The 72,089-nt window shown below is 40.3% G+C and overlaps 2 protein-coding genes across 5 annotated transcripts in view; one reads left to right on the top strand and one right to left on the bottom strand.

The window, feature by feature from the left end:
* SNX20 (sorting nexin 20) overlaps window positions 1-12,351 on the bottom strand; it is a 15,122-nt gene extending 2,771 nt beyond the window's left edge. Inside the window, exons 1-3 of the mRNA XM_008166952.4 lie at window positions 12,212-12,351; window positions 7,407-7,579; window positions 5,364-5,515 (exon numbers count right to left, since the gene is read on the bottom strand). Coding sequence (XP_008165174.1) covers window positions 5,364-5,515; window positions 7,407-7,572 — 318 coding nt within the window. The 5' untranslated portion in view covers window positions 7,573-7,579; window positions 12,212-12,351. The remainder of the gene's footprint in view (window positions 1-5,363; window positions 5,516-7,406; window positions 7,580-12,211) is intronic.
* Window positions 12,352-20,047: 7,696 nt separating this feature from the next.
* Window positions 20,048-63,441, top strand: CYLD (CYLD lysine 63 deubiquitinase). 4 transcript variants are annotated; one of them, XM_042852244.2, is made up of 17 exons: window positions 20,048-20,226; window positions 30,263-30,916; window positions 31,376-31,678; window positions 33,616-33,721; window positions 36,785-36,877; window positions 38,040-38,156; window positions 40,818-41,197; window positions 43,478-43,643; window positions 44,905-45,046; window positions 45,522-45,644; window positions 47,238-47,329; window positions 48,309-48,375; window positions 51,768-51,900; window positions 52,585-52,693; window positions 58,997-59,115; window positions 60,268-60,484; window positions 61,844-63,441. In XM_042852244.2, the coding sequence occupies exons 2-17, from the start codon at window positions 30,419-30,421 to the stop codon at window positions 62,026-62,028; spliced, it is 2,850 nt and encodes a 949-aa protein (XP_042708178.1). In that variant the 5' UTR covers window positions 20,048-20,226; window positions 30,263-30,418; the 3' UTR covers window positions 62,029-63,441. The 4 variants fall into 4 exon arrangements, with proteins under 4 accessions (XP_042708178.1, XP_005289862.1, XP_005289863.1 ...); XM_005289805.5 differs by having other exon boundaries at window positions 20,193-20,420; XM_005289806.5 differs by having other exon boundaries at window positions 20,217-20,420; window positions 31,376-31,543.
* Window positions 63,442-72,089: the final 8,648 nt, after the last annotated feature.

The raw sequence follows: 72,089 nt of genomic DNA, 5'->3' as shown, positions 1-72,089 counted from the left end.
TTAAGTCAAACTGCTCATTTGTGGAAATGGGCATTAGATGTTACAAACCAATACTAGCATAAGAAACTCTCTCATTCTGTTGTAAAAGACATTCTCCATCCTTTGATTTTAATCCTGATAAATCATCATTTTAGCAAGCTTCTCTGTAGCTTCCTAAAGCTGAGGTGCCACTGCTCTGATCTCTTTTCATTCATTAACACAGTGACGTTTTCCTATACTCTGCCCTGCTCCCTGCTGATAATAAAGTACCTACTGGTTATGCAAATTCATAACAACATTGCAAGAGAGCAAGAAAATTGCACAGAATGTAAAATGATGATTTAAGAAATCTGACTACCAAAGGCATCTGAGTGAATAATTCACAACAAACAATCTGTTAGATGAATTTATCCCTTATCCCCTCCTTCCCCCCTTCCCTGGTTTGTGGAATGTCCATGAGCAAAAGAGGTGATTTCCTCTAATAAAAACATTATTCAGATTTGCTTAGCAATTTTTTTAAGGTGAAATATCTTTAAGTAGTTATTGATATTGGAGCTAAGTTCTACCACCCTGACACACACTACGTGATACCTTTATTCCTTGAGCACTTTTATTGAAATCAATGGGACTATTCAGGAAGTCAGATATTGTTCAACCTGTGCAAGGGTAACAGAATCTAACTGGAACATGTATAGTGTGTGAATCTCCTTTGAAAATATAAGATCATACTAGGCCAGACTCTGAAACCTTTACTCACATGCTAAATAGCACCTTATTCCAAGAGGAGTCCCACTGGGATCAATATACCAGTGGGAGTAATAATAATACATAGTTCTCAGCACTTTTCATCTGTTTACCTCACTTTACACTTTACCAGTTTCACTGCTGCGGAAACTGAGGCACGGAGTAACTCGCCCACAGTCATCCAGCAGGTGAGCGGCAGAGTTGAGAATAGAATCCAGGTCTCCTGAGAGCTCAGCACAGTGAGTAAGGATATCAGAATCTGGCCCATTGTGTTGGTTTTCCCCTCTTGACATTCAAATGTTAGATGAAAGAGCAAATTGTTTACACTAATTGGAAAAATGTGATTAATAAAAACATGGTTTTTTTAGATATGATCAATAGGGGATTTTTTTCCTTAATGTTGATAAATAGATCTGAAATGTCACAACAGTGGAAATGCATAATCACAATCGCACAGTGTCAGGAAATGTCTTATCCTTTTCACTTACTATTGTCCTGCCCCTCTCATGCTTTTTTTTTTTTTTTTTTTTTTAAATGACTACTGCAGAACTATGTGTGCAAGAGGATACAGTCCAAAGCTGGTCTAGTTGTAGGATTGGAGCCTTAGGCTTTGTCTGAATATGGAAATGTGTACTTACACCAGTGCAAGCCTCAAATTATAGGTATGTTATACTGCCACAATGTGGGGCTTACACCAGTGTAGCTTTGATGTGCTTGCATCAGTATGAATTTACTACTCTGTGTCTTGTCTTAGTCTTCAATTGTAAACTCTTTGGGGGCAGGAACTGTTTCTGTTTTGTTTGTACAGCGCCTGGCGCAATGGAATCCTGGTCCATTGCTAGGGCTGCTGCGTGCTACAATCATACAAATAACAATAATGAAGACAGGGCCTACAAAATTAGCCCTGTTAATGTGTTTTTTTCCCCATTGGTGCAGCCTTTATTATGAACTGCTTGTTGAAGGGCTTTTTTAGGGCAAGATTCTGCCAACCATGCTTGCTTTAAGTACTACCTTACTCTAAGAGTAGGTACTACCCAATGTGAACAAGGGTTGCAAATAGGGTTGCCAACTTTCTAGTCGCACAAATCCGAACACTGTAGCCCTGCCCCCTTCCTCGAGCCACCAACCCTTCCCCACCCCTTCCTTGAGGCCCCACGCCCCACTCACTACATTCCCCCTCCCTCGGTGGCTCGCTCTCCCCCACCCTCACTCACTTTTACTGGGCTGGGGCAGGGGGTTGTGGTGTAGGAGGGGCTGATGGCCCTAACTGGGAGTGTGGGTTCTGGGGTAGGGCTGGAGATGAGGGGTTTGGGGTGCAGGAGGGGGCTCCGGGCTGGGGCAGGGAGTTAGTGTGTGGGAGGGGGAGAGGGCTCTGGGCTGGGGGTGCGGGCTCTGGGGTGAGGCCAGGGATGAGGGGTTTTGGGTGCAGGAGGGTGCTCTGGGTTTGCAGGGGGCTCAGGGCTGGGGCAGGGGTTGGGGCTTGGGATTGAGGCTTGGGACTGGGGTGTGGGCTTACCTAGGGCGACTCCTGGGAAATGATGCAGTGTGGGGGCAAAGGCAGGCTGCCTGCCTGTCAGGCGGCTCCACGCACTGCTCTCATAGACTCATAGATTTTAAGGTCAGAAGGGACCATTATGATCATCTAGTCTGACCTCCCGCATGATGCAGGCCACAAAGCCGTCCCAACCCCTTTCCCTTGACTCTGCTGTTGAAGTCCCCAAATCCTGTGGTTTAGAGACTTCAAGTAGCAGAGAATCCTCCAGCTAGCGACCCCTGCCCCATGCTGCGGAGGAAGGCGAAAAACCTCCAGGGCCTCTGCCAATCTACCCTGGAGGAAAATTCCTTCCGGACCCCAAATGTGGCGATCAGTAGAACCCCGAGCATGTAGGCAAGATTCTCCAGCCAGACCCTCATTGGCCATTGATACTATTTACCAGCGATGGCACGCTGTTCATTTGACTAAAATCATGTTATCCCATTAAACCATTCCCTCCATAAACTTATCTAGCTTAATCTTAAAGCCAGACAGGTCCTTCGCCCCCACCGTTTCCCTCGGAAGGCTGTTCCAATATTTCACCCCTCTGACTGTCAGAAACCTTCGTCTAATTTCAAGCCTAAACTTCCCCACGGCCAGTTTATATCCATTCGTTCTCGTGTCCACATTAGTACTGAGCTGAAATAATTCCTCTCCCTCCCTGGTATTTATTCCTCTGATATATTTAAAGAGAGCAATCATATCCCCCCTCAGCCTTCTTTTGGTTAGGCTAAACAACCCGAGCTCCTCGAGTCTCCTTTCATACGACAGGTTTTCCATTCCTCTGATCATCCTAGTGGCCCTTCTCTGTACCCGTTCCAGTTTGAGTTCATCTTTTTTAAATATGGGAGACCAGAACTGCACACAGTACTCCAAATGAGGTCTCACCAGTGCCTTGTACAACGGAAGCAGCACCTCCTTATCCCTACTAGATATACCTCGCCTAATGCATCCCAAGACCGCATTGGCTTTTTTCACTGCCACGTCACATTGTCGACTCATAGTCATCCTGCGGTCTACCAGGACTCCGAGGTCTTTCTCCTCCTCCGTTACTTCTAACCGATGCGTCCCCAGCTTGTAACTAAAATTCTTGTTTGTCATCCCTAAATGCATCACCTTACACTTTTCACTATTAAATTTCATCCTGTTTCTGTTACTCCAATTTACAAGGTCATTCAAGTCTCCCTGCAGAATATCCCGATCCTCCTCCGAATTGGCAATACCTCCCAACTTTGTGTCATCCGCAAACTTTATCAGCCCACTCCTACAATTGGTTCCGAGGTCAGTAATAAATAGATTAAATAAAATCGGTCCCAAAACCGAACCTTGAGGAACTCCACTGGTGACCTCCCTCCAACCTGACAGTTCACCTTTCAGTACGACCCACTGCAGTCTCCCCATTAACCAGTTCCTTATCCACCTCTGGATTTTCATATCAATCCCCATCTTTTCCAATTTAACCAATAATTGCTCGTGCGGTACCGTATCAAACGCTTTGCTGAAATCGAGGTATATTAGGTCCACCGCATTTCCCTTATCTAATAAGTCTGTTACTTTCTCAAAGAAGGAGATCAGATTGGTTTGGCACGATCTGCCTTTGGTAAAACCATGTTGTAATTTGTCGCAATTGCCATTGACCTCAAGGTCCTTAACGACTTTCTCCTTCAGAATTTTCTCCAGGACCTTGCACACTACAGATGTTAAACTGACAGGCCTGTAGTTACCCGGATCACTTTTTTTCCCTTTCTTGAAAATAGGAACCACATTAGCTATTCTCCAGTCCAACGGTACCACCCACGAGTTTAAAGAATAATTAAAAATTATTGCTAAGGGGCCTGCTATTTCTCGCGCCAGTTCCTTCAATATTCTTGGATGATGATCATCCGGTCCGCCCGACTTAGTCCCGTTAAGGTGTTCAAGTTTGGTTTCTACCTCGGATACGGTAATCCCCCCTCCTGTATCCCCCTCTGTCACGCTGCCAATATTCCTAAGCCCTTCATTGGCCTCATTGAACACCGATGCAAAATATTCGTTTAGATATTGTGCCATGCCTAGATTATCCTTAATCTCCACTCCAGCTATAGTCTTCAGCAGTCCCACTTCTTCTTTCTTTGTTTTCTTCCTATTTATATGGCTATAAAACCTCTTACTATTGGTTTTAATTCCCCTCTCAAGGTCCAACTCTACATGGCTTTTGGCCTTTCTCACTCCATCTCTACATGCTCTGACCTCAATAAGGTAAGTTTCCTTACTGATCCCTCCCCTCTTCCACTCTTTGTACGCTTTCTGTTTTTCCCTAATCACCCCTTTGAGACGGTCGCTCATCCAGCTCGGTCTAAATCTCTTGCTTACTAACCATTTTCCCTTTTTCGGGATACAGGCCTCCGACAGCTCCTGCAGCTTTAATTTAAAATAATCCCAGGCCTCATCTGCCTTTAGATCCATAAATATGTTTGCCCAATCCACTTCCCTTACCAGTCCTCTTAATTTATTAAAATTAGCCTTTTTAAAATTGTAAACCCTAGTCTTCGATTTAATTCTGTTAATCCTTCCATTTAGTTTAAACCGAATTAGCTCATGATCACTCGAGCCCAGGTTGTCCCCTACAACCATTTCCTCAACGAGGTCCTCACTACTCACCAAAACCAAATCCAAAATGGCCTCCCCCCTTGTCGGTTCAGCTACTACTTGATGAAGGAATTGATCAGCAAGCAATTCTCTCATCCACAGGGAACTGGCCAATGGGAGTACGGAGCCAGTGCTCAGGGCAGGGGCAGCACGCGGAGCCCCGTGGCCCGCCCACAGCCTCCCTGCCTAGGAGCTGGACCTGCTGGCCAATTCCGGGGTGCAGCGTGGTGCCAGGACAGATAGGGACTAGCCTGCCTTAGCGCCGCAGCACCACTGACTGGATTTTTAACAGCCCAGTTGGCGGTGCTGAACGGAGCCGCCAGGGTCCCTTTTCGACCAGATGTTCCGGTTGAAAGCTGGACACCTGGTCATCCTAGTTGCAAAATCTGGTCCTGAGTGAGGCTTTCAGGTAACAACCCATGATGTGCAGACATCTGCAGAGTGAATGAAATTGTTACATATTCATTTGTTAGCTTACCACATATTTAGATAAGTACTGTTCTACAATTCTGGTTGATGGGATTTCAAAAAGGAGTTTGACTTGTCTACAGCGGCGTTTCTCATTCCTCCAGTAGTCCTGAAGCTGCTTAGTTGTCATTGACGAGCTGGGACTTGGGGAGTTACTGGTACCTAAAACAATATATTCAATATCTCATGTTGTAGCCAGTGCATCTGGGAAGAAAATCCATGTACATTCACCAGGAAAGTGGAGAATTGAATTTCTGATACTATATTGCATGAATAATGTGTATATCACTACTTTTAAGACTGATAAAATAAGATAGCTCACAGCTAATAGGAACAGCTTTAGGTCATCTAATTGTGAACACTGTGTTACTCTGAAATTTGAAAGAAAATAAACTGATTACACAAAATTAAACTCATCTAGTCTAGTGTAAAATATGAAGGCTTGTTAGTAAAGCTTGTTAGTAAAATCCTGATGACAACAACTTTGCCTGAAAAAAACATGGTGAAAAAATATCCTACAAGCATATTGTAGAGCTAGGTTGTGAGTTCACTATAGGTGAACAAGCTGCACTCTCCCAGGAGTAGCCACAGGGAGGTCATGACTCACATGTGCCTCTGAGTCACACTGTCCTCCTGTTTACTTTTTGCTGGGGCAGTGGAGAGTCGAGGTGGGGGGGCGGGAGGCAGGGGAGGAAGGGAAGGGGTAGTATATGGATGGCTCATATCTGCAGCAAATTCTGAAACCCCCTGTACCTGCTCATGTGCTCTGGGTTGATGACTGGGGGTGTGTGTGTGTGAAACCAAGACTTCATCCATACTCTGCCCTTTCTATTGGCTCCAGGTAGCCAGCGCAGGATCAAAAAGGGAGTTCTTACTGCCCCAATTTCTTTTTTTGTACACATGGTCCAAGCTACAATCTAGACCACAGGTTATAACCAAAGCCAGAATATCATTTGTAAATGTAAAAATGGGGTATAATAGGCTGGGAAGTTAACTTACGGGGAAATTGGGACTAGATTTTAGCAATGAAGGACATTTCTGTCTTTGGAATCCAGTCCTGATAATTTTGTTCAGGTGAGCTATGGTACAGCAATGTGGATAATGTGGGACATCACTACATGCCTCTTTCATATGGGCATATCTGGACTTTCCATCACTGAAATTATTTGTCTAGACAACCTAGATCATGATGAGCAAATTATTCAGCATTGCAAACAACGTAAATGTATGGTCACAAATGGATAAGAAGGAAATCACTAAACACTTCTATTTTTCACATTCAAATTGTAGGTACCCAGAAAGTCCCTTAAATAGTTTAATTTTTTTTAACCTGCTCTTTAGGTTAAAATACCATTAAAATGAGTTTCTCTTCCTCAGGGTTTGACCCAGCCTTTCCTAAATGTATGGTTTTAAGGAAGGTGTGCTGTTCATGACAGCATTACAGAAAGAAACACGAATAGTCAGTTTTCTTTTAAATAAAATCCATACCTTTAAGAAATTACCAATAAATGTATTTGCACAACTGACAGCATTGGAGTTCTTAGTCCATTGTACAAGTTCAGTGCAAACCTCCCCACACACCATACCACAGCGTGCCTTCACCCTGGCCTGAAGAGACTACTACCATGGAGTGGAAGTGGTCATTCACTTTTCATTCCTGTTCTCTCCTTGGTCTCTGTGCAATGTGTTGGCAGATTTTTATGGTGTATGTGAGAACTAAACTGAGAGCACCAATTTATTTCATATAGGCCACCTAAGAGGCACCAGATGGTCATAGTAACTAACTGTGTAGTTTAGAATGGAATAAGTTTTTGAAGAAGACTTTTGAAAGGAAAAGCTTGTGCTTCTCTTTCTCTCTCTCTCTCTCTCTCTCACACACACACAGACTGATTTGCCATTGCATTACTCCTGTGTAGCTCCAAGTTGAGTAGAATTATGCCAATGTAAAACTGGAGTAACGCAGGAGTGAATCAAGTGCACTGTTTGTAACTCATGAGACATGTAGCACTGATAGCTCCATGAAAAATAAGTAGAATAAATGGTGGGTCCTAACCTGAGAGAGCAGCAGTTTCTGGGTTGTCATTGTTAACTTGAAATGAAATTTCAGCTTCGATTTCATTTTGTTCTTCATCTGACTGAGCGGCTGCAGAACATGTAGTTATGTCAGTTACAGGCTCCCACTGATCTCCTTCTGCTGTGTGGTGCTGGTCTCTGTCCATTGCAAAGCTGTCGCAGAAGGAATACAAAATCATGCACTTCTCATCGCCAGACACATTAAGAGCTTTAGAAGTCTCCCAGAGTCTATTCTAGATAATTGTTTATTTTATTGAGTTAGGGCTTGATCTGACCCCCACTGAGATAAATGAAAAGATTCCCATTGATGTCAGTGGGCTGAAGTTTACAGAGCTGCTAATTCCTCAACACCTATGTGCTTAGACACAAAGTTAAAGAAACAGACATTGTTTACAAATATCCACATGGGATAGCAATAAAGGAATGCTGCAGCTGCCAATAAGAGTGCTGGGACCTATATGGTCATTTTGTCAGGAATTAAGATCAGACAGACAAAAGCAAGAACTTATGCCAAATAATATGTGTATTTAAGGTGAAATCCTGAATCCATCAATGTCAATGGGATGTTTGCCGTTGCCTTCAGTGGGGCCAGGATTTCATCTCTTGTATTGTGCCTCCAAGTTTTCTGGACTTGGCCACAGATCAGTTGTTAAGGGGAACAAATTCTGGAAGGCCTTAAGGGAAACAGCCAGACTGCTGGAGAGTTTACCCCCCAAGATTTAACGGTCTAGCTGTGGCGGCATAAGCAGTAGCTCAGGCTAGCTGCCCGAGTACATTCAATCACATCTGAGATCCTAGGTATCTGGGCGGCTAGCCCAAGCCGCTGCCCGTGCCACCACAGCAACACGGCTGGTTTTCAGCACGCTAGCTCAGTCAATCTATGTGAATGTCTACCCAAACTGGAAGTTATGCCTCCTGCTGCATTGGAGATGAACCCCTGAATCTGTCAATGGCTAGGCCGGTGAATTACTAAGTTTTCTATTTATTATGTAACAGCATGTTCCTCCTGTCCCCCTTGCTTGTCTGTTTTAGCTACTTGCTGTGTCTTGTCACAATCTAGATTTGTAAACTCTCTGGGGCGGGACTTGGGTTTTTTGTGTGTGTGTGCATATGTGTGTTTTAAACTATACGTTTGTAGAGAGCTTATTATAATAGGGCCCTAGCTCCTATATGGCAGTACTCCAATACAGCTCCCTAATAGGGACCTATAGGCACTACTATAATATAAATCACTATTTATAATATCATTGTGATGAAAGGGTTTTAAAAACTTATAACAACTTTGTCAGTGATTTGTGTTTGATCAGTTATGTGAGATGAACTTTTTTGCTCACAGGTTGGCTAAAAAAGAAGGAAAGACAAATAATATAGGTTACTTTAAAAAGTCACAGCTCCATTCCTGCAGTAAAACAAAAGATTAGTGAAAGATGTTATTGAGAGTGAACTGCTGCAGTATGTTTAGGAAGTGGGAGCGAGTCAAGACTGCTTGGTTCTCACTTCTGCATAATTTAAGGATCTTTGTGTACAATCATGCAGTGCTGTACTTAGAGGTGGGGGGATTCCTTCATGGACTCTCTTGCAGTCTATTGCATCAGTAGACATTTACAAGGTTGCAAAAGCACTTACTTTAATCCCTCCCTGACAGTAAGGTGGAGCAGAATTGAGGAGAATGCAGCTTCCCCAGCTCTACTGAAAGTGCTGAGGGAGAGCTGCCCTGGCTTGGGCAAGCAGAATTCCACAAAACTCCCCCTTTCTCCTTGGCAAGGACCTGATTCAAAGTCCATTGGCTTCAAAAGGTTTTTGGATCAGGCCCCTGATGCAGTGAGAGGTGCAGTCACAAAAGTGAAATACCTGCAAGCTGCATGGAAACTTTTTTAAAAACACCATAATAGAGGCTCAAACTAAATGTATACCCCAATTTAAAAAACATAGTAAGAGGACCAAAAAAGTGCCAGCAGTGCTAAATAACAAAGTATAAAAGAAGTGGTTAGAGGCAAAAAGGCATCTTTTAAAAACTGTAAGTAAAATCCTACTGAGAAAAAAAGAAAGGAGCATAAACTCTGGCAAGTCAAGTGTAAAAGTACAATTAGACAGGTCAAAAGAATTTGAAGAGCAACTAGCCAAAGACTCAAAAACAGCAATTTTTTTTAAAGTACATCAGAAGCAGGAAGCCTTCCAAACAATCAGTGGGGCCACTGGATGATTGAAGTGCCAAAGGAGCACCCAAGGAAGATAAGGCCATTGTGGAGAAGCTAAATTAATTCTTTGCATTGGTCTTCACTGCAGAGGGTGTAAGGGATATTCCCACAATGAAGCCATTCTTTTTAAGTGATAAATCTGAGGAACTGTCCCAGATTGAGATGTCAACAGAGGAGACTTTGGAACAAACATATACATTAAACAGTAGTAAGTCACCAGGACCAGATGGTATTCACCCAAGAGTTCTGAAGTTCAAATATGAAATTGCAGAACTACTAACTGTAGTATGTAACCTATCATTTAAATCAGCTTCTGTACCAGATGACTGGAGGATAGCTAATGTGACCAATTTTTTAAAAAGTCTCTAGAGGGGATCCTGGCAATTACAGGTTGGTAAGCCTGACTTCAGCACTGGGCAAACTGTTTGAAAGTACAGTAAAGAACAGAATTATCAGACACATAGATGAACACGATTTTTTGGGGAACAGTCAACACGGCTTTTGTAAAGGGAAATCATGCCTCACCAATCTATTAGAATTCTCTGAGGGGGTCAACAAACATGGACAAGGATGATCAGGGGGATATAGTATACTTGGCTTTTCAGAAAATCTTTGACAAGGTCCCTCACCAAAGGCTGTTAAGCAAAGTAAGCAGATAAGAGCGAAGGTCCTCTCATGGATCAGTAACTGATTAAAACACAGAAAACAAAGGGTAGGAATAAATGGCCAGTTTTCAGAATGGAGAGAGGTAAATAGTGGTGTTCCCCAGGGTTCTGTATGAGGACCAGTGCTGTTCAACATATTCATAAATGATTTGTAAAAAGAGATAAGCAGTGAGGTGACAAAATCTGCAGATGACACAAAATTACTCAATATAGTTAAGTCCAAAGCAAACTGAGAAGTGTTACAAAGAGATCTCACAAAACTGGGTGACTGGGCAACAAAATGGCAGACGAAATTCAATGTTGATTAATACAAAGTAACGCACATTGGAAAACATAATCCCAACTATACATACAAAATGATGGGGTCTAAATTAGCTGTTATCACTCAAGAAAGAGATCTTGGAGTCATTGTGGATAGTACACTGAAAACATCTGCTCAATGTGCAACGGCAATCAAAAAAGCTAACTGAATGTTAGGAACCAATAGGAAAGGAAAGACAGAAATATTATAATGCCACTACATAAATCCATGGTATGTCCACACCTTGAACACTGCGTGAAGTTCTGGTCACCCCATCTCAAAAAATATATATTAGAATTGGAAAAGGTACAGAGAAGGGCAACAAATATGATTAAGGGTGTGGAGCAGCTTCCATATGAGGAGAGATTAAAATAACTGGGACTTTTCAGCTTGGAAAAGAGGCGACTAAGAGGGGATATGATAGATGACTATAAAGTCATGAATGGTTTGGGGAAAGTGAATATAGAAATGTTATTTACCCCTTCACATAACACAAGAACCAGGACTCACCCAATTAAATTAATAGACAGCAGGTTTAAAACAATCAAAAGTAAGTTCTTCTTCATACAATGCACAATCAACCTGTGGAACTCCTTGCCAGGGGATTTTGTGAAGGCCAAAACTATAACAGGGTTCAAAAAATAAATAAATTCATGAAGGATAGGTCCATCAATGGCTATTACCCAAGATGGACAGGGATGCAACCTCATGCTCTGAGTGTCCCTAGCCTTTGATTGCCAAAAGCTGGGACTGGATGACAGAGGATGGATCACTTGATGACTACATGTTCTGTTCATTTCTTCTGAAGCACCTGGCATTGGCCACTGTTGGAAGACCGAATATTGGGCTAGGTGGATCAATAGTCTGATCAGTATGGCCATTCTTATGTTTCTATGAATGTTTTCACTGCTCTTTCAGTCTTTGTCAATCACTGCTCATTGCACATTCAAAATAGCCTGTTATTTAATGTTCAGTTAGTCAACCGAGTTTGATTTATTACATTGAATTCCCAGAGAAACAACTTTATTTTATAGACTATATACTTGAAAAACCTTACTTTTTAAAAATGGGAATGTGACCATAAGAATCTCAAAAAAGCAGATTAAATTATAAAATTTACCTTAAACACCTGTAAACTAAAAATGGTTGACCAAATTTAAACTAGATTTTCCTCCTGAGTTGCAAGTTTATATATGAGATACAGCAGAGTGATATTTATGTTCAAGGTATAAACCTCTGAAAACAAAATTGTATAATGGAAATACTGACATGCCCATAAATACAATGGTTCTAAAGGTGCCATTATGGTGATGAAATAGGCCCAAACTTCATTGTTCATTGTGTTCAAAAGTATAATACATACTTATATATACGTATGAAGTAATATTCTGTCATTGTAACATACAAAAATTAATCTAAACTATTTAAACTAATCATTAAACTACTATTTACCTTAACATCTAAAAGCACAATAAAGTGAAATCTGCACTACCATTCACAAAGACAGTCTGTTGCTTTAAACAGGTTGTTTCATGGTAATATTTATACTGAAAAATACCATTCAAAGTTATTTAATTGAATGCTTATTAATATTACAAAATATAACACACAAAATGCTGACCTTTGAGCTTCTGAAGAGTTTTCAAGGGTGATGAGATTACAATGCAAGCCTTGCTTTTTATTTTCAAAACACAGAAAAACATGTCTGTTGTCTTGTAGCAGACAAGCTCTTTATTTTTACAGAAAGGAAGGAGGAAGTCTTGCTTAAATCTGACTTCCTCATCCAGTTGGTTTGTTGTTTTAGTGGGTGGTTACCTCAAAATGAAAGTGGCTATCTGCCTTGAGTCGTTTTTCTTATAGTTTACAAGCAAGATAAACCTAATCCCGTTCCCATTGTTATACTTTTTTTTTTTTTAACAACACTGCAAGTTACAGACAATGCCAACTTTAACTTGGATTATCTTGGTTTCTGTCACAAGTCTAGCTCTTTTAAAGTTAGATGTATGATTTGCTTACATTGCTTACATTGTGAACAGACAATCATGAATGAAATCCTTGACTTCAATGGAGACAGGATTTCACTCATGATGATAATATATAGCTATATGAGAATTTCAAATTTTAAATCTGCCCATTTATATGTAGCCATATTATTTTATGGTTCTCAAGGGTCTGAATACTCTTTGGTCTTGCTAAAGGAAAGTGGCAAAGAATCTCTTTCAGTGTTTTAAGACCTATATGCTCAGTTATTTTAAAATAAGGAACTCCTAATTAAATACCTGCAGAAATATAAGCACATTGTTATTATCAGCATTGTTCACTGACTATAAAATTAATTTTTCAAACTTTGACTTGATTACTAAAACCTGTCAAAATGATAATTAGCAATGTCATAAAATTAACAAAATAAGCATATCAATGAAACTCTGAATATCAACACAATAAAAATGTAATAATGTATGTCTCTTTATATCCCCAGTTTCATTTAAATAATCAAATGAAGCATGAAAAATCCATTTAAGAGCATAAAAGTATATTATGCAGGTTCTGCCTGAATGGGAATTTTTTTTAACGTTTAAGCAAAAAGTTTGGCTGTTTGGGAGTACAAGGTGTGTGTGTGGGGGGGGGGAACCTTTTCTTATTGTAAAAAAAAAAAAAACTCTTGCAACCTGTATTGAACAGTACGTTTGAGAGTTCTGGTGAAAAATTGGTTTTGATTTTCACATGCACAACAATAGTGCAATTTTAGTAGTGGTAGCACACATTCTGAGGGAAGAAAAGATTTTCTAAAAGGTTAATTTAGCTGACTACTTAAAAATTATGGAAAGTTAGTAGTGATTGATGCCTGGATCCACATGCACCGATTCATTCATCATGCATTTTGTATGAAATACTTCCATTCACTTCATTTGTCTGGCATATACAGATTAGTGCACACTAGTAAAAGATGATACATGTGTACCTAGGGATATAGAAATAATTGTGATGTTATATTGTATTATTGGACAAATGGTATGTTTATAGTCCTATGTCCATATGACTTCAGCACATAAAAATAGCGTCCCTGGGAGATGTCAGGACTACATTGCGCATGTCAGCTTGCTGGTAGGAATGTGGTATTCATTTTAGGGAGAAAAATTCAATTTTTTGACAATTCCAGTGAGGGAGGCTTGGAGGTATCAGTTGCTATGTTTGCTGCTGTATTCAAGGATGTGCACATCAGAGATTGTGTTAGTCATATATTAATAGATTATAAGGCCCAAAGGACCACTGCGGTCATGTAGTCTGACCTCTTGTATAACACAGGCCACAGGACTTCCCTGAACTAATCCTGTTTGAATTAAAGCATATCTTTTAGAAAAAATCTAGTCTTGATTTAAACTTTCCAGTGATGGAGACTCCATCTCAACCCTTGGTAAGTTGTTTCAATGGAAAATTGCCCTCTCTGTTAAAAAAAAATCTGTTCCATATTCTGCTATTGTCCACTTGGGATAGTAATAACAAAAATCTTATTTGGCCATCTGACTACATTTGTCTATTCAGATTCAAACTGATAAAAATATTTAAATATAGAATACACAGTGCAGTGGGTACCGGCCTGTCTAAGATAAGTCTCAGACAAGCAGCTTGTACATTTTGTGAACACACTAGTTTTCTGAAAACCTTATCTTCCTGTAATGAGCATAGCAAGTTAACATTGTGCTAATATTTTGAGGATACTGACCTACTGATTATCCTGTTTACTGGAGCCACGCCCATGTCTCACTCAATTTATGGCTGTGATATTTGTATTACCAAACAGTATTCTATTTCTTTTCTTAGCAAACATGATTTCAAGTGTCCTGATACGCCCATTGCTTTTTTCCCCTGTATGGCTCAAACTGTGCAACTAATCCTTGTATATCAACATCATGATTCATTAGACACTGAGTGACAGAAAAATCAAGATGAGGCAGAAATGCCTAACACATTTATCTGATGCCCTTTTTTAATCACATTACTGATATCTAAATAGTGGGGTACTGTCACCTTACATGTTTCCACCAGAAATCTGCCTTTTTTTTTTTTAATGCAGCGGGATATCTGACGAAACAGAAAAGTTCAGCTGCTGTACATTGATGAAATTGTGAAAAGTGTGTGTCAAACTACAGTGCGAGTCCAGCACAAAAAACTACTTCATATGAATTTGTATAATTTTTAAATGTATAATATTATTTAATTTGAAACTGAGATTTGTTTTGCCTCAGTTACTATTGTAAAAGAAACAGTGTAGTCTGCTTCCTTTGATCAAGAATGTGATTAATGAAATTTATTTACACACCTTGATGGAAAGTGTTCTTGTGTCAATGTTAAAACAAAGGCAGGGCCTTTACGGTGGGATTAATTTAATAATGTACTCACTTGAAGGCCCATTTACACTGCCATAGCGATATAAAGGGACCTTAATGGTCTGTAAAATAACAATCAGGCACCTTGTTCCTTCTCTGATTTTTTCATAAAAGTATAGCTAAAATTCATGATCTTTAAATCCGTGTGATAGAAGTCATTAAATTTAGCTTGAGTAATGAGGCTATTCTATATACAGAAAGTAGATTTGCTAAATGAAATAATGTAGACATTTTCCTCCCAAAATACCTGAAAGAATCAGTCCATAATGTAGGTGGGCTACAAATTTATTTTCAAAATATTCAATTTGTTTTTGAATTACTGAAGTACAGATAGGAAATGCAATCACTCCTAATATTTTAGATGTTTCATTCTTATAACTTTAACAAACTATCCAATTTTATTTTCAAATGTGATCAAGATATTCTCAGATTAAGATTTATATGCCAAATTCCCAGTATAATGTATTTATGGGCAAGTTATAAACCCCATGAAATTTGGGATAATAGGATTTATAATGGACATATTGATGCATTCTATAGCGACACAAAGGGAGCCCTAATAATGAAGGAAAATGCTGCTGCTTTGTATAGATAGCCATCTTGAGGATAACTTGGTGTTATTATGTGCTTTTACCTTGCAAAATGAAGGAAACGTAGTGCACAAATCTCATTATTTTTTCAGCAGAGTCTATTTTGATAAAGTAAATATGACTTTAAAATGCAATTTTACTCTAAAAAGTGACTGTGTAAAATGATACTGTGGTGAGATTGCATACCCATTGTGTCTCACTAATTACATAACAAATTTAATCCATTTGTAAGGAAAACATATTTTTCCTTACAAGCAGTCAACCCAACTCACCTTGGATTCTGACATTCAGACTGAATCGAGTCCATCTCACACATCATCGCAATAACAGAGGGTCCTTACTTGTGCCCGCTCTCCATTTTACGGAAAAGTGGTCATTTTTCAGTTCATAACTTTTACCACAGTTATATTCTCAAGCCCTGATTCTGGCTGCAGCTGAGCTTTTTGTTGCTTGTTTACTAACTTTGCATCTACTGGGTTCTGGAGACTTCTGGGGACCAGAGTAAAGTACGCAGTGTAAACTAGGACAGCCCTAAGGATTGTTTAAATTAATGCTGTGTTGCAACAATTACTAAATTACATTAAAAAAAACATATTAAAGGAACATTAAGGATGCAAAGTCAAGCTCTGAAAAATTAGCAAATACCCGATGTAAGGTTGCCTGTGAAATCTTAATTTGGACTCTTTCTGCATGTGCATTATGATACAGTCTTTAATTACATGATCTCATACTATTTTTTCACAGCTTTCTATGCTTATTGGGAGCTCATTGCTGGAAGCACAAGCTTCAGAGAGGGCAAATGTTTTATATGATTTGAAATAAAACAATTATTTAAGTCACCAGTTAAAAACAGTCTTATATGCCTAAAAGGATGAACCATAAATTTGCCTAAAAATAAATGCCATGGGCCAGAAACCCAAAATAAATAATGAATGAGAGAAAATATTTGCTTATATATATATATATATATATATATATAATATTTGATATTGATATATATATATATATCAAATATTATTTATTTATATATATATATATGAGGGACAGTTAAGCAGCTGCTAAATTTGGATTTTAATACATTCATGTATATGGTAATCTTATTTTATAATACTACTTTGCACTTTCCTAAGAGTCTGAAGCATTTTTAAACTGGATATTAAGATTAGAGGAAGTTTAATGTTCACACAAAGATGTGTGTAAGTATCTTTGCCATAAAGTCTTCACTGCTGAGTATCCCATGAAGCACTATTTAAAATAATTATCCTATGAGGTCTGACTGACAATGCTATAGATTGGGGAAAAGTTGATGCAGGAGAGGCTGTGAATTTACATACTAGAAGAAAAAATTACAAGATATCAAGTGGATTTATTTAACTAATGTACAGGTGCCAAATAATGTATTGACCACACATATGCTGTATAATTAAAGTGTTATCCTGCCAAAATATTTTGTCAGGGCCAATTCAAAGCCTGAGGATTGAAGAGAAACGCCAAATATTGCAAGATCTGTGATATTCCATTGAATTCAACAGGAGTCTTTCCAATGATTTCAATGATCTTCAATTCAGGCCCTTAAGTCCCAGTTATGCTGACTGTAGGCAATCTAGCATACAATATTAATTGGATTCTTCACAAGAATAACAAATAATTTAACAATACACCCTTAGCTTTTTCCAACTACATAAAACTCATGTAGCAGCTGACATTTTGAGCATTGCAACATAGTGTCTAGTTAATTAATAAAAATAAACTTCCTTCCTCATGTTACTTATCAACATGTAAGAGAACATTTTGCATAAAAATGCGCACCACCCCCAATTTGGATAAATGCAGTCTAACTGGTCTGTGAATGTGCAAATGAGGTAAGTGAATGTCCGATGCAGCAGCATGCATGGATATCAGGTAACCAAACAGAAATATATTAGATTTGCACTTACTGTTTCTTTTATGTGGAATTAGATGCTTTCACATTTAAAGAAGTGTGGTAATCAAACTGGGTATTTGCACATCTAACAGTTAGTGATTGTATCTGCATCACTGATTGGGCATATGTGCACTGCACATAAGTTCATTACACATCTAAGATGTGGGGTGTGAGACTTTAGGCATGTTGACTAAATGCACATCTGACGGAGGGTGAATATATAGGCACGATGGGCTATTCCATATCTAATGGACCATGTTTTGGACAGACATGGCACGTCATTATACATCTAAAGGGAGAGTATGTACTTGTACAAGAAAGGTCACTGCAAGTTATCTGCACAGCTACAGCTCACTGCATATCTAAGGTGAAGATGTAGCAATTTTATCACAGATCTTGCAATATTTGGTGTTTCTCTTCAAACCTCAGGTTCCTGTAATTTAGTGAGAATCTCTGATTTCATTAAAAAAGTGCGGAAACCAGAAATATAAAAAAATCTCCAAACTATGTTGTGTTTAAAAAAAAATCCAAAACAAAACCGATATTATTGTTAAGCCAATCTCACGATTTTTTAACACTTAGTATTCGCAATGCTGGTGGTATCATATTAAGAAGCCGGGTGCTGGCGTGCTTGGGGGCACATTATGTCATGCATGTCTAAGGGGAGAGTGAGTTTGCGAGTGTCATGTTCGTTTAGGCGTGAATGCAAGAGTACATCAGGTCATTGGATATCTGATGGGGGCATCTCAGGTTATTAGCAGTGTGTACAGATGCATGTGGGGTCCTTGTAGAGCTAAACAGCCCTGTGTAGTGGTTTGTGGGTTTACATGGGGTTACTGCATGTCTCAGGGGCCCAGTGTAGAGGTTGCTGTTGCCAGGGGCACATGGGCTCAGTGTGCATATCTGGGGGTGTTGTGATAATTGGGCCTACAAATGTACCTAAATTGTAAGCTCAACTGTGAAAAATGAATGACAATTCATGAAGTGCCACAATAACCTATAACAATAAATGATGATGGTAAAAGATGCAAAAGGAAGATAGATTGATTAGTACAAACAAAAAGCCCTACTGATAAAATTCAAAGATTGTGCCTGATAAACAAGAAAAATGTAGGACCAAAATTGGTGTATTGGAAATTAGGTCTAAGTAGTGGATAAAATAAGAGGATTGGCTAGTCTTCCCATCACTCCCTTTTGGGGTCCTTAAAAGAAGAGACTGTGGAAAGAAAGCCAGCATTTTCTATCCTTGCTGTACTTTTCATTCCTCTTTCATGTGTGTTTGTCTTGTTTCGTCTTCTAGGAAATGGAATTGGCCTTTAACAGCAACAACTGCAGCTTCAGCCCATCTCAACTAACTTCTTCTCTTTCCTCCAAAAGGACGGGTTTTACCCATGGGTGGCAGGTACCATAGGCTGGGGGATGCTATGCCTCCCCAAACAGCCAAGTATGGCCCCACCCAGACCCTCCCCCCCCTCCCCACTCTGTGTGTGGCTCCAGTATCCCTGTGTAGTGGCCCTGTCTCAGGCTGGAGCCATGCCACGCATCCTCCCTGTGCTCCAGGTAGGGTGACCAGATGTCCCATTTTTATAGGGACAGTCCCGATTTTTGGGTCTTTTTCTTATATAGGCTCCTATTACCCCCACCCCCTGAACCGATTTTTCACACTTGCTGTCTGGTCACCCTAGCTCCAGGGCTAGCCTAGGGTGGGGGCTGGTGGTTGTGGCTTTGGGCTCCGGTGGGAGGAGGAGAGGCACAGAAGAGGCGGAGCTGGGGACTAGCCTCCCCAAGCTGGTGGTTCACAGGCTGCCCATGGTTTTACCATCTAAAAGGCTGTCCAACAAGGGGAGGGGGGGGTTCTTTCTTCAAACAAACAAAAAGAAACCTCTCTAGCTGAAAGGAAAGGGAACAAGGGATGTTAAAATGAAAGCCTTATTTGATACTTTACATTTCAAATGCTTTAATTGCCCCCCCAGCCCCCATCTTTAATACAAAATGTAAAAGGTTTGCCATGGCACTAAGCTGCCTGAGCCCTCTGTATGCCAAACATTGTTCAAAATTGGGGACAGTTACAGGTCACATTAAATCCTGGGGGGGTTGGGGGCCCATATCTTTTGCCTGAGTGAATGCAACAGGGACAGGTGCAGCTCCAGGGCCTCAGGGAAGGGAGATGCTGCTGGGCAGGTGTCAGGGCAAACCCCAGGGCTGGGCTCACTGCATGAGGAGGACTGATGGGGCTGAGCCCCTGAGCCCCTCCCCACATACTGCCACTGCTCACTCTACTACCCCCTTAGGACGGCGCTACAGCCTGCTCCTGAGCCCCGCCTTCGCTCCCCACTGCAGCCAATAGCCAGCCGGTTACTGAAAGATTCAGCCAATCAACTTGTCCTACAGCCCACTTAGTTAAACTCTACCAATCGCTAGAGAGCGACTCAGGTGGTTCAACCAATCAAACCGAAGCGTTCCTCTGCTCCTCTTACGGTCCCTCCGCCCCCTCGCTGTAGCCAATCTGCGACCGACCTGGATTAAAGGCTATAGCCAATCAATCCAATCGGTGTGACTCCTCCCACAGGTCTGTTCCCGCCTTCATCTGCGGCTCTGCCAAGTATGGTGGAGTGGAAATCCCCGCGTAGGCGCAGGCTGTGTGTGTCGGCCCAATAGGAGGGCGAGTGGCTGGCTCCGGGCCTTGCGGTTGGCTCCGGCAGTTGGCAGGGGGCGGTGCCGTTTGTGTAGCAGGGTAGGTTTCACGGGCCGGGCCGCCTGGCTCCTGTGCTGACTCTGAGAGAGCGGGTTACGGGCTGCGTCGCTCTGATGAGCCCCGCGGGGGTGTGGGCGGTCTGGGAAAATCCCCGCGCCGGCGGCTCCGGGCCTGTCAGTCGGGGCTGCCTGGGCAGTAATAACGCGGTGGCTCGCTGGGCCGAGGATGAAGAGGTGAGTGAGGGGCCCGGGGCGGTCGCGCTGCGCTTCGGGGCTGCCTCCCGCTCCCCTCCCCTGGCCGTGGGGCCGGGGCCGGTCCCCCCTTGGAATCGGCGGGGGCTGCGGGCCGTGCCGGTCTGTATGTGCAGCGACAATACGTGCCCCTCGCCCCCCCCCCCCGGGGGGCCGCGCTCGGAGGGCTACCAACGGACCGGCACAGGATACGCGCTGCAGCCCCCTTTCCGTCCCGGGCGCGTAAAGCACGGGGCGGTTCGTCGGCTCAGCTGGCCTGGGGGGGGGGAGAGGTTGGCTATAGAGCAGCGTAGTGAGACTTGGGTTCTAGTAGTGTGTGTGTGTGTGACACTTCCTCTGTTGGGGCGTCTCACAGCGAGTTGCTTTGTTTCGCCTTTTCCACCAACGTGCAGCCTGAAGGTAGGTAGGCTGTGCTGCATACCTGAGAGAGGCCCTGATCCCGCTGCTGGCTCTGGTAACTCATGCAGAACATTGAAGTCAGTTGGATAAGAGATTCACGCTGTCAGATCTGATTGTAGGATTAAGGATTTAGCAATATAGTGATCCCTGCATTTTGTCAGGTGCACGCTGAAATAGATAAGGGCTGTGCAGGGGGCACTGATTTTGGCCAGTTCAGCTCACAGGTTTAAAGTAATCATCCTATTTATTTAAAAGTTTCAGCTGTTTCTTCCTTTACACACGTGCACAAAAAATAAGAAAGAAGTCTAGGTTAATGTAAAATAAAAATCTGTGTTTAAAAAAAATTAAGCATTTAAAAGCAAGGAAATGTTTAAGCATATTTTATGCTGCTCAGAAAATAAACATTCTCAATGAGTATAGAGAAGTATATATTAACTCATAAAGCAAGAACATTAAATCTGACTGAAAATAGTGTTTGCATCTTTCATCTCAGAATATGAACACAATGCGCAACCCTTCTGAATTAGAAACAAATGGCACATACTGACACACAAGTGTCATCCCCAAATCAAGTCCATGTACATATTGTACCAAACAGCTACAGTGTAGTGCTTTTTGTTTTAAACAAATTATATTACTAAATATTCTTTTTAAAACTGAAAAATATATTTTTCATATTTTATATACAGCTAAAAAAAAGTTAAGTAGTAAAATCCAAATAGTAAAAATACATTTAAAAACTCCAATAATCCATTGGTCTGTGTTAAGATGCATGTTTTCACTTAGCAACTAAGCATCCTTTAAAATGCACATTTTTTATTTTTATTTAATTTAGTATTGCAAACATGCAGCTTTGGCCTCCCTTGGAGGCTATTACGTTTGCCCACTCATCTACTATGGGTTCTTCGACTTAAAAACATTTTTCAGACTCTTTGACAGTCTTGGTTGTTTGCCCTGTACATGGGATTATTCAAAACATATTTATACTCGGGAATCTACAAGAGACAGTTTGAAACAGGTTGATCCAGTTTTCCCCACTTGTTCTATAGTCTGAATCAAGGCAATATACTTGTGTATAGTCATGCTGAAACCTGATAGGAGATACAAACCACAGTGCTTACTCCAAGTAATGCTATCACAAGGCAGAAACAAAGTTCTCAAATTTCAGAACAAACCTTTTTCTCAGTGAGATGATTCTCTGTAACAGTATATGCTAGTGACTCAAAGGGCGAGGTGGGGGGAGAGGAATTTAGGGAACTTCTGACTCGGCTAACTACAGTGGCTTAAACATGTGCAAAGTTTCACCCTCTTAGCTACACTTACAAAGTTTCAGTCACTTGCTCCTGTTAGGTCTTTACTCCGGTTCAGAAGATGTTTTCTCTCTTACTCCTCAGCCCATTTTGGTACTAAGATAGGCTCAGATATCACGAAGATGGCCATGGCATGAGAACCTAGATGGATAGAAAAAGTTCTTAAGTACGTTACATACTGTCATACAAAGGGCTTAATATTCATCACCACATTGCTGTGCAGTATAGTAAATTACACATGCAAATGCTCATGGGATGTGTGTGGAAGAATGGATGGCAAAAGGGAGAGAAGGGCTTGGGGTGCAAGGAAGGGGAGGATCAATTATGGGGATAGGTAGGTGAGGGGTTAGGTGGGGGTCAGTGATAGGGAGTGGGAGGGGAGAAATGGGACAATGGGAAGGAGCACATGGAAATGAGTTCCAGGCTGGGAGAGAATAGGGGCAGTGGTACCTGTCAGCCCTACATTTCCCTCTCATGTGAATGCTGGCATCTGAGAGAGGCGGCCTATCTTGGGGGAGAGGAGGTCTGAGCCTCTTCCCCTACCTTTGTGTTTGTGCCAGATCTGAGCACCCCATCCTCGTATACCCCTTCATGTGAGCCAGATATGGGGTACTTGCCCTTCTGGGGGTGTCTGAGTCCCTGTCCCCTGTACGTCTGCCAGGGTTGGGGGGGGGGCTCCCTGTATGCGTCTATGGGGATCTAATTCCCCCCCACACCATCTGCCCATCCCCATGTGATATCTGGAGGTTTGTGCCCTTCTGAAAATGCGAGCCCCTCTCCCTACCCTTCTTTATGTGATCTGGGATCTTAGGGGGCCTTGTCTCTGTAGGAGGATCTGAGCCCACCTCCCTATTTTGCTCCCTCCACATGAGCCAAGATTTGGGGAAGCCCTGCCCCTCTGGTTAGAACAGATGCGCTTAGAGCATGCACTGAAAACACACTGCTGAGACCGGGTGAGAATTTGAGAATGGACATACTTGATGCATATTACAGGCTCTCTGGCACTGGGGAAGGGGGTGAGACACCCACTGACATGAATGGAGCAGTTCACAATTGAGTTATTGTTTCAGGCTGTATTTATATCCAGGGGGTATAGTCTTTCAGCTGAGAACATCTCATTGAGATGAATAGGTCACTTCATACCTCCCTAGGCCTGCCGTGCTGTAGATGGATGTGTAGAGTCCTTTTCCTCTGTCCTCCTTCTGACTTCATATAATTATAGTGGTGCATCAGCATGTTTACAGAGATTGTCTTGACATTTGCATTGTCTCATGGGAGTGTAGGACCAGGGTTTGTGATGCAAATACGGGTTAATTTGAGTAAGGGATTCCTGAGATACAGCTCCAACCCTGGAAAAAATCCAGTATTTCATAAAGTTGACAGATTCTAGCAGCTTGTAAGTTTGAAACCCACTGATCCTTGTCAGAAATCTGAGAGTGAGCTGTGTAAACATTGGGGTAAAGCCACCTCTGTCAAGGTGCAGGTAGGGTTTGGGAGAGAAAGGTAATCTGAGTATGGAAGATAATTCAGGGAACACTTCAACTGTGTTTGAAAAGAAAATAAATTATACATGTGAATGCTTACTTTGAGGGGAGGGTGATTGGGGTGGAAGAGTAGATGGGGAGTGGAGGGAGAGGTTTGAATCTACTTTGGAGGATGGGAGTGTTATGGAGAGAGGGATAAATGGCAATGGGTGGTAAGGAAAGGAAGAGAGGGTTGGGGCTCAAGTACGAGGGGGGAAATAAGGATTGGTGGAGTGAGAGGCAAGAGGATGGGAGGGTTTGTATAGAAAGTTGGAGGTAGAGGGGTGGGTGGGCGGGCCTGTTAGCCCAAAATTCTACCCTACCATGTGTGTGCTGGGATCTGGGTGGGTCCTACCTGTGCTGTGTGGTCTGGGATCGGGGGACCTTGCTCCCCTTGGTCTGCTGAGCCCCTCTCCTTGCTCTTCCATGTGAGCTGCAAAATGGGGATAACAATGTAAAGTTCTTTGAGCTCTACTGATGAAAAGCACTATATTAAAGCTAGGTACTTCAGTAGTACATCCGCTGTAAAGCTAGGTGAGAACTACAACTGTCTAAATGACCACAGTCTCCTACCAGCTAACATGTCTGTCTGTCTGTGTCTCTCTCTCTCTCTCCCTCTCTCTCTCTCTCTCAAAATAACCCAAACCAATAAACCAAAACAAACAAACAAAAAAAACCACAGAAGGAAATTAAATGTCAAGAACTTTAACTCCGAGTTAAGGTTGCCCAGAGATAACTCATGACCTTTCAGAATGTTGAGTTCAGCAAAATTCAAGCTCTTGGAAACAGAAATATAGGAAATAGAGAGTTAAGGTAAATGTCTGCTGAGCCTTAACTCTGCCCTCCTCAAGTGATGCCCCAAAACACCCATAACACACATTCTCGAAATCTGCCTTTTCATTGCAATGCACAGGCACTAATGGCATCTGTCCTACATTTACAACACTGAGTGTACTCCCCTGATAGATTAACACTTCTCACAGTTTTATAAACTCTTCTTCTTTGCACACAGGATATCACCTAAACTTGTGCTTTCTCCTGCCTATCATTAAATCCGCAGACTGCTCTCAATACTGACAATACTCCTAGCTAGGGCCCTACCAAATTCACGGCCGTGAAAAATGCGTCATGGACTGTGAAATCTGGTTTCTCCCTGCGTAAAATCTGGAGGTCACGGAAGTCACAGAATCTGTGATTTCCAGAGATCTCTGTGACATTTTCCACTTCAGTCCCAGCCGCTGTGGCTCCCCCCACCCTCTGTGGTTCCCAGTTGCCGTGGCCAGTGCGTAGGGACTCATGCGCCCCAGCCCCTGGCGCCTCAGCACTCCTCCCTCCCCATTTTGTCAGTTATTTTTAGTAAAAGTCAGGGACAGATCATGGGCTTCTGTGAATTTTTGCTTACCGCCTGTGACCTGTCCTTGACTTTCTACTAAAAATAACTGTGACAAAATCTTAGCCTTACTCATGGCAAGAAACCACCAGTGCCCTGCTGTTGACATAACCTACACAATTCTGTATTGAAATGATGCAGAGTGGAATCTCAGAGTAGCCAGGCACCTCTTTCCTTTGATCACAGGCATTGAGGGACTCATAGTGACATCTCCTCATATCACAGCCAAAGCTGTGATGTTTCTCATATCACAAACAGATCTACCAACCTGTCCCATCTACTGCCTCCATTCCGTATTGATAGACTGAAAACCAGGAGCGCCGCCAGCTTTCCCGCCACCCCAAAATGCTGCCCCCAACAGAGGCGGCGGAAGCTCCCGCCCCCGAAATACCACCGTGGTCGCTACCTCCCAAATTGTAGCACCCTAGGCGACCGCCTAGGTCGCCTAATGGGTTGCGCCGGCCCTGCCTAAAACACTGAATGCAACTGGAGTGCATGCAGACAAATCCCAGTGGCTCTTGCCAGCTCCAGTGGGACTGAGTTAAGGTTGAGTGCGTGTTTAGCTTAACTCTGTATTTCCTGGTTTTCAGAAGTTTGAGATTCGCTGAACTCTGTTCTGGAGAGAAACAAGCTATCAGTGTGTAAACTTATTTGAACTAATTAAGTTTTTTGCCATTTAATAATTTAAAAGGTTTTTCTTGGTGTAGTGTGTGACCGGTTGGATCACAGAAACCCCCTTGGGAGCTGCCACCCGATGTGCAAAGACTACCTCTGCTCCTGTTTTCCCTGCCAGCTCAGGACTCCAGCACCCTGTCTTGCTGAGCCAGACACTCCCGTCTGGTTCCAACACAGACCCAGGGTCTGAATCACTTGCCCCAAAGCTGCAAGTTTACCTGAAAACAGCTCCCAGAAGTGTGCTTGTCTTTAGCACTCAGATGCCCAACTCCCAATGGGGTCTAAACCCAGATAAATCCGTTTTACCTTGCATAAAGCTTATGCAGGGCAAACTCATAAATTGTTCGCCCTCTATAACACTGATAGAGAGATATGCACCATTGTTTGCTCCCCCAGGTATTAATACATACTCTGAGTAAATTACTAAATAAAAAGTGATTTTATTAAATACAGACAGTAGGATTTAAGTGGTTCCAAGTAGTAACAGACGGAACAAAGTAAGTCACCAAGCACAATAAAATAAAATGTGCAAATCTATGCCTAATCAAACTGAATACAGATAATCTCACCCTCAGAGATGCTTCAGTAAGTTTTTTTTTCTCAGACTGGACATCTTCCAGGCCTGGGCACAATTTTTTCCCCTGGTACAGCTTTTGTTGCAGCTCAGGTGATAGATAGAGGATTCTTCATGATGGCTCCTCTCTCCACTTTTGTTCTCTTCCACCCCTTTATATATCTTTTGCATAAGGCGGGAACCCTTTGTCCCTCTGGGTTTCCACCCCCCCTCCCCCCACTGGAAAAGCACCAGGTTAAAGATGGATTCCAGTTCAGGTGACATGATCACATGTCACTGCAAGACTTCATTACTCACTTGCCAGCACACACATATACAGGAAGACTCACAGGTAAACACTGCCATCTGCAGACAATGGGAGTCATCAAGATCCCAAACCATCATTCATGGCCCACACTTGACATAATTACAATAGGCCCTCAGAGTTGTATATAAAACTAGAAATATAAGAGTGATACATTTATACAAATCGGATGATCACACTCAATAGATTATAAGCTTTGTAATGATACCTTACAAGAGACCTTTTTGCATGAAGCATATCCCAGTTACATTATATTCACTTTTTCCCATATTTTTATAAAACCATATAGACTGCACAACGTCACGTAGTGAATAGAACTTTGTAAGGCTTATGTAAATGCTGAGTGACTGATCATAGACTGTATTAAGGATACCATTATATAATCTAATTAAAACTGTTACACACTTCCAGTTGAATTAAATGCTTTTGATTAAATCAGATTATAACATCGCAGAACTGGCCCAGTTAGCAAGCTATAGTTCATGTAATAGTTACAAAGGAACCCTAATTAAATAGAGATTCATTTTTCCTTCTAAACTTTTGTGCAGACTGCTTTATAAATTTCTGTTTACACATTTTCTTTTTCGTGTGTTTTCATATTCAAGTGAAGTATAAGTTTTAGATATGAGATTTGAAATGGTTAAGGCCCCAATCCTGCAACATCTGATGTTTCTGGTTAACTTTACACATGTGGGTAGCTCATTGACTTCAGTGCAATCACTCAGTATGGAAAGTTAAGCATGTGCATTAGTCTTTGCAGGATCAGGACATAAGATTGAATGATGAAGAACGGGGCTTCTGACTCTCTGAGTTGCAAATAAAAGTTTGTGTGGCATCCGTACATAGAAATGAGTTACGACAATAACAATGAATGCATCAAATTTCAGATTTTAATGTCTGGGGTTACTTGTAATAATTTGTACTTGATCTAATGTGTCATGTGCAAACTCCTGTCAGTTCTTGATCAGCTTCAATAAAAAAGTTACTGGTATTTGGCAAGAAAAACAGCAAACAGACTATCGATTCTTTTTTCCCATTGGCTAATCTCAAAAACAAAAATTGAATAAATGGTGTGTTTCTGTTTTAATTTGCAAACAGATTGACAGCCTCTACCAGACTTCAGCTCAATGAGATCTGAAACTGCCCAGAGGTTGTATCTCAACTTATGTGACTTATTCTGGAAATGCAAACAGACTTTTAAATGCATTGGTGCTGCCAGTTGCTGCAATGATACAGAATGTTAATGACAGTGATATTCATGTGCCCTATTAATAAAGATTAAACAAATAGTGTATTCAGGAGCTGAATGGCTGTATTATTGTAAAAGAGCATCAGAAGAAGGTATTGTTTTTCAGTGCAGAAATCTGTAAAAGCCTAGTGATTAGAAAATGTTTGGTTGCTTTAGATGTTTCCATTAACCCTCTACTGCTATGTCATAGCATAACTTTTGGTTTGTTCTGAAGCATGAAAAAATGTACCTTTGTGTTTGGGGGAGGGGGGGAAGGATCAGCATGAGTGTTAGTTACAAATTAATAGCTATAGCCACTTCATTGGCTTCTGGATAGATTCCAAATTTGGGATCAAACTGAGTGACAGGAATATTAATAGATTGGGGGAAGGGCCTGGCTGAATGCAATAGGAGAAAACATGTGAACAAAAAAAAAAAAATCGCCAGAATAAGAAGGTAGATTAGTAAATCATCAGTGAAACTTTCATCCGCTAATTAAAATCCAGCAAAGTTATAGACATCAAAAGTTTCAACTGGAGAATATACATTTAGCCTATGGTGGCCACTTTTACTTTCTGAATATAAATAAGTTGTGATGTATTTCAGATGATTTTTTTTCTTTAAATAATCTAGGTAGTATAGTACAATTTGTAGATAGCTCTTTTACTTAATCTCCTGATAGATAGTCTGCAGTTAAGTGTTTTGGAACATTACTTATTAAAGTTTAATTTATACATCCTATGAATTCCAGTTTACCACAGCATTTAAATGAGATGACCTCTTCTTTCCAGCCTGTTCTCTCTGGCACTTCTACCTTGTTAAGATATAAGCAAAAAAGTTAAATATTTTGTTACATTTACAACATTTTAAGGATAGCTTTTAAATAGAATGGATAGAATCAGATATTATCTGTTTAAAAATAAGTATTGCAATGAGTTCTGTCTGATGTGGTGTCTTATTATGGCAGATCCCATTATAAAACATCTCCGTGTTTCTCACATTTCATTAACTATTCATTAGCGAGCTAGCTCAAATAACATAACTAAACTTTCAGGTTCTTGCTTCTTGGAGAAGACCTGACCTTCCTTCCACTGTCAGTCTTCATTGTTGTAAGACCCCTTCTCTTCATTACTCCCACTTCTTTTGCGCATCACAGGAAATTGAGTCTTAAACCTTGTGTCTTCAAGACAAATTGAATTTGTTTCCTACTTCCCAGAAAATTCTTTTTTGTGTGCCTAATGTGGCAGCAAAACAGTTCTTCTAGCAAGCGCACCCCTTCTTATATGGGGGCTGTACTATAGTAAGCTTCCCTAACTATAAGCAAGAAATAAGCCGCTTTCAGAGGATTGCTTTCCATCTAAATCAGCCACAATAAATGGATGAATTTACTCCCATATTGCCCTTCCAACCCCCTGTAGCTGAGAGGGATGCCTCTGTTGTGCTGACATGGAAAATGAGATACTACCAAGGTAAATATTTCATTCTGGATCACTAAACAGCAGTACAGTGCAATTTTGGGCACCAGGATGGCCTTTTCTAGATATTTGTTATGGAAAAGTATGATCTACCTGTTGGTTAGTCCTCATCCTCAGATTTGTTGTTCAAGTGTTGATCTTGAGAACCCAAAAACATGGTTGTACAATAAAAAGTAAGGTGTGTTTTCTGTAACCTTTCTCTGTAGTCAGTTTCATTCCATCCAATAGGGTGTTGTCTGATATATTTTAAATATAATTAAAAAAAAAAAAGATGATACACTGCTGAATACTAACTTGATCTAGTTCATAAACATTAGCTTTGATTAAAAAAATTGTGTCTTAGACATAGTATCCTTCACAAATTGTCCTTTTTCAAATTCTAGTTTTGTTCATTTCATGAAAATACTACTTAGCTTTATGTCTTGGAAATAGCATTTCGTAGTAATAAATACTTTACAATTTATAAACATGTGGTAGGTTCAGAAAAAGTTGCATACACATCAGTAGCGTACTCAATATAACACAGAAATACTTCTGCTGTATCAGAAATGGACAGTCACTAAAAGGTATGAAGGATCATTTGTTGGGGAGACAGTCCTCTCAGAAGCTCACTCACTATACATTTGGTTTAGCCTTTTTCTGGTCACTTAAAATTAAAGACTCCTTTTCCTTTTAACTTGTATGTGGTTGTTGCACGTCATTGAATTTTAATTTTATAGTTCCTTTATTCAAAACACTAGAGAAAGGTAAGTGGAATAGAATCACAAGCGTGTTCTGCAAAAATATTTGTCTGTTTTAAGTTATCTTTAACATCACCCAGGTACTTTTGTTTTACTGTATGTGAAAAATGATGTTTGCATTTTAAAATGAATTCCTATTGTGCTTAATTTTAACTGTGATTCTCTTAAACTTAATGTTACAGCATGTTTGTTTTCGTTTATCCTAGGCTTTCTGTTCTGGATTTACCCCTTGACAACATTGACACAGAATCGTTAAACAAATGTTGGATCCTCTAGGAATTTTCCTTTGTAACTGCTGTACAACTATGTCAGCAGATCATCTTTCTTGAATATAACTGCTTATTTATAAAGTTTTAATCACAATGAATTCAGGCTTATGGAGTCAAGAAAAAGCCAGTTGGGAAGAGCGTGTCTTTTATTTGCTTCTCCAGGAATGCAGTGTTTTAGACAAACAAAATCAAAAGCTTTTGAAAGTACCCAAGGGTAGCCTAAGCCAGTTTATTCAAGATCGTTCTTCTGTGGGACACGGCAGAAATATCCCTTCTAAAGGCAAGAAAATGCAGATTTGTTTAAAGGTTCTGGAACAGCCGCATCCAGTCCTGTTTGTGGATGAGAAAGATGTTACAGAAATAAATGAGAAACTAGCTGAGTTGCTTTTGGCTATTACCAACTGTGAGGAAAGATACAGCCTGTTTAAAAGCAAAAGCCGATTAAGTAAAGGCCTGCACATAGATGTTGGCTCACCTGTGAGAGTACAGCTGAGGTCGGGAGATGATAAATTTCCTGGAGTTGTTCGCTTCCGGGGACCCTTGTTACAAGACAGATTATTATCAGGGATATTTTTTGGAGTAGAACTACTGGTAAGTGTTTTTTTGCATGCTTGATACATGAGCTCAAACAAACTTTGTCACATAGTTCAATTTGTAAAAATGGCATCATCCAGAAGGTCTGGATGCCCTGCAATTATTTAAAATTGAATACAGAATTATACAAAGCATCTATTTTCAGCCTTGCTACTTCTAGTACATTAAAGTCAGCTAGCAGCAAGGACAACTTATGGGTGGTTTTTATTATTTTTATTAAATGAGGCTCCAATTTAGCTAAGTATTTAAGCACATAGCTAACATTTTTTAAGCATATGAATAGCCCTGGATCTTAAGCCAATATGACTGCTCAGGTGCTTTTAGTTACTCACCTGCAAAAATATCTTGCTGAATCAGGTCCTAATTGTTTACTGGAATTTCTCCAAAATGATGCATTATAATCCCTACAAAAATATTAGTATTTTTAATGCTTTGGTTTCTCTTTCCAAAATCCAGGAAGAAGGTCGTGGCCAAGGCTTTACTGATGGACAGTACCAAGGAAAACAGTTTTTCAGATGTGATGAGGATTGTGGAGTTTTTGTTGCCTTGGACAAACTAGAGTTGGTGGAGGATGATGACAATGAACTAGAGAGTGATTATGCAGCTCCAGTTGACACGATGCAGGTAGAACTTCCGCCTTTGGAGATCAACTCCAGGGTTTCTCTGAAGATAGGAGAAGGTATAGAGTATGGGACAGTTATATTCTGTGATGTCTTACCAGGAAACGAAAGTTTAGGATACGTTGTTGGAGTGGACATGGTAAGAAAATCTGATTTTTAATAACTTTTGCATGTGTGTGTTAGTGAAAGTACATGCAATTAGAAGATAAACAGGTATCTACAAGTTACTTCAGTGGAGGCTGATGACATGAAAGTGGGAAATCAACACCGACATACAAAGATGGCATTCAGCGGCTATTTTGGCATGAGGTAACAATATAGTATTTGACTCAACAGTTTTTAGGCATAATAGTCTGATTAAGTTGCCTCCACTGAGTTACTTGCTTTTCTAGATATCATGTGAGGCTTGGTATTACTGAACTAATGGTTTGGCTTGTGAGTGTGATTTTTTTACATTTATTTTGCCTTTAGGGGAAATACATTGAATTACTTTTTCCTCTTTGTTTTGGATTTTATTTTGGTATAACCAGTTTGTCTGCATAATGGTATTTTTTTGTTTTGTTCTGTATTTGCAAGAACACTGAGGTTTTGAAGAACAATACTTTACCTACCTATAAAACACTAAATCTTTTCTCTAAATTTAATTGTCATGTTCATCTTGTTTTTTAAACTTACTCTTAGCAATTTCAGAAAAATTTACTTAAAATAAACAATACCCATGCTTTTGATAGAACCTGCAAAATGTTTTGGCCTGTGCTTCCTTTCCTGATTGCAGCAGCAGTTTGAACAGCTCCAGTGCTTGTTAGCTAACCTAATTATTAGTACAGAAAGAGAGCTTAGCAGATAGCACGTTCATGCAAACAGGAAATATTTGTGAGGTAGACTGGAAGAGGTAAACTTTTTTTTTTTTTTTTTTTAAAGCCCATACATGTAATAAATAAGTGGAATATTTTAACTCTTAATAAAAGAAGCATAGGAGTCTTCCATGGTGCAAAAACCTATTGTGCCACTGCATGAAGAATTGCATCAGTTGTGGCATTTCTGTATTGATGACCAGTATTAAATCAAGAATGATAATAAAAAATGTTAAAAACCTATCTTAAGGGCACTTCTGTTAATTTATTACTGATAACACGTCTTTTGCATGTTAAAATATTGTAGCAGAACATTATCTATTGCCAACATTTATGGATTCTGAGAATGGTGTATGTAACGAGGGCCTCCTTTTCGCCCTCGCTCTATGGGACTCCTGCACCCACAAATCAACCAGAGATCTCTTCTGGTGCAATCACCAGTGCCTTTATTTACCGTGTCGGCTCCCACCGCCTTCTATCTATAGATCGCTCCAAACTAGCAACCTGGGGGACAGCTAGCTTATCCAGCCAGCAGGGACGCACAGCCCTTGGCTCCTCCCTTTCCTTTCTCTCCCCCCCCCCCCCCCCACCTTCACTTCCTTTCTGCCAGCCCTATATAGCCCCATGGCTAATAAGGCCATCAGGTTCTTCCCTTCTATCAATTAGGCTTTAGCTACACTGGCGCTGTACAGTGCTGCAACTTGCTGCGCTCAGGGGTGTGAAAAAACACCCCCCTGAGCGCAGTGAGTACAGCGCTGTAAAGCGCCAGTGTAATCAGTGCCTGCAGCGCTGCAAGCTACTCCCCTCGGAGAGGTGGAGTACATACAGCGCTGCGAGAGCTGCAGGGCTTTCTCGCAGCCCTGGTGGCGCGACTACACTCGCGCTTCACAGCACTGCCGCGGCAGCGCTGTGAAGTCTCAAGTGAAGCCAAGCCCTTAGGCGTGGCATACTCAGCCAGCCCTAATTAATGCTTCTTAATTGGAGCTGGGCTAACGGGCTGGCTCAGGACCTCCTGGCCAGCACCCTGTTACAGTGTACTATGGATTTTTAAAAAAATCTGTACTTGGCAACAAAATTTCAAGAATTTCTTTTTTCAAACCTTGCATTTTTCCACATGTGCCACATATGGCCAAACCTGCATCTAAACCGACAAATGTTTGTTTTCTTAAAATTTTGTAAATCTTTTGGACGATACTTTGAGATCTTAATTTTTTATTTTTAGGATAATCCTATTGGGAACTGGGATGGAAGATACAATGGAATACAACTCTGCAGTTTTGCAAGTGTAGAAAGTACACTTCTCTTGCATATCAATGATGTTATCCCAGGTATGCTTTGTGGATTTGAAAAACACTTGGCTAGTTAATATGTAAATAGTGCAAAGTATATAATTGCAAAATAAGTGCATTAACATTTTTAAATATAGCCCACTGATTAGCTTTCCTGGTATCTGCAACCATTTCTGTTTATGTACTAAACATTCAAGTGGAGAGGAGTTTTGATAGTATCATGAATACTTGTGGATAAATATTTGAGTACCTGTGGTGGCAGTGCACCCATTCTTGAAAAGATTTTTATTAATCATCCGTCAGATTGTGTTGAGCAATTTGTGAATATCTGGAACAAGAAAGTAATTTCTTGTGTAAATGAAGCTTAGGTCATCCAGTAGAATGCAAATACTGTGTGATTTTTTTTTTTACCAGTATCACGCAAGGCAAATAGCAAATACCCATAGCAATCATTTCTGAAAAAATCCAAGTTAAAACTGTGGAATGCATGCAGTTGGTTATTCACATCGGTTCAACGAACTGACCTATAATAACGGCAACCTTTTTGTATGGATGCTTCACAAATGGTGTACTGAACCTCAGTTTTCAAATTGTGGTTTTTCTAGCTCTGGTCAAAATACTATGCTCTATGTGGTAATCAAAATCCTGAGCTAGAATATGTAACCACCTAACTAAAATTTGTTACCTTTAGTAATATTTATATATATTTATAAAAAAAAATGTTTTTGGGGAGGTGGGGCCTAGCATAGTTGCAGTTCTACATAGCTGTGGTCTGTAACTACAACCTTCTCCACACACTAACTATTAACCTTTCTTCAAGAGTACATTCATGCTGAGAAGTAGTGTGAAATGGCACATGTACATAAATGCTTCCATGAGTGGCATTATGTGCATCTCCTACTCATTTGTTTAGTTTGCAGTACATGGGGTGCACTAGATTCTGTTTTGTTTTTCCTCCAGAAAATAGGTTTCTTAATGACTCCCATATTATTGGTAAAGAATGTTTATTGCAGCAATTTTGATAAAAATCACAAGTATTCAAAGTTGCAGGTCTTACTTAGTTGTTTCCACTAGTGACATACATATTTATTCTTTTGAATAGGAATTTTAATATAGCAAAATCTGAACTCAGTGAATCTAGTTTTTCTGCTTTTAAAATGTAGACTTCAAAGTACAGCAATAATTTGTGTTTTTTTACTTAATAAATACAACTGAGTATACCTTTTAGTCATCCTAAAATTAGGTTTTGTGCTGCTCAGTTTTGCTAAGTTGCCATGTAATGCCCAAATACAGCAATGTATTTAAGCATATGACTGCCTATCTTTAAGCAGGTGTATAGTCTAGTTTATTTTAATGGAGTTGCTTGCTTGCTTAAAGTTTAAGCATATGTTTAAATGCCTTGCTGAGTTGGGGGCCTAACAGTTCAAAAGGAATGACTATAGGCTTTTTATATTTTAAATACAGTTTTGTTGTCAACCTGTGTCATGGTAAGCTGATGGAACTTAAGAGGCACTATGCACTTTATCATGTTAAAATGGTAAACTTTCCCCAAAAAATCCCAAGTATCTTCAGGGGATGTTGTTTTGGATGGCTGGGCAGAGATAAGCTAATGTACTCCAGCAGAAATCACTGAAGTGTGTTAAATGTACTACTCCTAAGGGGTTATGGTGCTCAAATGTAAATGAACCACTATACTCATTCAGAAACATGAGGATTTTTTCATTTAAACTCTTTAAAAGATATGTTGCATGTTCCAAATCTTCTGATGTTATGCAGAAGAAATGATGATTTTCTGCTTGCATGATAACTTGCTGTTTTCAAAGAAGTACGTTTAGCTTATTATGCATAAAATAGGAGGAAATGCAACCAACATTATATTTAAATTGTTGCATGACCTGTTTTTAAATTCTCTTCATTTTTGTCAATTCTTTCTGTAAAGTGCGGGAAAAAGATCATCTTATACGTGGGGGTGAGGGAAGGAAGAGTTCTTCATTGGCTTAAAATTAATAATTGTTCTTTTGACCTCATGCAGAATATGAGACAAATTAATACAAAGCACAGCCTAACAAATGTATAATTGATATAACTTCGGGAAAAAATTGGGGCAGCTAGATTGTGGCATAAGTTCATTTAAAGTTATGCCTGTTTTGCGGTCTTGTGTCTTCTATATTCAGTTTCATTTTGCAGTGTAAATCGTAGATTTTACAGTAGCAGTGAACTATTTCTTAAAATCTCATGGATAGTTCTGAAATACATTTTGGTTCTTCATGCTTCAACTTCTTGCAGTAAAAATAAAATTGGCATGTCACAAAATGCAAGTTTTTTTTTTTATCTTGTTGCTTGACTGAAATGTTGATGTCTCATGGAACAGTGCATAAAATATAGCTAATGAAATTAAGAAAAAAACTTGCAATGAAATTAGTGTTTCTTACACCTTCATCATAACATCAGACTTATTCCAAGATGTCATTATGAAAGGCCTGATATTAAAACAAATATTGTAGGTCTGCTTCCTCAAGAATCTATTTATGTGGAACATTTGTAAATGCCCTTTTTGAAAAGGTACCATTGACGTGAAATCTGGTCCACTTCAAAAACTAAGTGGGGAATATTTGCAGGTACCCACCTCAAAATCCCTTCCAATTTTTCTGAGAACTGGTAGGCCAAAACTTTCAAATCTGGGTGCCCAAGCTTAGGCTACAAAAGCCATACTTAAGTAACTCATCATGAGAACAGTCTGATTTCCTCTCACCCAACCCCCCCCCCCCTTCTATAAGGCGATGGTCACCCATAGATACCATTTAAATCAGTGGGAGCTACATGTACTCAGTATTCTCAAAAATCGGGCCACTGTTAAGACTCTGACCTTGTATACTCAGGCTTGAAATCTTTGGCCTTAGTTTTTTAATAAGAGAAATGTTGATGTAACATTTTATTTTACTGATTCTTTGTAGTGGTAGTAGAAGAACATTATTGTGCTTTATTGTACGACGATTTTAACATTTTTATCTTATTTTTTGCCTTAGAAGCATAGTTTTATAACCTCTATTATGCTTGCACCTATGTGAAAAAACTAAAATTCTACTTCTATGCCTATTCTAGAGACACAGGACAGGAGAATTCCCAAACTTACCTTTGCCTCAAGAGGTGGTGGTGACAAAAGCTTATTCAATCATAGTAAGCAAAAGATCACAGGTACTTGAGAGTAATTTTACTTCTTAAAAACATAGTCCATCTTACTTTATTTTTAGGCATGCTTGTATGAAAAGGGAGCTAGCTTTTTATTTATTTATTTATTGTTCATCTGCTCTTCCTTGACACTTGAAGTCAATCTTTTCTGAAATCATAATAAAGACTTCAGGTGAGGAATAGCAGCAAATCTGTTTCCATGAAAATGTCCATAGGAAAAAACACTTGCAGGGAAATGCAAAAAATATATTGCATGGAAGCAGAATACAAAGCTGAATGTGTTTTTTCAGTTTTCCTTGAGGTTCAATTGGTTGGTTGTAAATAAGTTTGGAAAGTTTAGACTTTTTGATAAATGTTGGTAAATGACAATTTCTCATCTTCTTCCCCCCCCACCCCCCAACAAAAAACAGACCTTCTATTGATGATTAGAGATTGCAGATAGGCAAAGTAAGAAAAATGCTACTTGAGAACTTATTAATTTGGTTAAGAATATTTACTATGTATATTTTGACAAATTATATTATAATTTGTGTTTTAACAATGTTAAAGCTTTAACATTGTTAAAACATGCCTGCCTTCATTAAATAATTCTGAACCACCTCCATAATTTTGCACAACTGTAAAAATTTAAATTAAAATGCTTAAAAATAAACTTTTATAGTAGCTGTCAAAATTATAGTAATTTTTTTAATAGAATCAGTTTTTTTGCCAAGCCTAGTTGTAAATTACCATCTGCAAAGTGAATATTTTGCAAAAAATATCCCCACCCCCACTCTCTGGCTCCAGTCCTACATGAAGTGGATGTCCATTGAGGTCAGTGTAACTCTGTGTGGGCACAGGGATCTACCTGCATGGAGTTCAGTGTGGAATTGGACCTTTGTTTGCTCTTCTGCTCTGAACTAGTTAATTGAATAGCTTTTATTTAAAGGGTAACCAGTTAAATATATATATATAAAACTTCAGCTTGGACAATTTAAAATAGTTTTAGGAGCGATGTTACCTCAGTGCAGGCTTTGAACTATGTTGTCTTTGCTGCAGGAGTACTCGCTGCCCCTGGAAAGTGGGAGGCAGGATTGCCCTTGTACAAGATGTGTAATGAAATGAGCACAAAGCAGGATTTTTATTAATAAAATTCTGTATTTTTAATAAAACATGCTGTTTCTTCTAGGATCTACCTCCGAGCCTGGAAATAGAAACAGATCTGAATTTTTTTATACATTAAATGGCTCTTCAATTGATTCTCAACCACAAACTAAATCAAAAAACACATGGTATATTGATGAAGGTAATGAGGGATAAGTTACCCTTTTATACAAATGCATGCTGTTTCATATAAGTCTATACTTAAATATGATCATTAGCACAGTGGAAAGTGAGCGTTACTTGGGGGGGGGGGGGGAGGGGGAGTCAAAATGTTTGAAATAGATGTTCTGTGTTTAATGAGTGTGTTGATCATGCCAAACATTGGTGAGTGCCCCTTTTAAACAGTGGTGGAAAACCTGTGGCCCCCGGGCTGCACGCGGCCCCGTCAGGGTAATCCGCTGGTAGTCTGCAAAACAGTTTAACGTTGACCATCCACAGGCACAGCCGCCCATAGCTCCCAGTGGCAGCAGTTTCCCATTCCCAGCCAATGGGAGCTGCGGGAAGCGGCAGCCAGCATATCCCTGCGGCCCACGGTGCTTCCTGCAGCTCCTATTGGCCGGGAACAGCAAACCGCGGCCACTGGGAGCTGTGGGCAGCCTTGCAAATGTAAACAAACTGTCTGGTGGCCCACCAGCAGATTACCCTGACAAGCCACAGGTTGCCCACTACTGCCTTAGAGGTATTATATACACTTAATCTTAACCTTAAGATTGTAGCTTTTCAGCTCTCTTTGTAGGTAGGTCTGTAACAAACTCATTGTATGTAAGTGGGAACGGATTTTACATGTAATATTGTTGAGGCACTTCACTGACTGTGGATGATACCTTCAAACCTCCTCCTGGTACATAAAGGAGTTTTATCTGACTTCTCCTTCTGAAGTTAATTTAACTCTCCAGTTTTAAGTGGATCATAATATTTTGTCATATTCAGAACACCAGTTATTCAGAGTTACAACAAAATCAGCTAGTTATGTTTGATAAAACAATAAATGATACTTGCATTTGTGTATCTTTAAAGTTTATTCCTGAAACTGCACACTTGATTTTAAGGAAATACCTGAAGCATGTAGAATCAGTAAATCTTGATTGTTTTTGTTCTTAGCTAACAGAAGACAGAGAGGTTTATACTATCCCCAGAAATTGCTTCTAGGGTCATAACAGGTGTGTTTCATCTGGCAAGGCAGTTCATCTGGCTGAAACTGGGGAGGCAGACTGCTAAAAACATGGGTTTACAACGAAAGCACATATAGCAGCAACAGGCACTGAAGTCAATAAACTGTTAAAAATGAAACTGAGTTAAGATCATTCCTGGCTGCCTAGCAAATAATAAATGCATTACTTCATTGTAAAACTGGTTTATTTGAGAGATGATTCCTCTGATTTAAAGTGAATGAGAACTTACTTTCCAGGAAATGATAAGCATGAAGGAGTTAGTTTTGTTTTTTGGACTTTTTAAATATTGTCACATAACAATTAGGCTGACAAGAAAAGGATAAGTTGCTACGTGCTCTATAAATGCCAGCTGTGCATTCTAGACCAGCTAGGAAGTTGAGGCAAGATGTAAGATGCTTATAAATAGTATCGTACTAGTACATCTGCTTGTGACCTCATTTATCTAGCACTGAATTGCTCATGATTTATTTACGTTTCTTCAGGTAGCAAGTCAGTTACTTTATCCTGTATGAGCACTAGATGACGGATCCTGTTTCTGCATAAACCAAAATGTATTCTTATGATATGCCCAGAGGATAAATGATGACCTAAAGCAGATATTTATAACCTATAGTTAATCACAAGCAAATGGGAAACATACTACACTAGTTACTAACTGCCAGCTATCAAGTCATTCCATGATTCCTGTTGACATGTATATTAAGACAACTGTTTTTTTGGCTTTGGACATTTCCCCATAGCATATTTCTTTAAATTTGTGACGCCTGGACACCACTATAAAGATTGGCAGTGTAAGAAAATTATATTCTATATTTATCTTCAGGCTAAGCCTTCCTATAGTTGCCTGCTAACGTTCCCTACCCTGTCCTAGAAAATCTGTGTTCTTTGCTGCACCATGCTGTGGAATCTCCTCAGCAAATACTGCAAATATGCCTAATTTAGGGTGATAACTTTGTGAAATGGATTATTGTCCATTAGGGAGAGATGTGAGGTTATAAACTATTTACTTAGTTCGGCAAATTTGACTATAAATACAGGAAAAATCTAGGGGCAAAAGGAACAATGTTTTGTGATATCAGAAAATGTTGCGCCACAGGCATAATAGCATATTAGCTGCCCTTTTCATTTTAAATGAAATACTTTAGGCCTTCAGCAAATTATGTAATTTTGAATACTAGCTTATACAGGAGGAAGGAGGATAGACACTCTTCCCCAGCAGAAGACATGCATCTGGGGGACACAATTCTTGGAGCTTTTTGGCATACTGGGGAAATGTGCTTAAAGCAACATATACAGTAGTACAACATGGCATGTTCCCTTCTCTATACCCAGCCAGTTGTGTTGGCTGCTGTGGAAGTGGGCACAGGTCTAGCCCTACCTACTCACCTGGATGTCTCATACTTCCAGTAGTGTTTGAAGGCAGCGATTCCTGGTATATCTACAATTTGTGACTAGTTTCTGCTTGCAGTGATAGGGAAGACCTTCTGGTGCACCTGCACAGGGACCAGTCATAACTGGGCTCAACATTTCCCATTCACAGCTACATTAAGACATTGTTTTTGACCTACAGAGGCTTTCTTTGGGAAGCAAGAGTGAGCTACTTAATTTGCTCCTTGTTTTTTTCTTAACAGTTGCTGAAGACTCTGCAAAATCACTTGCCGACTCATCTTCTGGATTCGGTCATTCTTCACCACCACTACAGCCGCCTCCAACAAACTGTTTATCTAACGAAAATAGATTTCACTCTCTACCTTTTAGCCTGACAAAAACGTCTAATACTAATGGTACTATTGGACATAGTCCCCTCTCTTTGTCTGTTCAATCAGTTATTGGGGATTTGAACACTGCTGCCACTCAGGAATGTCCATCAATAGTAATGCCTGTCAATAACTGGCATGGTCTTGAAGCAGGTTCACTGGCTGAAGTTAAAGAGAATCCTCCTTTCTATGGAGTAATCCGCTGGATTGGTCAGCCACCAGGCGTAAATGAAGTATTGGCTGGATTGGAACTGGTAAATAATACAAACTGCATGATCTTATTGTTTACAGTTTTATTTTCTGTCTATCTTGCCATTTAAATAATAGTTTTGTAGCTGAGCACCAGAATTCATGTACTCTACAAAAGTAATTTTGGCTTGGCTGAAATATAGTTGTCACATGATTTTAATACAGTATAGTTTAAAATTGTGAATAGGACTTAATCATTTTATAACTTCATTAAAGCCTTGTTTCATCACTAAGTTATGAGATGGTTGGGGCCTGTTCTCTACTACAGATAAAACTGTTGTAGCCTGCCCAGTGAGCAACCACTGTGTTCTTTTAGTTAGACATTTTTGTAGTGTAGAAGAGCCTTGAATTCCTTTTATTTGTTTCTTAGTTTATATAAGCTGCTCCATCAGAACTTGTGAATTACTGGGTATCCATCATTTTCTGTTTAAAAAGACAGGGAATACAACCTACATTAAATATTGTCTGTAATAGTCTTCAGAATGTGAAGGCTGTTGTCAGATGGTAGAATATTAGCAGAATGATTGCCACCATAGTTCCACGGTAACTAATAGTTCTATTCAGATACTTGAATTTAGCAGTGAATTTAAGTCATACGTGCAGGTAGAGCAGAGCAGGAAATGGCTTTCCAAGTCCTGTTCTGCACTGGAACAAAACCGAGACTTTTCAAATATTTTTCTTGGGGGGAGGGAGTGGGGAGGAAGGGAGAAAAAAGAGAGAGACACCCACCCAAGAATAGTCCTAACCACTAGGTACTGGCATTCACCTGGTATATGGAGATATCCCATCTCCTAGAACTGGAAGGGACCTTGAAAGGTCATCGAGTCCAGCCCCCTGCCTTCACTAGCAGGACCAAGTACTGATTTTGCCCCAGATTCCCAAGTGGCCCCCTCAAGGATTGAACTCATAACCCTGGGTTTAGCAGGCCAATGCTCAAACCACTGAGCTATCCCTCCCACCCAGGATCAAATCCTTGCTCTGCCAGATGAGTGCGCTAACCACAAGGCAACTAGCTATTTTGGGGTGGGTTTTTCTCTCTCCCCGCTCTGTTGGAGGGGCTTCACTTGAATAATATTTATTGGGCTAGAGAGAGAGAGAGACACTATAGCTAAGTGATTAGAGCATTTGTTGGAATGTGGGAGCCCAGGTTCCAGTCCATGAGAATTTCATGTCCCATTTGAGTGTCCCAAGAAATCTTTCCTGACAAAAGTTCCTGAGAAAAGTGTTTTTTGTTTTTGTTTTCTCTCCCCCCCCCCCCCCGCCTCGTTTCAGTTTTGCTGAATCAGCATTGTCATTGACAAACTATTTTGCCAGAAAATTCCCAACCGGTTCTACTTAAAAGGTCAATTACACAAATTTCAAATAAAGCCACAGTTGCAGCAAAATTATGCAGATTTGTGTTGTTTTTTGATATTTTTATGGTAGTCATAGACCTGGTTGTGACTGTGCAGCAACTAAATTATTTTCTGTGCATGTAATATGATGCCTCTTAAGAATAATTTTCTATTGAATTTTACACAAGTATCCATCAAAGTCATAGCAGTATACATATGGTAAACATCTTTTCTCTCTTAAAGAAGAGGCAGATGAGTACATGGGTGCATTTTGAGTTGTCACCAAAAAAACCACTGCAGCTGATTAGCTTTGTCCTTTATCCTATATTTTCCAGTCACAGATGATCTGCAGGCTGTGTTTTATGACTCCATGGGCTAAACTTGGCCCTTGGACTTGCACATAGTACACTTCTGCAATAGGTCTAACATCTGTTTAATATCCATTAATATTTGGATATTTGACAGCATCCTTGAAATAGCTATCTTCCAGTCTTAATCATTTTGTTCCCTGTTACAATTATACTGCAAACATTCAGACTTCCTTCATGCTCACACTGTTACAGAGGCTGCACTGGTATATTTCCTCCCAGCCTACAATGAAAAAATTCAAATGATAATTATTTATGGTGGAGAAAAATACCGCCTAGAGAATACCATAAACTTATCTGATTGCAGAGAGGTTAAAGGTCAGAGAAGTGTGGCTTTGCTGCTCTTATCACTAAACTAAAAATAAATCACTCATGAACTGAAGCCATATATACCACCTTGTAGCCCTAAATCAATCTTGCATCGCAGAGTGCAAAACTTGAATTGAGGTGTCTTTATCATAAATATCTTGTCAAACACCTAAATCACCAGAATCCTAGGAATTGGAGTTGTAGGACAGTAGTTCTGCATGCACTTTTTTCAATATTTAAAAAAAGTAGTAAATCCCCTCTGTTTCATTTTCAGGAAGATGAATGCGCAAGCTGTACAGATGGAACATTTAAAGGAACTAGATACTTCACCTGTGCCCCAAAAAAGGCTCTCTTTGTTAAACTCAAGAGCTGCAGGCCAGATTCTAGGTTTGCATCACTGCAGCCTGTTCCCAACCAGATTGAACGCTGCAATTCTCTAGGTATTGAACGTGTCCTTCTCAATTATTTACTAATGTGGAAGTAACATTGTTTCTGATTTTGGTTCTTCATGGAGTAGTCAGCTAGAAATACGTAGCATTTAAAAGGCTGTACAAGCATTACTTAATCTGATTAGTCAATGGTGAGAGAACTGTGCACAGAACACAATTTAACATTTTTCTGTGAATTATTCTATCAATGACTTTAAAGCAAGAAAATGTTCTACCACTACTTTTAAGAAAGTTGAAGTTTTTTCTTGTATATCGTGACAAAGATCAGTGTGTAAATGTGAAATGTATTGGAAATTGAAGGTTTTAATTACACTTGGCATTTCTCACTTTACTGATGGCAGCAGCAATCTTGCTAAGAGTTTTATAGAAATGTAGAGTTGGAAGGGACGTCAAGAGGTTTAGTCCAGTCCCCTGTGCTGAGGCAGGACACCCTGACAAGTGTTTGTCTAATCTGTTCTTAAAAACCTTCAATTATGGGGATTCCATAACCTCCGTTGGAAGCCTGTTTCGGTGCTTAACTATCTCTATAGCTAGAATGTTTTTCCTAAATCTTCCTTGGTGCAGGTTAAGCCAATTACATTTGCAACTCCAGCAATATATGATCTCAGTTTCAGATACTGCAAGCCCACTTCCATTCTCCTTCGATATGGATCATTTTGAGAGGGGAAAAAAATCAGCATGGAAATACTAACAGTTTATTAAAATGGAAAAGAGTGCCTGTTTACATGGTGGAGGCATATTTTCTGGATGCAAAATATTCAGACTGTCTTGATCTTGTGCTAGATGTGTTTTGGCAAAGAGAAATAGAGTTTCTAAACATTCATACCTTTAAGATGGTTTAAATAAAACATGTAAAAATTAAGGAGAAATTCATTTATGCTCACTAGGTGAAACACTATTCCGGTGTAGTGGGCCCAACCCAAGTGTGGTAATGGGACATCAGTGGGGCTTTAAGGACTTGAACACCATCGCTGCAGAATGTGTTTCACTCACTGAGAGTAAATAGTACAATAAATGCCACGCTGCTTCCTCCCAGACCTGAAGAGCAGCTCTATGTTGCTCAAAAGCTTTTACCTTTCACCAACACAAATTGGTCCAATAGAATGTTACATCTCCAACCTTGTCTCCCTTTCTAGTATAGGGAAAGAATGGTTTCAAAGTAAGCAACGTGTTTACAAAACACTTATAGGAAGATCTTGATGGAGGTGAAATTTTGAAGCTTTTAAGTGACTTTTAAAAAAAATATTTTCAGCCTTTGGAGGATACTTAAGTGAAGTGGTAGAAGAAAACACTCCTCCAAAAACAGAAAAAGAAGGTTTAGAAACCATGATTGGAAAGAAGAAAGGTATCCAGGGTCACTACAATTCCTGTTACTTAGACTCCACCTTATTCTGGTAAGTGTGTGTGTGTGTTTGTTTTGTTTTAATTTGTGCAACTGAATCCAGAGATGTGGGTGAGAGGGAGAAATGTTACAAATGTAAGAGAGTAGCTGAGTACTAATCTGTATTGAAGGTTTTGCATTATTGCTGTGCAACTAACAGTGACATATTGTGCATTTAATGCCTACTGTGGCATAACATTATTTTCAATTGAATTGGTCCACCAGGACTGGATTGGCTCCTGAGTGTGCATTCTGATATTCACTGAGCGGGTTAAATAACTTCCTAACATGGAATGTTTAATTTGAACTGTTGACTGGTATCCAGTCATTACTCTGGTCTTCTACCTTTATTTTCTTTGGTGTGCAGTAATTTATTTTTGCTTGATTTGTTCTTTACTTCCTCCTCTGGCCTTCATTGGTTTGTCTTGAGACTTAGATATGTTCCTCAGCATTTTACAGAATGAAAATAATTTTTTTTTCTCTTTCAGCCTGTTTTCTTTTAGCTCTGTTTTGGACACTGTTTTACTTAGACCTAAAGAAAAGAATGATGTAGAATATTATAGTGAAACTCAAGAGCTGCTAAGGACAGAGATTGTAAACCCTCTGCGGATGTAAGTAGATGCGTAGAAAACATTGGACTAGAACTAGCCAATGAGTCTCCAGTCTAGTATAAATTTTATCAATACCTAGCCACCTGTGCAATACTATGTCATGGGAATGAAAAGTTCCTTCCTGAGGACTGCTATTGTAAGGCCATGAGGACAAACAGCTCTGGTGATTTTTAATCTATTGGTGTAACTGCAGATGATGTTACAAAAAATGTAAGAAGTCATAGTCATATCGGCATTTCCATTTCCTAGAACTGGAAACAAATATGTCTCTAGCTTTAGATAAACCATGTGTGTTGGCACAAACATAAGTAGTAGTAAGCACCAGTGGTGACTTGGACAGACATGGGTAGTTAGAACAACCTAACATCTGGATACTTATGGCATGAAAAACAGTTGTTGTGCCTCAGTTTCTTTTCTCTTTAGGATTGTGTGATTCAGACTGACTCTTCTCTTCCTTATTAGTCATTAGTAACAATCACAACTGCTTTTAAAAAATTTCAGAAAATTCTGCTTTGTGGGCATATCATACACTGAAATCACTTAGCAAATTATATTAAGAGAAATTCAAAGGTAATGATGAGTAGAGATGAGAAGTTTGAGGCTCATAGAACAAAGGAAATGTTACAGTATGACATACGTAGCAATATGCAGTGGGGAACATAAATTATTCCTCTTTAGTTCAAAAAAAGACCACTTGGCTCTATGAAAACATAATTAATTAGTAATGGTTATAGTTCTAAAGCTATACTTTGGTTTTACCATTAATAGCTTATTTGTAAAGATTTTAGCTTTCTTCCTTTGAAGAAAAATGCTGGATTTTGAACCTCTTAGAAGTGAGGACATGCACACCACTGGTGTATTCTATGATTCCATGGCCACAGAATGGATTGCAGAATCTATCTCCAGCCAAAGAAATCTTAAATGATTGCTGGGACAGCAAATTAAAAGCTTGTTTTTGTTTGTTTGTTTGTTTTTGTTTTTGTTTTGTCTTCCCCATACCCCCAGCCTTTCAAGGCTTTTCGCTACACCTTCCCACAATATAGAGAGGACTTGGGTCTCCTCTTTCTAATTCACAAAACTTCAACCACCTCCATGTGTCAAATGCAGTTTTTAGCATTCAGGAAAAAGTGAAATACTTTTAATTGGAACAATTTCTGCAATGCTGTTTGCATACTGTCATTTATAAAATTTGGTGGCACACTGAAAACTGAATGTGGTGGGATAGTGCAAGTTAAATTGACAACTATTCCAAAACTGAAATTTGTGTAACCTTTAGTATTCAGATAATTAACACAAGGAGGATTGGTTTCATGTTTAATAAAACTCTGAAATTGCTTGAAGCTATCACAGAAATGTCAATGCACCTCAGAATTCAGCAGCGCTCTGTCACAGAAAACTGAACCATGACCAAGAACTTGGTCCATTGTGCTGCAGAATACAAGAGGTCTGGCATTTAGGTTTATGGGGGGGAATGCCACATACTATAAAAAAATCAGTAAAGGAAATAAAGCCTCTGGTTATTAAGTCTCTCTCCTCTACTGATTTGATGAAAAGATTTAGCTAATAGTTTATTAAACCAATTTCTTAATATAGTTTCGGATATGTGTGCGCCACGAAAATAATGAAATTGAGGAAAATACTTGAAAAAGTTGAAGCTGCATCAGGATTCACTTCTGAGGAAAAAGGTAATATTTGTAGAGGTTTTTTGCTTCTAGATTATGTAGTCAATGCTATAAGAAGGGACTGAAAAAACATATATTCATTACATAGTATACGTTAAGATATACAAATATTTTTCTGTAGCACCCATCTCTATAGTATCAAAGCTTTGATTAGGGATGGGGATTGAAGAATATACCTTCCTCATGGATTGACTTTGAGCTCATCCATAAGGCCCTTCCCCTTTCCGCGTTCAGATCTTTCCTGAAGACTCACCTCTGTTGTGATGCTAATTGGGAAACTAGCTGACTTTTACTCACAGGTTTGAGACTAATTGGGTTTGTGGTTTTTTAATATATTTTATAGTCAATCTTTTATTACCAAGATGTGACCAGTCGCTGCTCAACTACTCAGCTAATTTCCTTCTTTTCTGTTGGGAAAGTAGCATGCACTTTGCAGATACTGCTAGAAGCAAATTAATAATCCCTTCAATTAGGAGTGAGAAGAAAACACTGCCACTCTTTTTGATATTGAGATCTGGATAGCAGGTGTCTGTCCGTCTGATCAATATTAAATTGGAGGCTGTGACCCTCCAACAAAGTAAAAATGGTTACCACTGTAGATATTTCTTGTATCGATTAGCAGATACTGTAATTACTTTTCTATTTCCTCTGCTGGTGGTAGCTTTTTTTTCCCCTTCTTCTCAGGATAAAATTTCACAGGGTCAAATAATTCCCTTTGGAGTAGGATATCTTTGTTCATCTGTAAGCCTTGTTATCTCTAGTTTAGCCTTCATCTGTTTATGGTTCTGTTTGGTGCTTAGTAGATAAAGTTTAGGATTGTGTGCTCCCAAATATGGCAGTTGATAAGTTGACATAACTACTCTGCTACTAAAATTGGAATGGTTTTTTGTTCCAATTAGAATAAAGCTGCTTAATTTTATTTAAAAACAGTCTTGGAGATTATGTGCTTTAACATGCTACTATTACTTTTATTTTTGTCCAGATCCAGAAGAATTCTTGAATATTTTATTTCATCATATTTTAAGAGTAGAGCCACTGTTAAAAATAAGGTAAAATGCTCTTTTGACTAAGCAATAAAAATGTATGTGTTGAACTCTTACAGCCAGATTTATCCCGGCAATGATGCTAGGGTCAGTGCAGGAGCTGAAGAAAGGTCTTCCACCCTTAAAGGTGGTCTAAGTTATGCCTCTTGCTAACATTGCTTCAAGCCTCATTGGGGATGTGACAGGGTGCTGAGTAAGGAGGGCTTAATCAGCCCCTTGCCTCTCCAGCCCCAAACAAGGGGGATGGATTGGGACTGGTTGAAGAGCCCCGTGCCTGCCTGGCAACGAGAAACAGCTGCCAGCCTAATTAGCCAGGGGCTATAAAAGCTGGCAGGAAGGAAGCCAGGGGAAGAGAGAGGCCCGGCACAGCACAGCACGGGGGAGGGGACTGGGGCTGGGCCCTCTGGTCTGCTGCTGGCAAAGTTTGGCTGTGAAAAACCTGTACATAGATAGTAAAGTGGTGGTGCGAAACAGCTGTAAATAAAGAGCACTGGTGTTTGCATCAACCTAAGGCGTTCCTGGCTGATTGGCGAGGGAAGCAGGGGCAGAAACCAGAGGGGCCCAGCTTACGTCTCACTACAAGGGGGCATCAGCAAAACATATTACTGCTTTGGCTGTGTCTACTGCTGCCTCTGGCTTGCTCCTAAAAGCCCTTTGTTTCAATGTTTTTGCTTCCCTGGGAATGGTGTAAAGGTCTCTTCCCCCTGTTTCTTGTACGTGTTGGCCTTCTGTGCCTGACTTTGCTGGCCCCTCTGTACCAGCATAGCTAATCCACAGGGCCCATAGAGCAATTCTGAATCTAGCCCTTAGTGTGTAGCAAGTTACTTTTGGAACAACTTTTTTGAAGCAATCTTAAGCAGTAGAATCTGACATAAAATATTTTGGCTTTTCAGGAAAAATATTATAATTTGCTTTGGAGGAAGCATAAAAATTTTGATTTCTTATTTCTTTTAAAGTTAAACACATGCAGTCCTCATTAAAAATAATTCTTTATAAAATTGTAAGGCCTCATTCTCCCCTATGCAAGTCACTCGTTCTAAGGCAAGAGGAAAGAACTCTGCAAAACTAACTCATGGAGTTTTATATTCATTCTTTGGGAATAGGATGTTGGGGTTTATTCACCTCCATACCCACATAGGATTGGTAGAGATTTAGCCCCCTAAATCTGCACGTCTTTGGGCTTGCAATGGAAGTAAGGTCTATTACATGGAGGGCCTACTGCTTCCATGCTGTTGCCTAGCCCTTGCCTTTCTGTGGCCCCTTGACCATACATCTCTTTCAGCAGCCTTGTTGCCTGGAATTTCCCAAGGGCTTCTTTCACCGGGAGCCTTGCTCCCCATAGGCTCTGCAGTAAACTTCTCTGATTTGCCCTGCAGATTTGAGTTGAGATTACTAAACCTATTGTGGTCAGCTCCTAGCCCTCTCCTTTGGAGCTTCTTCAGAGAAGCTTCTGTAAGTTGTGGGAAAAGATAGAGGAAGCATGCTGGGGAGCTGGCACACTCTACTTTCCTCCTCTTTCTACCCTAGCCCAGATTCATGGGCTTTTGTCTCCCTCCTCTCTCAAACAATAAAGAAAAACTGAGTCCATATAGAGAATATTTTCAGAATATAACTTGCAACATCCTGGCCCACTATACTGCAGTATTTCAGCATTGTGAAACTGTGATAATTTGCCTAATCAATCTCTAGAAATTGTGGATGTTCCAGATGTAACAGTTTGGGAATTTTGGATATTCAAATTAAAATAGATGTAGTATAGTTTTATAGTTGAACAAAATGTAAAGAATGCTTTAAGCTCAAGGATTCCCAATGCTATGCTTTCTTAAAGGGACAGTGAAGAGACAAAAATCATACTTTCAAAGGAGATACTCTTTATCAGAGTTCTTCAATACATGCTAAAGTCTGTCACGCATTTTAATAATCTGGAGCTCAGTATTTTCCCACACACACAAGCAGATGGGTGGGCTGGAGAATTAAATGAAAGTGAGTAAGAGCTCCTCTGCTTTATGCCTGCCTCTTACCTATCTTTTCTGCAGCACCTCACAGATGCCTTTTCTCCCTGTTCCATAAAGATGGGACACGGAGGCAGTTTGTATAATGGGTAGGGCAAGGCTGGATAGCAGCAACTTTGAGTTTTGTGCTCTGAGAATCATCCCTTATATCCAGGCAGAAGTTAATGCTGCTTATTTCAGCATTGATCTGTGCTCTAAGGTGGCTGTTTTGCACAGACAAAGAAGTTTAATGGCCGTGTGTCCTCAGGAATCCATGCTGGCTAGGCAGAAAGTCCAGCAATGCGTTGAAGTAGCTTCTCTCTAATGTCCTTTCCCTGTGATCTATGGGGTTAGAGGCCAATGATGGACTCTCACATACCCCTTTTCCCTGATGGGAGCATTAGTCAGTCTTTCCAACATGAACATTTAATTTACTAAGGTCTTTTTGCAGATTTACTGCACGAGGATATATGACGACTTATGATGTAATTTTCAGTCTTTCTGCTATCTTACTACTTGCACCTTCACTCAGCTTTCAGAGTGAAAATTGCCTTGTTTTCTGTATCGTTTTCTGATACTCATGCATTTGAAAGTGTTTCTGTTGGTGTTTCCAACAATGCATAGGGCTGCATTTTTTAAAACATTAATCAAAATATTTCTATTCCTTTAAATGTTTTTTTATAAAACACCCTTTTCTTCAATTCTACCTGTGCTTATCCACTACTTGACCGTGTCCCTTTAAGCTTTTATTTGTGGCAACCTGAAAAATGCCTAGTATTAAAAAGTTGTTATAAAAATGAAAATACACCTCTACCCCGATATAACGCAACCCAATATAACACGAATTCGGATATAACGTGGTAAAGCAGCGCTCCGGGTGGGTGGGGCTGTACACTGTGGTGGATCAAACCAAGTTCAATATAACGCAGTTTCACCTATAACACCGTAAGATTTTTTTGGCTCCCGAGGACAGCGTTATATCGAGGTAGAGGTGTACACTTAAGAGTAAAGGGAATGACGTGAAATGGTTTTCTTCAAGTATTTGTACATGTGGATCCCACTCATAGTCCACATGCACTGTATGTGTAGGAGTTCAGAATGTTTTTTCCAGCAGTATCTATTAGGGGTCATTTGTGAGTCTTACATGCCTCACGCACTACCTCTTTCAAGGGCATAAAAGACCATGTAACCCCAACCTCCATGCAGTTCCTTCTGACTCTCTGCCAAGGGGCAGTCAGAACAACTTCCATATTCCTTGCTTAATCTTAGATAATTTTTTACTTTGTGTTTACTGTAGCTTTTTTATAGTTATTTGTGTTTCCTTTAGCCTACTGGCTACTGTAAGTATGTTAACCATTGTTAAAAAATTCCATTTATTTTGAAGATCTATTTTATATGTATTTTTAGATCAGCAGGTCAAAAGGTACAAGACTGTTACTTCTACCAAATTTTTATGGAGAAAAATGAGAAAGTTGGAGTCCCGACAATTCAGCAGTTACTGGAATGGTCTTTTATCAATAGCAGCCTGAAGTTTGCAGAGGTTGGTGACAGTTTGTTTATACAGATTTGACCTTTTACACAATGGAAGATATTCTGTTTATAAAAAAGGAGAAATGTATATTTTGTGGTATCTTAATCACTGGGTGAACATTCAGTATTTATGAGAAGAGTGGTCTACTAGTAGTGGTTGAAAAAATGCTTGATATTACCTTTTCTTTGAGATGGTTTAGTATGTCTCTGTCATTTGACCAAAGTGATTGAAATAAGGCTAATGTTTTGGTATATTTAAAAACAAAGTTTTTGACATTTAAAAAAGTTAATTTTCTTTTGTTAATAATTTAATTTTACAGAGGAATAAGATTTGTGATCTCTGCATATGTTAAAATTGTGCAGAGACTGGATGTTCAGGGGAGGGGAATTAGTATATGTTTTAATATACCATTTAAACATGGCTGGTACCTACTGCACATGAAGAATTAGGTTAGAGTCCTTTCTTATATTTTTAGAATTTTTATGAGATTACAGAGATATATTTGTAAACATTAAATTATTTTTGTTTCATTTGTTATTTTGGTTAATGATATATAGGCATGTGGCCTATTAGCTTTAAAAACATTAATATGATTTAGCAACTATAAACCAATATAATATTTAATGAAAATTATAAAACAGATGTGTATATTTTGAACATCTAAATTGCTTTCTATTTTGGGATTTTTGGTAGGCACCCTCATGTCTGATTATTCAGATGCCTCGATTTGGAAAAGACTTCAAAATGTTCAACAAAATATTTCCATCTCTGGAATTAAATATAACAGACTTACTTGAAGACAGTAAGTATAAACTGTGTTGCTAGGTATAGTAAAAGTAAGTAGCCTGGTAGCCATATGCAAGACTATATTAAAAATGTAGAAGTCTGCAAAATAGACTGAGCTTGGAATGAACTTTTGATCATTTCATACTTAGGGAAACTTTCATAACCAGTAAACTTTTTTTTTTTTTTTTTTTTCTTTGAGCGGTGTGACCACACCCCACCTTTAAGTGGGGGAACTATTGTCTGGCTTGCCGAGGGAAAGGGAACAGTGCTTTACGGGTAGGGTGCGGGACAAGGGGTCAGAAGCTGCTGCAAAAGAAGGCGTGGATCAATGTTGTGGTGATGACTCATCCCCTGGGACCAGTAGGGTGGAGAGGGTGAAAGAGAGCAAAATATCAAGCTTGGTCAGGACCTGCTGTGGGTAACACACTAGCCACTCCTGTAGGGAGCTTGGGGGGGGGGGGGGGGGGAGGGGAAGGGGTTCCCTCACCACCAAATTGGCCGGCGGGAGGGGGTCTAGGGGAGGGGAGAAGGGGTTCGCTTTCCCCACAGCAGTTTCAAGGAGGGCTTGTTATGGTGTGGACTGAAAGGAGTTAAGCTATATGTTGCAACTTATTATGTAAGTGTGGCTCAGATGTCCAGTGCAGGTAGTTCATAGGGAAGGTGTACAGTGACTGAATAAATGGCCTAGTAAAAGGACTTAAAAAGGAAGTTTCTGTTAATGGAACAGAACAGGGGGATGGGTTTGGGGCTCCTATGAATGGCTTGGCAGGGAGCCAACCCTCCCCCCCTTTTTATAGCCCACCTTACGAAGGAGGGGTTGGATGGTAAGAACCCAGCAGTGGGTTGGCTGGGGGATCTGGCTAGGAAAAGAGGGGGGGAGGCTTTGCAGAAGCCCCTGGAGTAGTTATTGAATGAACATAGTTACCTGCACTGTATGCTTTTATCTGCCGGGTACTCCCAGACATCTGATGAGAAAGTTGTGGCCTGATTAAATCCATATCAGGTGTTTCCTGTCCGACTTTTGGTATAGTCGGAACCTGTGGGTGCTCCACTTCAGGTGTGTCTGTGCCTTTTGAGTGGAGATTTTTGGTAGCAGTGTCCATTTGGCCCACTCATGTGCCCTGCACTGGAGTTATAGGGAGCTGCATGGGTGAAATATCTTCAGTTTCTTCTCAACCACCTTTGGCCAGAGATTCTACTGTGTGCCTGTTTTCTATAGTATTCTTTAGTTAGCATCTAGTTAGTTACCTTATAATGTGCATAGCTGTTGGAACAGTTTCCTTTTTTCTCTTTGTAAAAATAATTTTAAAAAAATGCATTACTATATAGATGGCAGTTAAGAGTGCCAGACTCTCCAGGATTCAAAAAGCGCCTCCTCTGTGAGGCGATTTCCCTTCTGTGGTTGACATTCCCAGAGCCTCTGCTGTTTGGGAGAAACATATCCTTCAAGGGCAGATTCCGAAAAAATAGGGAAATCAAGGTCAAACTTCTGATGATGGATAGAGCTTTATGACCAGCTTCAGATCAAGGGGCTGAGGAGTCCCCTGTACATAGACCTTCCAGTACCACTAGTGCCCTGTGCACATCAAGATATTGGTCACAGGAGACCGGTAGAGAGGTAGACTACCTTGGTACCAAGCACAACTAGGGTAGCAAAGTCCTCTATAGAGGTAGCTTCAACATCTGCATGTAAGCAAAAGGAGGTGGGAGTAAATCTCCAAGAAAATCTCAGGCTATGTCTACACTACCGCGATAAGATGACCTACGCTACGCAACTCCAGCTACCTGAATAATGTGGCTGGAGTCGGCGTACCTTAGGTCAAGTTACCTCGGGGTCTATGCTGCCGGGGGTCGACGGCAGAAAATCTCCCATCGACTTACCTTACTCTTCTTGTTGGGGGTAGAGTAGAGGGATTGTCTGGAGAGCGATCTGCAGTCAATCTGGCAGATCTTTACTAGATCTGCTAAATCGACTGTCGGTGGATCGATCTCAGAGCGTCGATCCGTGCTGTAGGATAGACTTGCCCTTAGTCACTGACACAGAAATTGACAGAGACCTCAAGTCCCACGAAGGCTCTGAGTGATGCCGGTAATGAAAAGGTGAAGAGGAGTCAGTCTTCTCAGGCAGACTCAATACTGGGTTTGGGTACGCATACCCAGAATGGCAGAGACACTGGTGAAAGTTCTAAGGCTGTCCCTGGCTACTGGTAGCATGAAAGTCAGCAGTACCAAATATCGTTGTCCACCTATGGTACCAATGGAATTGAAGTCAACTCCTATGCCAAATGTTTGGTACCAGCTACATTGGTACTGAAGCCATCTTCCACAAGTTTTTGCTTGATCCCTTCTTTGATACCTAAATTCTTATGATATCAATGTTATCCTAAGGACTTGCTAATATCTTTGGAGCCAGAGTCTCCTCTGTTAACAAGTTGGGGGGGGTGTCAGCATCAAGACTTGGTCACTGACTCTTCTGTTATCTACAGTTTCATACCTTCCTATACTTGAACAAGCTGAACAACTATTCCCTCATCCCCCACCCCCGCCGTTGAAGTATATGGAAGAGGATTCTTCAGATTCTCAAATATCCGTGCAGGGTTCCCCTGTTTGTTGTGGGACATATTGCTATCTCTCCTACACTGACATAATACAGGAGGATAGACCTCAAGTGACACCCACATGACTGGAACACAGACGTATGCCTCCACCTATACTATTTTGCCCCCCTCGGTCACCTTTCTTAGACTTGTATGCATTCTGTTGTCAACAATTTACAATGAGATTGTCACACCACAGGAAGGGGCAGAAAAGGGCCCATTTTCCAAAACCACCTATGTCAGGAAGAGCAGGAAGCTATGGCAGATAAGGTGACTCCTCTCACTAAAATTTCTGCCTCATTACCTGGTACAGCTGTGATGTTTCCACCACCTCCTATGGCATATGACTTCAGGCAGTTCCAAGAATTGCTGAAACGAATCACAGACACACTTTGGATTCGCTTAGAGATGCAGGAGCTCCATCATAAACTCCTAGATATTTTGAATACTTTGATATCTATAAGGATTGCCATTCTGGTCAATGAAACTGTTATGGAACCCACTAATATTGTTTGGCAAATCCTAGCTTCCACACCGCCTACCTGTAAGAGGGCAGATAAAATATTAGGCTCCTGCAAAAGAATCAGAGTTTCTATTTTCTCACCTGGCTCTGAATTCCCTAGTAGTGGAGGCTGTTAATGAACAAGGCAGACAGCATAGCTCAAAGTACAGGCTGTACAGTAAGAACTACAAGAAACTAGATCTTTTGTCACAAATTTTATTCTTTAGTGAAATTTCAGAATAGCAAACCATCAGGCACTCTTGGTCAAATATGACTATTTGAATTATAACAGATTTAATTAGTTTATTGAGCACTTGCCAGGGGAACATCTTGTACAACGGTCTTAAATTGTTCATGAGGGTCAACTGCTGGCAAAGACATCACTCCAGGTCTCCTTTTGATAGTGCTGATACATCATCATGTTTATATCCACTGTATTGGTTATGGAAGAGCATGTTGGCTACAGCTGTTGAGCTTTCCAAGAGAGAGGTCCAGATGACGTTGAAGACTTTCCCTTTGATGGTCACACATTCTTTGCAGACTCGACAGATGCATTTTTCCACAGTTCAAGGGTTGCAGAATGGCTCTTGAGTCCTTTAGAAATGTATGTCCTGTTAAGAAGAGATTTAGTATAGTGCAGGGGTGGGCAAACTATGGGCTGCGTCCGGCCCATTAGACCTTTTGATCTGGCCTTCAAGCTCCCGCTGGGGAGCATGCATGCCTCTTCTCTTTCCCCCCCCCCCTTACTCGTAGGCGCAGCCAGGAGCTCTGCATGCTGTCCCCGCCCCAAGTGCCGGCTCTGCAGCTCCCATTGCCTGGGCACCACGGCCAATGGGAGGTGCAGGGGGCGGCGCCTGCAGACGAGGCAGCACACATTGTTGCCTGGTCATCCGTTGCACCTCCACATAAGGAGACGGAGGGGTGGCATACCGCTGCTTCCGGGAGCTGCTTGAGGTAAGCGCCGCCTGGACGCTGCACTCCTGACCTCCTCCTGCGTCCCAACCCCCTTCCCCAGCCCTGATTCCCCTCCCATCCTCCGAATCTCTCGGTCCCAGCCTGGAGCCACCCTCCTGCACCCCAAACCCCTCATCCCCAGCCCCACCCCAGAGCCCCCTCCTGCACTCCAAATGCCCCAGCCCAGAGCCCCTTCCCGCACCCTGAAACCCTGATTTCTGGCTCCACCCTGGAACCCGCACCTCCATCTGAGAGCCCATACCCCGTCCCACACCCCAACCACCTGCCTTTGCCTGGAGCCCCCTCCCATACTCTGAACCCCTCTGCTCCACCTCCTGCACCCCGAACCCATCATCTCTGGCCCCACCCCAGAGCCTGCGCCCCCAGCTGGAGCTCTCACCCCTCCCGCACTCCAACCCCCAATTTCGTGAACATTTATGGCCCGCCATACAATTTCCATACCCAGATGTGGCCCTCAGGCCAAAAAGTTTGTCCACCCCTGCCATAGTGGGACTTTCCAGTGGAGAAGGAACTGAGGGCAGTTTGCCTGCGCAGCTCCATATAGCCTTGGTGTGGGGCACAAGGATGTGTGGGTCACGAGCACAGGAAAAGGAGCATTACTACCAAAATGTCAGATCAAAGGTGCAGGATGCCGGCGTACCTGAAGTGGAACACCCATGGGGGACACATCTCAAAGAGCTCCAGTTACTGCACAAGGTGAATAATCGCTCCTCTTCACAATAATTCAAAGCTCCATCTTGAAGATGTTGTAGATTTGTGTCTGGATAGACTCCTTTCCCCTCTCTCTCTTTTTTTAAATACTTTGGGGATAGAATTAAATCTTAATTTTAGTCATTGTCAGGACATGTGTGAATAGTGTTTCATTAGAATTTGTTTTTCTAGTTCTAAGGAATAATTAGATGTTAGCAGCTGTAAGCGGTGTTATAGCACAAGTATGATGCGTATCAGAATTGTGGGTGAATAGTGGTCATCTAGAGGCAAGTAATAGCTCTGAGATCAGCTAAGTGAAAGACTTTAAACAACCAATGACAGTCAGGTTTCACCTGCCGGTGCTCCAGCTCCACCAGAGTAGTGACTAAAACACCTAGGGCAGGTCTGCACTATCGCTCAAGTCTATTTAACTTACATTGCTCAGGGGTATGAAAAAGACCCCGTCCCTCCCGCCAAGCAACGCAAGTTAACAGTGACCTAAGCGCTGTCCACAGCGGTGCTATGTCGGCGTCAGGTGCTCTTCCACCTCTCATGGAGGTGGAGTAATTATGCCAATTGGAGAGCTCTCTCTCCCATCAGCATGGAGCGTCTTCACCAGACGCACTACAGCAGCACAGCTGCATCAGTGCAACTGCACTGATGTAGTGCTTCTAGTGTAGACTAGCCCTCAGTCTTCTCTTTCTGTAGTTTGCCTTGCTGGTGTCTGTTCACCAAACTGGGTCAAAAATCAGTTCAATTTTTTATTAGACAAAAGTAAAAATATTCTACATTTTTTTATGTAATTGAAAAGAGGAAAGGAAAAAAACTGGGAATTTTTTAGTATTTTTAGCTGTAATTTGTGATGTAGTGTTTATATTGGAAAGGCTGGGATGACCTTAATTTCTGGGACTGCTAGTCACCTCTTGAACAAAAACATATATAATACCTACTTATCTGTTTCAATACAATACCTGTAGGTAAATCTCTAGTTTAAAATTGGTTGAAATTACTTCAAATATCTAACAATAGCTACTTCTAATCTTCTGGAATGTGGCTTTAGATGACCCACCATGGCTTTTCAATTAGTTGAGTTAAGGGTTAGTTTGTGATTCTTTACTTAGATTCTGATTAAATGCTAAGCTATTTTAATAAGTGCAACACTCACTAGATTAAGAAAATAAGTTGGAGAGAGAGCAGGAATAACTTGTGGAGTACGCTTTAAAAAAAAAAAAAAAAAAGCATGTGTGCTGTTACATCCAGTAAACCAGTACGGAAACACTTTCTACATCGGCTGTATTTCTGAGGTTAAGGCTTAGTACTTATGTGTCTGTGTGTCTCTCGCTCTCTTTCCCTCCCCACCCCCCACTGTAGACTAGTAAAGGAGCAAAAGTTAAGCCCACAGAAAATAATGATGGACTTTACTTTTATTTTTGTCTTTTTTATTTGGCAGCAATGATGTTAACTGGCTTAATGTAGGTTATATTTTTGGATCAAAATAGATCTTTTGTACAAAAATATGAGACAAAGCATTTTTATTTTTTTTACCATAATGTAGCTCCTAGGCAGTGCCGCATATGTGGAGGACTTGCAATGTATGAATGCAGAGAATGTTATGAAGATACTGACATTTCTGCTGGAAAAATCAAGCAGTTTTGTAAAACCTGCAACACACAAGTAAGTAATTTTTTTTTTTTTTTTTTAATTCTATGGTCCTTTAACCAGTATGTACTCGCAACTTGGTGTAGTATAATAGTATCAGAAGGCACAGACTGACACGTGGAAGCAGGGATATTGGCAATTGGGCACATGAAGGGTGCAGTCCTCATTAACAAGATAAGACTCTTGATTTAATTCATTAACACACCCTTGATGACTACATCTATTGAGCAGCATTTTTAGTAGCCTTTGGCAACTACATAGTCCAACATTGTGAACCAATGAGGAGAATGCAGTAATTCCAGTTTACAAGGGCTTGGAATCCTTTAACTTTGGTCAACAGGAGAGCACCCAATAGTAAAAGCAGAAAAGTAATACTTCTCATTTCCTGTGTTGCTGGTTCAAATTCAGTTCCGGGTAGTAGTGACTGAGTACTGTCTGGTTACTGTTTTGACATGTTAAATTATGATGGTGTTGAGCTGGTTCCCAGTGGGCAGATGTCCATTTCTAATAAAGGTATCAATAGTGATGATTATTTTTTTAAGTCTGGGGGGGGCACAAAGACTCCAATAGATTTGGAGACTGAACTCCTCTGATCTCTAGAGTGGGCTTCTCCGTGGCAGGTTGGAGCTACATTTGGTATAGGGGAACTTGCACTGCTGTTGTCCATGTCAGACCTGTTCTTTGGTTAAGTAAGACTTCATTCTCTAGTGCTGTCAGTCTGCCCCTTTAAAAAGAGTGCCCCTCCCCCCACACACAGTTGCCGACTTTCACGTGGTAAAGAAGCACCCTGACACTCACAATAAGCCCAAAATCAAGCTAATCCCATTTCAAAACAAGGCCAAAACAAGCTAATCCCTAAGAACCCCAATACTCTGACTAGATCCCCGCGGTGTGCAGTCTGGGACTGTGGTGGGTCCTCTGTGCACCCCTGACTCTCTCCCTCCCCTCCCCCCCCCCCCAGCCCCTGCTTGCCGGGAGATGATTTAAAAAAAAAAAAAAAAAACTAGCTACAAGCAAGAAGCTACAAGCCAGAAACTAACAAGCAACTCATAAGTCAATTAAGCCAAAAACAAGCCCAATTTCTGCATTGTTTTCGCGGGTCTGCCCCCCAAGTGTGTTGGTGGTTTGTTTGTTTGTTTTCTTTCTGAAATATTGATCTAACTCTAGGTTCACCTACATCCCAAGAGACAGAGTCATAAATTCAATCCAGTGTCACTTCCTAAAGATCTACCAGATTGGGACTGGAGACATGGATGTATCCCTTGCCAGAAGATGGAGTTATTTGCTGTTCTCTGCATAGAAACAAGCCATTATGTAGCTTTTGTTAAATATGGGAAGGATGACTCCGCCTGGCTCTTCTTTGACAGCATGGCAGATCGGGATGGTATATTTTTACTTAATTTTTTCTGTTAGACTGTCACATTAAACAATGTTAGCTCTTAAATACTGTGACTAAAAGTTTTCCAGTACCAGAACGTGTCATGTCATGAGGCTTGAAAAGTAATTTTATTTTTAAATGCCAAGACACATAAATCTGTTTTTGTTTAGTTTAAGTCCACTGGAATGTAGCTATTTAATAACTATACAGTGTGCAACTGTCATTCTCACTTCTCCAAAATCTCAGGCTTAAACAATTCAAACGGTAGCTGTCTTTGGCATAATAGAAATAAAATCTCTATATTGCAAAATCAGTGCCCTCTGGTTTGGTAGCAGTGGGAGACCATTATCCTATGATAAGATTTTGTTTAATTGACATTCTCTGAATTAACACTGGTGAATTGAGGTGGACAGTACATTCAGTACTTGTGGCTAGTGCCTTAGAAAAGCAGATAGTAATAGATACCACAGGCGTTCGACTAAGAGGAACAGTTGTATTTTTTTTGTGGTTTGCACATTATGATAGTTAATACAATGCCAACTGCAGAATGTTTATAAGCAGCTCTGATGATGATGATATGCAAGCCACAGTAGACTCCAGCTCTCTCTCCTATAGCTGTATTGGTTCTGCAGTGCTAGCAGGAATAAAAAGTTGCAAAAGTAAAAGTCCAGTAAAATACACAAATCTGACTGGTGCCCACTGCAGATCTGTTGATTAAGATGTAATTTTTCTGACTATAACTGCACTTCTCTATTGAATGCTTCAGCACACCTGATAGCACCCCATTAGTTAGCCAAGTAGTTAAGATTGGGGCGATCATGGCTTTGTGTGGTACAGCAATGCTATTTGACTGACACATCGTCAAGTCCTCATGCTAGCTATGGGAATTAATTCACTAATCATGTTTCATTTAAACAGTTAAAACCAAAATAATTTATATTTGTTCATGAGGTTCCCATAAGCTTACAAATGGTTCCCATGGGGTTACAAAAGCCTGTTGTGGCAGTTGCAATCATTGGGGGTGTTAATACTTACTACAGAAGTTCACCATGTAGTAGCCCACAGTGACAGCTTCGAATTTGAGATGTTTCCATTTGGGGGGGAGGGATAGCTCACTGGTTTGAGCATTGGCCTGCTAAACCCAAGGTTGTGAGTTCAATCCTTGAGGGAGCCATTTAGGGATCTGGGGTAAAAATCTGTCTGGGGATTGGGCCTGCTTTGAGCAAGGGGTTGGACTAGATGACCTCCTGAGGTCCCTTCCAACCCTGATATTCTATGATTCAAAGATGTACGCATTAAAGAGGAAGTAGGGATGTTTAAGATGGTAGCCTAATCCTGTTGCTCTCCTTACTTCCCCCACAAAAGGAGGCCAGAATGGCTTTAACATTCCACAAGTTACACCATGCCCTGAAGTTGGAGAGTACCTAAAAATGTCTCTAGAAGAACTACATTCACTGGACTCCAGAAAAATTCAAGGATGTGCACGAAGACTACTTTGTGATGCTTACATGTGCATGTATCAGAGCCCAACCATGAGCTTGTACAAATGAACATTATACTCTGGAGAGGAGAAAAAACTCTACGCAGATTTCTACTGTTGCATTCACGATACACCTTAGTCAGTTTTGATGCAACCGTTGCCGGCAATGGATGCTATTATAGGGGGAAAGCTGACTGCTAGAGCAAAAAGATGAATGTTTTTAAAACTACATGTAGAGTTCTGTTGTTGAAATATTTAATAAGCATTTTGCACTCTAGGAAGTGTGCGTGTGTGTTTGTTTTATAAACAAAGTCTAAATGAAGTTGCTAAAAACTAAAGCTTTAAGTTAAGTGCATTGATATGTTGATTTTTGAAATGAGAAAAGCTGAATTGTAACAGGAAAATCCTCCTTAGTCCATTGAAAATGTAAACACACACTGTGTATTTGCTCAGTGTATTTCTGTGGACCAAGGATGATTTCTTTTTCTTTTTTTTTTTCTTTTTTTTTTTTTTTGGTCTGTAGCAACAGTTGCCTTCAGGAAGGAATAATTTTGGTTTTAATAAGATTGGTTGATTTTAAACTGATCATTACAATTTACTTATGTGGTCTTGTTAACCCTTAGCAGTCAACTGATATCATGCATGTCTACTTCTATAGAATTCCAGGTCTTCAACACCCATAATCTCAAAACTGCTCTGTTCCTTGAGGTTTTTATTCCTGTTTTATTTGGGAAAGTCAAACATACCTTCCTTTCATATGTGATACTTTTCTTCAGGGACTGGGGCAATACTGTCCAAGCATAACCGTAGATACATAAACTAATAGATGGAAGTGTCTTTAATATATATTTTTTGCGGAACATAAAATTAAATATATACAAATGTTTGGATGGCAAGCTAAACAATGTGGCTTATTGCCTCAGGGAGTGTTAATAAAGTAGAATCTGTAGTCCTTAATAAAATGAAGTTGACACTTTGACTATCCTACAACATACTGAGCTGCTATATGTAATAGGTCTAAATTTTTCATTGTTTGGAATCATTAATGTTAAAAATAAACAGGAATGATAAAATTACAAATTTAAACATTCTACTTGGTACCTGGTACGTAAGAACAAAATGAATTACACTAGTTTAAAAAAAAAATCACTGTAAAGTAGTATTGATATTTTGTGACTTGGAAGTTGATTCTTATTTGCAATGGAATTCAATTGCATTAATTGCCTTTCAGCTACGTCTGTCTAAACTATTTTAAAAAATGTTTAGAAATGTCATGTGTGTACAGCAAAATTTGGATGTTGTAGAAATAATTATAGGTCCTAAACTGCATTATTGTGGGTTGTAGCACATATTTTCAGATTTTTAAGAGCTGTTTTACATGAGTAACTGCCTCTCTGGGATCTACTCTGTGTAGAAAGGATGAAGAACAGATAAACGCACTATCATTTAAAACAAAACAAATAAAAAAAACCTAATTCCAAAAGACTTTGCCTTCAGAATATTGTAAAAACTTGGTTAATTTTGCACTTTTGTGCCAGAAAATGTAGAATATTTCTCTCTGGCTGTTTGATTGTTAGATACATGCTAGGGCAATATTTGAGAATTGCATTGGAGTAGCTGGTGGACTAAAAGCTGCCAGCTAAAGGTAGGTACCAAAGTTAGGCAGCCTCCTGGCTTCTGAAAGATCTGGGGAGGAAACAGGTCTTTGTTTCATAGTCTTTGCTGCCTCAGGTAGGTGGGTGGTCAGGGCCGGCTCTAGGATTTTTGCCGCCCAAAGCAAAAACAATTTTGGCCGCCCCGGTTCTTTAATTACCCCACCCCCAGTCCCACCTCAACTCCGCCCCTTCCCCAAATCCCCAGCCCTGCCTCCTCCCCCCAGGCTCTCAAGCCTAGGAGGGAGGGGGAGCAGCGGCGCGCGAAACAGCCGCTCGGGATCTCCCCCTTCCTCCCAGGCTTGAGAGCGAGCCTGGGAGGGAGAGCGAGTAGCGGCACGCGAATCAGCTGTTTCGCGCGCCTTGGCAGCAGCAGCGGAGGTGATCTAGGGCGGCCGGGGCACATTTTTAGGGGCGGCATTCTGGCGCCGGCCAGGCCGCCCCTAAAAATCTGCCGCCCCAAGCACCAGCTTGTTTTGCTGGTGCCTAGAACCGGCCATGTGGGTGGTTCTTTGTGCAACTCCAGTGCCTGCCTCCTGATCAGAACTTTGGGTGACAGTGAAACTGAGTAACAACTATGAAACTCTTCATTTGTGGTGGCTGCAAAACTACCGGAGAAAGCGCGCGCGCGCACACACACGATATCTTTCTACAGACTAAGAAAGTCAACACTGCATTGACTTAACCTAGTAATGGAACTGAATGTATCTTAAGCACAAAGGCTAGTGACAATTTACTTTAAACAAAAGGTTCAATTTAACAAATTGTTTAGGCCCTCACACTAGCAATGGCTTTCAGCTCAGCAATGATGAGTGGATTTTTCAAGCCATGTGCTAGACTCACGTGCATTTCTTTCATTTGTTCTGTTTAATAAGTCTGATATTCAGCCAGCTTCAGGGAAAACATGAGCAGCAAGCTGCCTCCTAACACCTGAGAATCTCAGACTTATTTGAAGTGCATATAGGGGAAAGGCAGGAACATTTGAGGAACAAAAAGGGAAATAGCTAAGTCCACTAACTGTAAAGTTGTTGTGTTTTGTTTTTTAAATATTGTCCTTGATTTCTATGGCCCTCATCAGCCTAGTATCTGAGTGCATCTCACAAATTTTACAATTATGGTGATGCACACATTTGTTTTTCCTTTCCAACAAGAAACAGCCTTAGGGATTTTGGATGGCTTTTTCTGATTCTATGAAAATAAGATTTCTCTTGCAGGGGGAAAACTTGGGTGAAGAGGTGGATGATGTTCCTGCTTTGAGGATACTTTATTCTGTAAGGAAGAGGCAGTTGGGTGTGTTTTTAAGCGCTGACATGGTACTTTCCAGCTGGAGTTTTCTGTAGTTTCCACAAAAAATTTTGGTGTGAGAAGAATGAAACCTTCAGCATCTCCTTTTCACCTGACATTTTCCCTCCCCCCCCCATCCCAATATCTATTTGTGGCGGGTTTTTTAATATACTGATAGAATATCATGTTCTGCTTTGAAAAATTGTAGGAAAAACTTATCTGTTCCCACCTGTCAACAGGCAAGACACTGAAAAGGCTATCTCTACCTTTTTAAATGACCATCACAGTGGTGGGAAGAGCTAGGGGGAAATTTGCAGTTGAAAAATGCAGATTGGGGTTGACCAAAATATTTTGCAAATATGTATTGAATGTGTGGAATTGTCAGTCAGAAAAAAATCAGTGTTTCAAGAGTTTCAAAACAAAACATCTTGATTTTTTTTCTATTCAAATTGACTTAAGAAAATTACTTAATTTTTTCCAAACAAAAACAGTGGCAGGCTTGTGCGGTCATTTTAGCTGAAAGTATTTTAATAAACTGATTTTCTAAGCTCTCTCTCAATCACAGCTGAGTATTTCCACTGACCCTAATGTTTCAGAGATAACAGAAATGCCTACTGACCAATGTGAATTATAAGGGCAAGTAATAAAAGACCTCTTGGCTTTTCCCTCTCATATCACTGAACTTTTTTCCAAAGAAAGTGATTTCACATATAAATACTTTTTTTTTCACTGTGTTATACTTGGAGAATTTGTATAAAGAATTGAGGGAATGCCAATATGTTGCTTTTTACATTTTTGGTGGTTGTCTAATATTGTTTTAATATACAGGTTGTGCAGTATGCATTTCTTTGTTAATTATGAACTACTCACCACTTTGGGGATTGTATGTTAGTGTAGTGGTTCACTATAGTTCATAGTCCAGTCTTGAGGAGTTAAAATAGGTGGGAGAGATGCTTGTAGAAGTTTGGAAACACTTTGAACTATTTTTCTAATCTCTATCTCTGTGTTCTTCTATGGCAGGGGTGTCAAACTCAATTGCACAGGGGGCCAAAACTCAAAACTTGCGGGCCGAACAGTATAACCATTTATTTAACAGACTAAATATTTATGTTTTTTAACCATTAATATGAACCAAAATACAGGATATCATTCCAAAATAAATACATTTCAACTTAAAATATTTTGCTCTTCATAAAAAAATATCCTGTCAATACAATACATTCAAAATCTGTACATGCTGGAATATTAAAAAATCTGAAAATACAAATAAAAAATTGAATTTAAAGCAAAAGTATAATCATAACAAATCATAACATTCCATTTTCTTGTCCTATTTAGTCAGAGCCTGATACTTGGAGTCTTTTCTTTGCAACAAGTTCATTTATGTTTGGGGTTAGGTTCTGTGTTGTGAAGATTCTCAGGATCGATTGCAGGTGTTCATCAGTGAGGCGACTCCTGTGTGACGTTTTGTTAATTTTCATCACAGAGAACAGCTGCTCGCACAGATATGTGCTGCCAAACATGGACAGGATTCGAGCCGCATGTTGGCGGAGCTGCGGCATCGCTTCAGGAATGAAGCGAGTGAACTGTGCTGGCCCCGCAGTGTCGTACTTTGCCTTCAGTGTCCCGTTACATTGCAGTTCTATCAGCTCCATCTGCATTTCTACAGGTGCGGTTTCCACATCGACTGCAAATGGGTTGCGAAGCAGCTCGAAGTTACTTTTCTGTGCCTCAAAGTCACTGAAGCGCCGTGCATTGGTGCATTTGTGTCTCCCATAAGCGCAGCTTCACTTGAAATGCCTTCACTGCATCATGCATATCGGTTATTATGTGCTCCCGTCCCTGGAGTTGAAGGTTTAAAGCGCTAAGATGCGACGTTATGTCAGCCAGGAACGCCAACTCACATTTCCACTTTTCATCCCGCAGAACTGTGCAGTCTTTCCCCTTACTGTCCATGAACTGGCAGATTTCCTCTCGCAGCTCAAAGTGTCTTTTGAGAACTTTTCCCCGACTTAGCCACCGGACCTCCGTATGATATGGCATATCGCCAAACTCGCTATCTATTTCCCGCAGAAAAGACTGGAATTGGCGGTGATTTAAACCGTGGGCTCTGATAAAGTTGACGGTTTGTGTTACAGTGTTCATCACATGATCCATTTTTAGGACTTTAGCACTCAGCGATTCCTGGTGTATGATGCAGTGATACACTGTCAACTCACCGGCACAGTTCTCCTCCCGCATCTTTGAGCGCATCCTTCCCACCAGTCCATTTTTTTCACCACACATAGCAGGTGCGCCATCTGTTGTAAGTCCAATGAGTTTTTCCCACGGCAGTTTCATGTTGGTTACACTTTGAAATACATTTCCAAAGATGTCTTCTCCTTTCGTTGTCCCGTGCATCGATTTAATGTCCAGTATTTCCTCTGTTATGCACAAATTGGAATCCACACCACGGATAAATATCGCCAGCTGTGCAGTGTCAGTCGCGTCAGTAGTTTCATCCACGGCAAGGGAGTATGCAACAAAATCTTTTGCTCTTTCAGTCAACTGTGTTTTCAAATCAGTCGCCATCTCACAAACCCGATTAGCAACAGTGTTTCTGCTGAGGCTTACATTTGCAAACGCTCGCGTTTTATCTGGACAAAGGACGTCGCACACTTTCATCATACAATTCTTTACGAATTCCCCCTCGGTAAACGGCCGTCCTGATTTGGCGATCTCTTCGGCCACAATGAAACTTGCTTTCACAGCAGCTTCACTTTGTGATTTTGCTTTGGTGAAAAACGTCTGCTGGGATGTCAAATTCTTCTTCAACTCCTCTACCTTTTGTAGCTTCTGTCCTGCGCTCAGGTTTTTGAATTTGTTCTCATGTTTCGTCTCGTAGTGCCGTCTTAGGTTATACTCCTTCATTACAGCGATATTACTCCCGCAAAGGAGACACACTGGTTTACCTGCAATTTCAGTAAACATATACTCATTCTCCCACCGGCTTTGAAAGCCTCGGTTTTCAGAATCAATTTTTCTCTTGGCCATTGTTGGGGTCTAGCTTTGATTTGATATTAGCGTTGTATACATCAACAGACCGCGAACTTGAACCGCGGCTTGCCGTTGGCGGCAATTGCACTGCATCATGGGATTTGTAGTGTGTGTTATTGGGGCGTCATATCACAGGGCCATTAAAAACAGATATATAAAACGATTTTGCGGGCCGGATATAATTGTATGGCGGGCCGGATGTGGCCCGCGGGCCTTGAGTTTGACACATGTGTTCTATGGCATAGTTTTGCATCAGATTTGAGAAACCAATACATACTCTGACTGTGTGTTTTAAAGAATATGGAAGTTGACCATTCTGGTTCTCTTTACTGAAAGCATTATGCAAATATATAAAACTGACTTTAATGAGAGGAGAAGTTTGAACTACGAAGAATAACTTGTAAACAGTGTACATGATATTTACCAGAGTGATGTAAATCCTAGGCAGTTACCTCATCTTATTTATGAGGAAACTAAAAAATGAAGAGGAATTTGAGACTCTGTAGGGAATAAAAGATGCTTTTTTTTTATACCCCATTATTTCCTGGAGAGGGAGCTCACAGAAAGTCAGCATTTTTAAGCAGTTGCCACTGTTTTTGTACAACGCCAACAAGCATTTGGGGGAGACTTTTTTTTTTTTTTTTTTTTAAGTCACCAAAGGGAAATTAGGTGCCCAACTCCCTGACATTCAGTGGGAATTGGACGTCTATCACCCTCTTTTATTATTTTGAAAATCTCCCCTTTCAGGCACTTTATTATGATGGTGTATCTTCTCCTAAAGTAATTCTGTTTTACTTTAGAGGATAGGATTTTATTATTTAAACTAAGATTTCCCTTCTGCAAGTGTGGTCAAGGAAGGCTTTAAACAACTAAAATTGATGTGAAAATAACATGGTTCACCATTGTGAATCTTAACTTCTAAATACTTTTAAAGTGGGTAGATGGCCTGGGAACAGCACATAACACACCTATATATTCAGTTTAGTTCAGTGAATAAATTTGGAAATTAAGTATGAGTCAATGGAAACATGAGCAAGTCACACCAATAGTCATACACTTAGGCTGGGGTTGTGAGGTAGGAGAAAGGTCACTAAAGCAATTGCCTTGCACATAAATCAATGCACAAGCAGCATAGATTTGTGCATTACACACAGCTACTTCTGGTTTTTCAGTTTGGAGGTGATGGAAGAAAAATGTAAGAAGACCTATGTTCAGTTGAAGTCTTTTCAGTGACTTCCTTGTCGTTTTCTGTGTAATGAATTTCCAATGTATTTGATGTTTGTTTTGATATTGTGCTCTTAAAAATGTAATTCTGTGTTTTTATTATATGGGGTGAGAATTTTCCTTTTAAGGAACTGTAGCTGTAACTATTATTCATGATCATAAGCAGTCAGTTACTTCACTTCAATGCATTTCTTTTTATTATGCACTTTACACTCCTTTGGAATGGATGAGCTTGTCACCTCAGTCCTTGATGATAGTCTGCTTCATAGAAACATTCCACAAAATGTTTCTGTTTGACTCCTACAGTTGAAAGATTGAGTTGGCAAGAAGGTTGAATTAAGCTTTACCTTTATTAAGGCTGCCTGTTTTAAGTTTTAAGGTTTGAGTCAATTGTTCTGCCATTGTAATGAAGCATGTTTTGCATTTGTCTGCTCTATTTTTGGTATTTTGTTAAATAAACATCCCAAGTTTTTGTGCAAACATAGTTTTTTAAATTTACAAACACTGTCTCCAAGGGTGGTTAGTCAGGAAAAAAATAGTCATATCAGGTTGCCGTGATTTAGCTTTAATACTTTTCAATAACTTTAGAGAAGACTGAATTGCTACTGGAAAGGACTGTACTATATACTATTTCTGTATTAATATTTATTATTAAACTTAACATTCTTATGGCTCTCCTTTCTTCAGAGGCTTATAGGTCATCTGGGTGTATTGAAAATAGAAATGGCGAATTCATGGTGTGAGCTAGTTTATTTTTTATGAACTTTCTACAATCTCTCTTTGAGGGGCCTCCTAACTGAATTTTGCACAGGAAACAGAGGAATTGCTATATCTGATCACATCAGGGGTTCCTTTCTAGTATGATATTCTGTCTTGGGCAGTGCCTAGTACCCAATGTCACAATAGAAAGCACAAGAAATCTTACAGTAGACGAATGTGGACTTAGCTTCCCCTTGGGAAAACTTCTACCTAACTTCTATTAGTTACAGATTGGCTTGTCCTTAAGCATGAGGTTTAATATCACTTCCAAAACTGCCTCTTGTGCCTGGAGGGAAGAGCACAAGGATGCTGCTAGGAAGAAATTATTTGACAGCAGGTGGAGGAGTGCATGTGAAACCTAACATTGGGACACGTTAGGGATAACACATCTCAAAAAACAATAGTTAATACAAAGTGAGTAACCTCTCCATATAAGTATAATATTGCTATAATGTAAATTTTGTTAAATTTCTGTTAGCTAAGAGCCACTCTCATTTGCTTAATAACAAAAATTATAGTCTAGGATTTCAATCACCACTGCAAAGGTATTCAAAACAGCCCCCACACATAGTACCAGAGAACCTCTGCCTACGTTGAACCAAGTAGTTTTGCCAAAAGCTGAGACATACAAAAATGACTGACTACTGGAAACTGGGCTGCATATTTCCGATATCTTGTCACAAGAAGACACTGACTTGTAACAGCTGAAAAACCTGATCCTGAACTATTGTCCCCTGTGGTGTTTGGCAACAGGAGTTTAACTCTGAAGTGCTTTCAGGTGTTTAAAACTGCACTTGGATTTACAATTTGTAAGTATCTGAAACTGACACGTGTTCTTTAAGATTACTAGGTTTAGCTTATTTACAAAATTCTTGTATTTAAGCAGCAAAGAGTCCTGTGGCACCTTATAGACTAACAGACATATAGGAGCCAATACATCTGTTAGTCTATAAGGTGCCACAGGACTCTTTGCTGCTTTTACAGATCCAGACTAACAGGGCTACCCCTTTTTGATTCTTGTATTTAAGAAGCCTTTCCTTAATTTGTAATCGAGGGAGTTCTGTCTGCAAGTATTTGCTGGAGGAAAACACTGAATTTGCTTAATTTGCAGTAGCAAAATCACAGGTTCCAGGGATGAGGAAAAAGATTTAAATCCCTCTAATGACTCCGACCTTCACAGTAGTGTCCTGATTTAAGCACTTAACCACTTGGTCATAGTATCGGTTTAATCCCTAGCTGTAGACTTGAAATCAAGACTGTTACCACAGACAACCCCAATGGTTTGCTAGTAACCGAAACCTCTCACCCTCTCCATCAGCTGTGCCCTAGTCATCCAAGCACAAAGGGCTGGACTGCTGATGAGAATCTGGTCCAATCACAGCCAATAAACATACTTTGAATTATAACTCAAACTAATTGCAAGCTACTGTCTAAAGATTAGTGGTAGAATTTACTGGGTAAAAATTACAATATGCTAAGCTACTTGTAGACAAGAAAAAGAAGGGAATTCCCCATTCTATACCTGGCTATAGCTAACTCTATGGTATTTGGTACAATGGTTTTCTAATGGCTTGTCTATCCAACAGAGCTGCTGGCAGAAGGAATTCTGCTGGCATAGCAAAACCACCTCCCCAAACCACATTAGCTAAGTTACCAAAAACCACTCTTGTGGTAGTATATTTTGCAGGCATAGATATGTCAGCCAAGAGGTGTGATCCCTTCTCCCCCACACACTCCTGGCTGACAGCTATGCTGTAAAACTTGCCAGTGCAGACTAAGCCTAAGTGTCCCTCACCCATCCATCCCTTCATAGAATCAGCACTCTCCTTAAGTGACTGAACAAAACGGGGGAAGATTGATTCGCTAGTTGTTTACCTCCCACCACGGTGGGGGTAGGGACACAAAGCAATTGGGTAATTTGCTCAAAGTCTCACAGGAAGTCTGCTGGCATAACCAGGAACTAGGGCTGTCAAGCGATTAAAAAAATTAATGATTAATTGTGCAATTAAAAATTGCAATTGTGCTGTTAATAATAGAATACAATTTATTTAAATATTTTAGGATGTTGTCTACATTTTTGAATTTATTGATTTCACTTACAACACAACAAAGTTTACAGTGCTCCCTTTATATTTATTTTTGATTACAAATGTTTGCACTGTAAAAAACAAAATAT

This window comes from Chrysemys picta, chromosome 14 (assembly GCF_011386835.1).
Source record: "Chrysemys picta bellii isolate R12L10 chromosome 14, ASM1138683v2, whole genome shotgun sequence".
Classification (NCBI taxonomy): Eukaryota; Metazoa; Chordata; order Testudines; family Emydidae; genus Chrysemys; species Chrysemys picta.
This window is presented reverse-complemented; position numbering and strand designations above follow the sequence as displayed.

Bases quoted from the DNA above. Each gene is read 5' to 3' on its own strand.
- CYLD (XM_042852244.2), top strand. From the start codon at position 30,419: ATGAATTCAGGCTTATGGAGTCAAGAAAAAGCCAGTTGGGAAGAGCGT. The intron at 41,198-43,477 runs GTAAATAATACA...TTTCATTTTCAG, and splicing joins TATTGGCTGGATTGGAACTG to GAAGATGAATGCGCAAGCTG. The intron at 60,485-61,843 runs GTATATTTTTAC...CCCCCACAAAAG, and splicing joins CAGCATGGCAGATCGGGATG to GAGGCCAGAATGGCTTTAAC.